This window comes from Hibiscus syriacus, unplaced genomic scaffold (assembly GCF_006381635.1).
Source record: "Hibiscus syriacus cultivar Baekdansim isolate YM2019G1 unplaced genomic scaffold, ASM638163v2 tig00110429_pilon, whole genome shotgun sequence".
Classification (NCBI taxonomy): domain Eukaryota; kingdom Viridiplantae; phylum Streptophyta; class Magnoliopsida; order Malvales; family Malvaceae; genus Hibiscus; species Hibiscus syriacus.
This window is the reverse complement of record NW_024062733.1, coordinates 12,600,099-12,672,187: the sequence shown is the minus strand read 5'-3', so window position 1 is coordinate 12,672,187 and position 72,089 is coordinate 12,600,099. Positions and strand designations below refer to the sequence as shown.

Sequence of the window (72,089 nt, the reverse complement as noted above, 5' to 3'; positions counted from 1 at the left end):
AAAAACATAGGGACGTGAACTCTGATGTTGGCGATCTTGTCCTTGAGAAATTGGCCAATGTTCTGCGCCATGCGGATGTGCACAAGGGGATTGTGCGAAGGTACGAGGGTCCGTTCCGAGTCATGAAGCGGGTAGGCACCATGGCCTACAAGTTGGAGTTGCCTCCAACCATCCGAGCGCATCCCATAATCCATGTTAGTCTACTCAAGCCGTACCATCAGGATGCAGAGGATTCTTATCGAGGCAAATTACACCGAGCGCCAGTTGGAGTTGTGGTCTCCTATGATAAGGAGATCCATGACATACAGGCAGAAAGAGTTATTCGACGACCAGGGCACCGCCCAAGGCATGAGTACTTTGTTATGTGGAAGGGACAACCCGAGTGTGAAGGGAGTTGGGAGCATGCCGAGGGGCTTTGGCAATTCAAGACCACGATAGACCAATTTCATGCCAGACAAGTGACAGGGCGTCACCGGAACCAGTGGGGGAGGGTGTCACGGACCGCGAGCCCACAACCGGGCTCAACACACGAGGAGTAGGCCAAGAGCACTTATGTGGCGTGTTGGACCTTTCTGGACCCATGAAGACTGGCCCATTTCATGAAGATGAATGGCCTTGAACGTTTATGGCAGGAGAATCCTTGGTTTAATGCAAAATCCTCATGATTCTTTCCATAAACTTTGTAATCTTTTATCTAAGGCAACATATAGCTAGCTTGATAGAGTTTCCTTAGTTAAGAGAGATTTTGTAATCACAATCTCTTGATTTGTGGGATTTAGGAGATTGTATTCAATCTAGGCCGTCAATGTACTTAAATCTTAGCCGTTCATTAAGGGGAGCCTCCACTATAAATAGAGGCCTCTCCTCCTCATTTGTACTCACTTCTTCATTTTGAGAAATCACAAAGCATTCTCTCAAAGTTCTCTTGTCTTGCTTATTGTGCTAAGTTCTCTTGTTTTTGCTTCCGTTGGGAATCTAATCATCTTTGCTTGGGTTATTTTCAGGCTGACTTAGCCGCAATCACATAGAAAGCGACTAAGGCCGCACGTTCGAGGTGTTTAAGTTCCAAGGGCGTGACAATTGTAATAGTTAATAAATTTTATTTAGTTAAATATAATCTAAACATTATTTTTTCAGTTTCTAAAATAAAGTGTGAATTAAAATAATTAATTACAAGGAGAGGGCTTAACCCCCAAGGCTATGGACTCATTCAAATCTGACAGCGGTTGAACGGAAGGAAGATTAATATGGTTCCCAAAATTGAAGGGCAGGTCCGAAAATAAAAACTTGGGGCCCATGCTTTATCATGATAATTGGTTAAAGTTCCATACCTTCATTTAGCCTTGGACGTAGGGGTTGGTGTGCTTAGATTAGGTATCTTTCCCTTTCATTTGGAGTTTTTCCTTCCATCTATTATTTCCCTTTGAAATCCTTGTAATTTTCTTTATAAAAAATTTATTTTATTTTAAACAATTTAAAATCTTTCATAAAAATAATTTCTTTAGATTTTTTTACTGAAACACATTCTAAATATAATTTTTTTCATTTTTCTAACACTTGGCAAATTGCCTGAAGGAATGAATAGAAGATCATCTAATTCCAATAATGTTTTGGTCATAAATAAAAAAAATACTAAAATTGAAAGAATGATTGACTCCCTCGTAAAAATATAAATAAATAAATAATTGACTTTATCAGAGGATATTTCATCGTCATTAATTGTCATCATCTTCCAATAATATAACAAATTAAATAAAAAAAAAGACAAGTGGCAAAACAGTGTGCATTAATCCGATGTCCAAACATAAGGGTAAACTACACGAATGACCACCCAATTATGGTAAAAAATAATTTTGTCCACCAATGTTTCAATTTAATCAAACATATCATTAAATTATTTAAATGCTTTAATCAAGCCATCTGCCATTAATAGTTAACGGAACAGGTGATGTGGCAGTTAAAAATATTTTTGTATAATTACATAAATGATATATGTTACTTATATATTCTTTCAATCTGGTCCTCATTTTAATAAATTAAGATAATGACATGTGTTATCATTCGATTGGATGACTAAATTTATTTTAATTTAAAGATTTACATTCCTCCATCCAGAGGATGACACATGTCACCCTCTCAAGTTGATACCAAAACATATTAAGGGGAAGGTGGGATTTGAACCCATGATCCCTTGAATGAAATGCGAAAAATAAAACCATTGGACCAATGCATCGAGTTGGTTAAATTTATACAACAAACAATAATATCTTGTAGCTTTTTCTTTAATATAAAATAAAAACTAAGAATATTTTTACATTAACAAAAATATAAATAAAAACATATTAAAATATTTAAGTTAATATATTTTAAAAATATATATTCATATTAAAAAAATATTTTACATAATTTTATTTTTAAGTTAATATATTTTAAAAAAATATATACATATTAATTTGTATAATAATAAAATATTTTACGTTAATATATTTTAAAAAATATTAATATTATATTTTTATATAATAAAATATTTTAAGTTATATATTTTAAAAATATTCGTATTATATTTGTATAAAATAAAATATTTTAATTTAAATATTTAAATATATAGTACTACATTGTATAATAATAAATATTTTAGGTTAATATTTAAAAATATAATTCGTATTGAAATATATATTTTATATAATTGTATTTTTAAGTTAATATTTTAATATTTTTTTATATTCGTATAATAATAAAATATTTTAAGTTAATATATTTTAAAATATAAATTCGTATAAAAATATATTTTTTATACAATTTATTTTTAAGTTAATATATTTTAAAAAATAATATATATTTATATTATTTTAATATATTTATATATTCCTATTTTTTGTTAATGTAAACAATATTATTAATTATATTATTTGTTGTCTAAAGAAAAAAAATTACTAAGCTACAATATATATAGATAGTTGTCCTTCTAATTATTTTAGATTATTAAAAAAAAGCATAGTGAAGATAAAGCGACAGAAGGAAGGAAATCCATTTTTCGGAATTTATGGTATTAAAAATTATCCATCCAAATCGTAATGAATATGATGTTTAAAAGAAATTTATAAAACAGTTTGACAAAATAATTGACAATGCCCAAAAAAAATTATATACAAACGTTACATGACACACATATATTAACATAACTATAGACCGCACCAAGCAGATGATGACGCACATGTGAGAGCCTTGCCATCAACCACTTTATTAAATAGGTTAATAGGCTATATTTAAAGATTTGAAAAGATATATGCAATTAATATAGGAATAGGGTCTACTTCTTCACATTACCAACTATGTACACATTACACAAAATACAATTATATTTTCCTGATATATATGAATATATATACATTGTTTGCATAAAAAATAATATATATATATATATACATTTGTTCATATATATACATACACTGCCAAGCATACAACTATACAATTTACCTCAAGTCGGATACTGGTACATGTATTGGTAGGAGCATGGACTTCCAAAATAAGCCCTCCTAATTCGTGGAATACCATAAAAGAGTCGAATCACACGAACATACTATCCTACCTATGTTGTTATGCCTCTTGACTAAGGTTGTCTACGTCGGATAATGCAGAAAAAGTAGGAAGCCAGTTCTACACGAGTTCCACCTGCTCCAAGCAGCATCTGTGATCCGGGGTGATATGACACGGACAACACAGCGTAACTTTCAAGTATTTCTCGTGCCACAAGTCAGCCCGGCAACAAAATTCCATGTCATGTTGTCTTCAATCATGTTTTCCGAGAAGAGTTCGGCACCGAATGGTGTGAGGGAATGCATCTGTGTCTGCAAATACATATAACAGCAGAACAAATCATTTATGGTGAGCAAGAGATAAAAACAGATATAACTGCAATCGGACATATCAGATATCATCTTCTCAAAACTTTAAAGCTTTCAGATTTCATTTTAATAAGCAATCATCCGAAATAAGGCGACAACACATGGACAGAGAAAAATAATCAATTTAGAATCTCGACTAGAAACAGAAAAGAAGTACCAACTGCATTCCATACCATCTAATCTGCACAAGAAAACAAAGCTATCACAGAGGAAAAGGATTTCCAACAATACCATAAAGTGCATATCCGGTCCGTCGTCATCAATTACAAGTAAAGCACCACCTGCTGGTGCACTGGTTGAAACAATTTCAACCTTCCCCCCAACCCGGGTTCGTAATAATGCACCCTCTATCAAATTGCTCAAGGTTTGGCGCAAAGCGGGTTCTTCTATAGCCACTTGCAAAGGCTGTGAGAGTTCACTTAATTCCACCAAGCGTTGCTGCATATGAGCAAGAGGTCTCACAGCATCAACTAAATCAGTGAGTACATCAGAAATATTGCAGGAGTTTCTGACAAAAGAGAACAAGAATAATCAAAATAATAATAATAATAAAAATACTGCTAAACGAAATCAAAAGTAGAAATATATTGCATTTCCAGTAAGGGATGGGTCCGGATTGCATTCAATTGCAATGCAACCAAGTGATTTATTCACAAGGCTATTTAGAGGAAAGATAAACAGTTTAACCTATATTCAGCTTTAGACTACAAAATAGACTCACAGTAGTTCAGGCTATAATCTCTATAGTCTCCAATAATTAGCATCATAAAACAATTTTCTACATGATTTCTAAAATCAAATTTCAACAGTAAATGAGGTGTCTACAACTGGAACATAATTGATATATTGAGCACTGTTCTAGTTTTCCTTTTCATGAGGTAATGGACTCAAGTAATTTCCCGAATGATATTGCAAACCTGATCCCATTTTCTTGTAATGGGGCAAGAGCCAGTGGTGGCATTGGCATCTCCAAATCCTTGCCTGTTGTACATAGAGATAGTAGTAAGCCAGAGGTTTCTGACTTATTGCTGGAACTATCCCCAGAGAAATCATTTGATAATTGAGATCTTAGCGGCCCAGAACGGGTACGAGTTGAATTGCGCATCTTTTCAAAGATTCTTCATGTAGCGCATATATATTAGCCTAAAGAAAAGTCAGATGAGAAAGTTAACAGTAGTGAAAATGTTGCATTCTTCATATAAAAATAATATCTGACAGAAGTCAAATCCATGAGACGATTGATTGGAAAATCACCTTTGTCAAGTGAACAGCTCTTGTAGTTCTGTAAGGGTGTCCTTGATATGGTCACCTTGCACTAATATGTCTTCAACAATGTCACGAGAAATCTGCAAGATATACTTTCGTTAATTAAATAGAAGAGAATCAAAAGATTAGAAGCACGAAACCCTTGAAAACCGAAAAGTAGGACCAACATTTTTCAGATTGTCCAAGAAATAACCTCTTTTTTTGACATGGGTGGACAGCATTTTACTCAAAGTCCATATGCTAGAAAGAGGACTGCGAATCTGTAGAAATTTTGAAGTTCAGTGAAAATCATGATAACTTGAACCAAAGAAAAGAAATATGTATCCACAGCAGGAAACAAAATTTAACCTGCTCAACAAGAGCACCCATTCTGACATTGTTTTGCCATGTTGATTGCTGTAGTAGACTAGCTTTCTGTGGAAGAAATACCGTTATGACAACTTTTCTATGCAACTTGGAATGCACAAAAGTTGAAAAATGTAGAGAGACATTCTAGACATATGACCAAAATAAATGATAAAATGAGAAAACATGATCATTACAACAATTAGAGAAGACTAAATTAGGTTCCTTAGGTTAAGAATTTTGTCACAAAACAAATTCAGCAAAAATACAACAAGAAAGTTTGCCTTGGTGTATAACCACTCCTCAAAACAAAATACAAATCCCTCTTTCCCAACAAAAAGCAACACAATAAAACTAGAGTTTGAACCATCAAGTTGCAGTAAATTGAAAACTGACACATAATGAGTAGATTCAGCAAACGTCTATGTCGTTTATGGAATTTTTCACATCCATGACGACTTTCAAGACTCAATTACCTGAGTGCAGATGAAGAGAGATGAGCCTCTTAATGAACGAACCGCTATGCTTTCTAAAACTAGGGGACCAGGAATGGTGGAGCAAGTGAGATTATTGAGCACAGAACTTAGGTAGTTGCAGTCGCAAAGGAGAGTTTTTCATGGTGACTTGGCAGAAGATGTATCAAATTCGTACCCGAGTCGTGCAATATTTCAGCAAATCAAACAACATGCTATCCATTAAACTTGACTACCAGTTATCTAAACCTGATTACTCTGATAGAATAGAATTGCATGAACAAGTTACTCTCAGAGTTGGAATGTAGGGTTTTGATACCAAATTGTGGGGCATTCATATACAATGTTGGAAGTATGAAAGATAACAGATAAATGTCATGAGAGTGACTAACCTGATCCATAACATAAGCCACAGCTAAAGTACGAGATATATTGATGCATTCGATCTTTGATCAACAGTAAATATGTAATTTTGCCTCATGGGTTCATTCTCAAGAGACTGAAGTTCCCACATTTTTTTCATACGCAGTCTTGGAGGAGGAGAAGACAACGCATAAGTCCTCCGGAGTCGAGCAATGAAGCATGTCCCCACTTGCAGTCCCCTGCGGCACATTCTCCATCTCCGGGAGCTCCGCCACCAAGAACCGACACGAACGGATGCTTCACCATAGGAAACACCACCGCTCTATGTTCCCTCACAACATCCATCTGTTGACTCGAAAGCGCGGCTTCAGCAGCACGCAGTCCGGCGGGGACAGTGAAATTCCCGATAGGAACATGTCGGCGGTTTTTGACACCGGATACGACGTAACTCGACGGAGCTCGAGCTGGTCCATGACGTAGCTACCGGCCGGCCTGACGTAAACGGAGAGAACGGCTTCCGGATCAACGATTCGGCGAAAGAGGTCGAGTTGTTCAAGGCAAAGGCGCTGGAAGTCGGGGGTAGGCATGATTAATTTGTGGTGCGGTGGTCGTTTTTCTCTACCCGTTGAGTGAAATCCACGGGGGAGGTGGAGACTCTGCGGATGGAAGAGGAGACGGCGGATGCGGAGGAGACCAGGGTGGGTTGCGGTTGCGGGGATTCATCGTCGTCGGGGAGGGTGGGAGCGGAGACGGGGCGGAGGGAGGTGGAGCTGAAGTTGAGGGGACTGAGAGAGGGTCTGGGAGGAGGGACGGAGGAGATATGGTGGAGGAGGGCACGTGGAAGGGCTTGATTGGTGGAGGAGTTAGGCGGAGAGAGAAGCAGTTGGGGAGATATTGCAGAGAGAAGCATTGTAATGGAAGTGAACAACTGGTGTAACCACCGATGCTGGCAATGTGTGGAGCAGATAACAACAAAAGTTAAAGGGTAAACTATGTTTGTCATCACTCAACTGACCTTATTTTTATTTAAGTCACTTAATTTTAAAAGTTCTCAATTTGTTTATTTAATTTTAACAATTGAATTTTTTTATCACTTCATCATTATTTCTATAACAGTACAACGTCACGAATTGTTTTGTTAATATTTAAACTATACATGTGATAGTTAATATTTTATTATTAAATTTTATTATTTTTTATTAACTCAATAATTCATAAACACAATTCTCGACGATCATCGTCACAACTTTCAACTACCCTCTAAGCAAAAAAAAAAAATCAATATCAACGAGAGAAAAAAAAAACAACAATCAAAATCAGAACAAAAGAAAAAAAATTAAAACAAAGAAAAAATTGAAACAAAGAAAAAAAGTTTACATTCAAATTTAATGGATCTTTGATAATCAAATCTTATATTTGAAGACCTCAACAATAGAGAGGTCCCTCTTCGAACATGGACAACATATCTCTGTTTATGTTCCGTTCAACAACAGATAACAAAGATCAAAGAATAAGAAATTGAAGCATTCAACACTAAATTTGTAGATTTTGAGGTTTTCCTTTCAAACAAACATCATATTTACGATTAAAAAAATGAAATAAATTTAAGGGAAAATTAAGATACTCATCAATCATCAATGATGATAAATAGAATCATGATTTATTCGGATATAAAAAAAGAAAAAATGACTTTTGCAAAGATAAAATATGTATAAATTTAACTTTCTGTATTGATGAACATATATATCATTTAGTGATATTGTATATATTGTGAAATGATTAAAAAATCAATATTCAGAGTTGAGTGATGAAATGAAAATTATAAAAATGAAGGGACTAAAATATGGATAAGATAAAAGTTAGTGATGGAAATTGTAGTATCCGAATTAAAATCAAATGATTAGGGTGTTTAGGCTGCAATTCAATCCGCGTCTCGTCCTTGTTTCGCGCTCATGAAACATCTATCTACCCTTTACCATTCGGACAGTTATCTAAAACGACAACCGTCCATGAGAGGACTGGGTTCCTTTGGTTATTGGACTAATGGAGCCTCATTCCAATCTCTTCACCACGTTGTTATATTTATGGAAGTCTACGCATTATTATATTTAGGTTAAACCACATAAATCATCACTTAACTTTCTCTTCAATTCTATTTTAGTCATTCAAGTTTAGATTTTTTTTTTAATTTAATAACTAAATCTTATACATTAAATTTTTTGTCACTCCTACGTTAATTTACTAACATAGGAATAACTTGACATTTTAAGTTAACCTTTTCCATTTGATTTTATCCATTTTCTATCTTTTATATATTTTTCTTCTTGGAACGCATAGCTAGAACATCGACTCCAATAAGATGCAGAGCCATTTCACAAAAGTTTAATACAAATAAGTGTCCAACTATGCATCGAAAAACGTTTAGTATTTAAAGAATTTTCGTTAAAATAGGCGCCTAATGTTTCAAATGTTATATTTTAGGTGCTCGGACATTAATCGTCGTAAAATATCTCTATTAAATGGCACATGCCATGTTCTAGTAATTTTAATAAAAAAAATTTTAAAATAAAAAAAAATTTATTGTTAATAAAAACAATAGCCCCCACGTGCTCCTTCTCTCCCATCCTATTTCTCCATCCCTTGTCCCCTTCAATAGGTCGCTAGCCGGCCGACGGTGATCATCATCGCCACCGGCGTCGATCCCCAATCAAACCCTCATTGACCTTTCATCGTAACATGTCACCGTTTGTCGTAGAGAATGATTCAAAATTTCATCGATTTTTAAGCCACCGCCTTCGTTTTTCCTCGATTCCTACCGATTTCGACATCCACAAGCCACACCACTGTCACTAGTCGCACCATCGTGCAATTCCGATCAAAATTCAACTGTTCAGCGATGACGATGATGGTCGGAGATGGCCGACGACTGTTTGGGTTAGGAAGTTGAAATTAAGAATTAGAGATTTGGATTTTGGGGTTTTAAATTTAGGGATTTTTTTATCACGGTAAGGATGATTATTGATCAATGAGTGAGTAACGACGAGTGAGTGACCGTTCGACGATGACGATGGTGGCCGGAGATGGGCGACGACGGTTGGTAATGAGGTTAAAATAAGATATTTTAGTTTTTAGGGTTTTTTTTTATAATTTCAATAAAAAATAGGTTTTTTCAAAATAAATTATTTTTTCTTTTTAAAATTAAAAATAATATTTTTATTATTAAAAAATTGAAAAAATAGACGTTGTGCACCTAAAAGTGTAACTGAAAAAAACGTTAGACCTATTTTAACAAAAAAAATCTTTATATACTAAAATATTTTTCGAGACATAATTCGAACACTTATTTTTATATTAAGCGTTTCAAAAATCCCTAAAAGGGTTATCTCCTATCATCCCATGTTGTAGGCAGGCAGCTTCGTTTACAAATATGTGCGTGCATGCATGCTTTTTAATATATATATATATATATTCTTTGTATGACAATAACATAATTCCTCACTATAATCGCACTTTGGGCTGATCATAAGTCATCAGCCAACAACGCTCTTTTTCATCGTCTTTCACATTAGACTTGTATTCTGAACCATCCATTGATATGTTGCTCTCAATTTTAATAGATGGAGATGAGAATTAATCAAAATCCAACTCAAATAGCCTTAGTGCAAAAAGCTTTCCTCTGTGTACATACTGTGTGGCTGCAGACATAGCAAAACACTGGACATCGGAGAACTGAGTAAACGTTGACCCCCACTTCCCAGCCTGGAAATCCGTGAGGAAGACAACCCCATTAGGAATCAGATTCCCGTTGTAATTCTCTGGATTCCTAGATTTATAGTCTACACACCTGCAACCCTTGATAGCTAAAATGTATGCAAGTTTCCATATTCTGATCCGAATGATTGTGATTGAATAGTGTGTCAAAATTATTTCATTACTTTTCCAGTTGAAGTTGGCCAATCATTGGAAGCAACCATGTAGTTGATGAGTGGGTGATTAGACAAGTTAGGTCAGAAGATAGAGTCTTGTTCAAAGCAAGCAGCCAAATACATAAATTTCATCCTAGGATGGCATTCTCCATATCAACTTGAGAGGGTAAAAGAATACAAAACTGCGTGTCTATATATATATATTATATTTTGTGTTCAAGATTTTATTTTTTCCTATATCTCAAAGTACTACTCTTTTGATCTGATCACGGTGTTAATCATGCATGATCCGATAGGAATTCCGGCTTGCTTTTCGTCTAGTGATCACCCTGATGAGCCAACAAGCGTAGGCAGATCGGGGCAGAGTGTTTTCAAGTCGGTATATCGGACGAAGCTTGCTGGTGAGTGTCGCTTGATTACGGTCACGTGGTGCAGGTACCTTTTACGTCGTGGTCTATCCGTTTCGGTTCAAGGACTGGATGGCTACGAGCATTGCAGGTGCAAAGTCGAGCTGAAACTCTGGAGAAAACAAGGCTCAAAGCATTTCGTCATCGACGGTATAACTGTCGATGTGGTTTGAGACCTCAAGGCAGCCAAGTTCGACGGATAGACCTAGCTGCGATCGGATTACTACCTCGCCATTGTTTGCGAAGACGAGGTCATTTTACTCTTGGGAGATCAAAAAAAAATGCTTATAGAAAGACAGGCTGCAGGCCATCTCTTATTGAACCAATACTAATCTCCAGGAGGGAACATATATTTGGCAAGAGGAAGTTCACAACGAGGGTTATGTTTAACGACAAAGAAACCTTTCACAATGTCTCGGTCGAATGCAACTCTGACGGAATCGATCCGGTATTGGAGATAAGAGTCAATAGGAAACTTGCAGTTGAAGTTAAGCATCTGCAGTGGAAATTTAGAGGTAATGAATCCCTTAATGTTGGCAAAATGGATTGCAAGTTTTCTGGGATGTTCATGATTGGCTCTTTGGTTCGGGTCCGAGACATGGCCTTTTCATATTTAGCCCGATTCCATCGTCATCACTGTCGAATCAGGAACTCGACTCTGCATCAGTAGATTTTGGTTCTGCAATGAGTTCATCCAGGTTCTGCTTATTTCTCTATGCCTGGAAAGTGGAATGAAAGAACAAATTCGTGCTTGTTTACATGATTAATTATCGTTATGACATCATTCTCTGATAATTAAAGCCCTTTTCAACATGATTGAGAATTGAGAGGTTCCATTGGAACACAGGGCCCGGAACAGAGCTGGAAGACAGGATTTGACAAGCAGATTAGAGGACTTTCGGAAGTTTCTCTAAGAACGCTTCCATCTCCACTGTCAAATCAACATTTTCCCTTTGTTTTATTGTGTGGTTTAGTTTATTCAGATAAATTTTTAAAATCTTGTGTGTATGGGGATGATATTGTATGCAGTAGTTGATGATGATGTATACGTTTTTGTCCTGCAAATCAACAATGTCGTGCTCGCAAGTTACTTGAATTATGCTCAAGTCAAGTCAAGCTTTGATCAATTGGAACTCAAGCACAAATAATCGAGTTCGAAATCGAACTACATGGACATGATATGTGAGAGCTTATGGACAGCTTTGGTTATACGAAGTGGGGATCTGAAAGAGAGGCAGATAGCCATCCAAAATCCTACTGGCAACCCAATAGTTTGCAGCTTCAGTAAATGAACACCGTCCCAACTGATGTGTCTAGAGGGATCACCGCAAGAAGCCCCAAAGATTTCAGCACTGTCCACCACGGCGGTCCTCCCGCACATGACACGATGATCACCGCAACAAAATGTAGAAGGATCGACAAAGCCAGCAGTCGCCAAGTCGAATATGGTAGTAATTGATGAAAATTTGAGAGGAAAATGTTACACAACTGTAAAACATACCATACTTATTTGCTTCACTAATCAGAGAATATTTAACTGAGTAGATATCGACATATATAAGCCTTGCACCATGGAGCTGTGCCCTAAGTTGAGAAATCCTGTCTTTAAGTTGCTTGTTGAACTCATTAGCCAAATCATTGCAAGACTTAATGCAGCCGATTTGGTCGGCGTTCCGGCCAGGCTTAGGAGGGGAGCGTGTAACGAGAAAAGGCAAGCAACCAAGGGGACCAGTATTATGTATCCAGAAGAATCTTGCTCCTTGAAACAGCTTCTGAAAATACAGAAAAATGTAAAAAGAAGCACAATACAAGTCATTAAACGTTGTGTTTCTGACTTCGTGTCGTTTAAATCGAAACCGATATAAAGAAATACCTTGATCGCCATAGCAAAGTGACTGATTAAACTGGGAATGGATGCCTTAACCTGCTCCTCTGTAGTTGTCGGAAGGCCATAAGCCAGATCATTTTGCCCACAATCTAGTATGTAAAGAGCCTTTGAGAATTCATCTGGCCTTGGGAGCCTAAATGAAAAATTCAAATTCTTGGCTGAAAAAACAAGCAAGTACAATGTTAATTCATTTTCTTAGAAACTGCAGATCAGTTTCTGCAAATCTAACCTTGATTATAAAGCTCCTTGGTTCGTTGTTTGAGTTGTTGAAACTGCAAGAGTTGTATGTCGAGAGATAATGGATTGAAACTGACATCAACTAATTTACCATCCGCCGGTTGAATCGTCGATCCGCACGATGCGAAATTCGCTTCGTATCTGAAGTTTGAATCTATTGCATCAAGGTATGAACTCAACAATGGCAATTTCAACTCTTTAGCTGCACAGAATGTTAACAAAAGAAGTTCCATGACATGGTGACAGAACAGTATATATCATACTGAATTAAGCCACCCTTAACTATAAAATTTATGATTAGACGCCCATAGGAGACCGGGAGGTTTACCGAAAAAGGTCTCACCGTAAGGGAGACGAATGGACTGAATGTCGCGGAGAAACTTCCTGTATCGGAGTTTGAATCACCGAAAATGTAAATTGCTGGAAACTCACAAGCAGTAGATGAACCAAGCAATGAAGCAGCAACAAGTAAACTGATTGCCACTGCCATTACACCCTTGCTGCAAATACTAGCAAGGCTTCCCTAGAATCAATCACACCATTCAAACAAATGAGCATTAAATAGTACAGTAAGCTTTAAGATCACTGACATGCTTCATCACCATGAAATTGTAATCATATTTTCTATTGATAATTTATTTTTCGTTATCTCTAAAATTTTATAAATTCGTTGCTTAATATAAAATACTGCATATGCTCGTGAAAATGTATATGATTGGAACGTCATTTTGCCTTAAAAACATTAATGGCAGCTTTGCTTATGTTGATGAATAAGAACCAACATTAGTTTAACACTTTCCGGAAAAGCGTATGATACTTCATCGCTGCTTCATTAGCAGTCATTAGTGTCAAAATGAGAATCACACCATGAAAGCTTCACCTCAACTCCCAGTCATATCATACCAAATTTAATTAAATGTAAGTACCAATAATTTTAGCGGAATACCAGTAGGAATTTAGAACAATGAGCTTGCTGTTTCTTGAAGTCCAAGCAATGATTTACATGGCATTTTATGTATTTGATTTTTTTTTATAAATTTTATGTTCATAGTAGATCTTTCTATCATATGTGGAATGGATAGAGTCGAATCACGTAAATCTCATCTTTTATGTGTGATTTATTTAATTTGATCATGCTTTGATTATTTTTTTTTTGTTTACATATTTTTAACAAGTTGAATCAAAGATATAATTCGAGTCTCATGATGATGATGTAAGAGGAGTTTGCTGCAATGACTTTTCAGGACAAATGGAGTAATTCTCAATCGATCCAATGATTATTCAAGAGATATTTGATTTATGTAAGAATTGAAATTGTTGAAAACCTCAATATTAATTCTCTGATAAAATCTGCATATAAAGAGTGATTACCTTTTATTAACTCAAATTTTATTTGGCATTTAAAGTTAGCTTTTAATGCAATTGATTGGTGATTATGTTTAATTAGGTGTAGCTCTCATATAATAAGGTTTCTTGATGACAAATTATTTGACTCTATAAATATAAAATATATCTTAATATTTAAAATTATGAGAAATAATCATTGCAGAGATGTAATCATTTTGAGATATCTTATTGATAGATGTATGTTGTAGTAATGTTCATGTGAGATATCCCATCGTCATTCTCGTTCGTGCATCATTGTCATTCGTTTAGGTTTCGTTATATATATAGGATATTCAGTTACACAATGTAAAACTCTTTTGGTTTTACACATATTTAGAACTGTTGGATGAGTAAAAATAGATGATTGAGATTAAAAATAGGAAATGTGAAGATTATCACTCAAGGGAAAAAACTAGGAGTTAATCTAGTCTTTGATTTAACTCATCCAAAGATCCTAAATCTGTGTAAAATAAAGAGTTTTACGTTGTGTAGGTGGATCCTAACCCCTCTCTCTCTCTCTCTCTATATATATATATATATATCTCGGTCTTTAATTTCACTCATCCAAATATTCTAAATCTATGTAAAATAAAGAATTTTATAGTGTAAGTGGATCCAAACCCATATGAGTAGATATTATGATTTAAACTTTGCATTATTTATAAAAGAAACAGATAACATTTTACAAACTATACGATTGCACATATTTGGCATGTTGTAATTTTGTTGTAGTGTTTGCACTATATAATTTAAAATAGGAAAAAATATAATAGATTGGGGACTAACAATGTAATTTTTCCGATAGATAAATATTTCAGCAAACACCCACAGTCTCAACAATAATGTCTGTAAAACATTTCAAAAGGAACGCCAACAAAGAGTAAGTTTAATAAAATTGGAAGTGTACAAAAAAGAAGAGGGTGGAAATGCCATTTTACATAGTTTCAAAGATGTAACAATAAGATTATCACATAGTTCAGTATCCCTATACTGAAGAATCATTGCTCCACTTTACCAGAGCCAAAAACAAGAGAACAATTAAAACAAGTCGCAAGGCAACAAAATATTATTGGTTCCGGTTGTCAAAAGTTTGAGGGCGGAATTTAACAAAACAACCCCGATTCCGGGGCTCACCATCTCTCCCTCGACCTTGGCCTGCCATATAGAAAACAATATAATTTCCGTTAGCCATGTAACTCGGTCGAGCACACATGTTCGATCTAATATTACAATAGCAATCTTTAGCTATGGAAGAGCAACATTAGCCAACATTTGGGTAGACATCTCAGAAGATGATGTAGAATATGCAGCGGTAAATATTTCACTTCATCAGGATGAATCAGTTTTACACACAGAATTAACCGGTGGCGTTTTATATCCTTACCTATCCAAATCTCTGTTTCCCCGAAATCCTCTATCCCTGCCACCTTGATATCCTCCCCAAAATCCTCTTCGGTCGTCAGCAGGTCTTGTCCATGCATCCACAGAACCACAAGATCTAGGCCTATCCATGAACTCCATATTTCTAGAGCCATCACTAGAACCAGACTGAGAGGGTGGTCTATCAGAGAAGTTGCCACTCCTGCCAGATCCAGAACCAGGCCTTTCGACAGCTTTCTGCCCGAATCTAACTTTGTTCTCCATATCTTGGATAAGTTTCTCTAATTCCCTTTCCTTGTGACGAAGTGTTTCACGTAAAGTGGGCTGGTCCCAGCAGATTCCGAGTCTGGAGTTGAATCTTTCTCAAGCTCCTTCTTTAGATTAGCTATTTCTTGTTTCAATATCTTCTCCTCTGTTTCTGGCCTGAAACATTTCTTCATTAGAAAAGAACATGATGGTACGGGCAATATATTCAAAAGTTTATTGTTAGCAAGAAAGGGTCAAAGTGGAATTGAGACACAATTAGGAGCAAGCACACAGAACAGTCGGGGCATCTGAAACAATATATACAACAACCTTAATCATACTACAACAAAGCATTCTACTACCACTGGAAAAATGGAAAATCAGAAAGGAAGTTGATAAAAAAAGCAATAACATGCAATTATGTTACATTAATAATCTCGCAGTGGAAATAATGTTGTTGGATTAAGGTAACCCATAGAGAGACAATATGTCACACCCCAATATGGGGTTAGATTTCTTTTAGTTTAAATATATGAAATAATATGATGTTTGGTTGGCTAATAATTATTTTATTAGGCCATTAAGTTATTAAACAAATTGAAGATAATGAGTTAGGTTGAGTGTGGACAAATTGTTGGATGAGTGATTGATTAAATACATGGATTGATTTGTTTATATATATATATATATATATAAAGATAATGGATGAGTGATATATTGAATACATGGGGTTGATTTGTTTTTATATATTTCATGATAATGGGGGAGTGAATGAATGATTACGGGGATTGAAAATAAAAGATTTTTCTATTAATAATTTATTTTTAAATATTTAGAACCACAACTTGAGGATATCCTAATCTTGGTGTTGGAGATAAGATAGAGAGACTTCAATATAATAATAACAGCATCAACGTGTCTGTAAACAAAGAAGGGTTGGAGGGATAAGAGGAAGAAAACTGTCAAGGAAAGATTGGATATTTTAAATGGTAACAGGAGAAGCTATATTGTTCTTGGTGGGAGGCTTCACTTCGTGAAGTTTGAGACAAGCAAATTGAATGAGTGTTTGGATTTTATTTCTTCCAAGCATCTTCACTGTGGCAGAATTGATTCCCATCATTGGAATTCTGAGGCCCCTGCCAACGAAAATGCAGTTATCAAGTTTTAAATCGGAGTTAACTTGGATCCTTCTCTGCCACCTGAATTAAGATTCAAGTTTTGGCAGTGTCTTGTGTTCTCTATTCTGAGGTATGACATGCTGTTGGAAGGGACAGAAAGCCACTTCGAAAACGGTATCTTGAGGCCATTGTACCACCTTTTGTTGCTGCTTTGAGGAGGTGGCGCCGACTCCTCTACCAAGTCCACAAAGCAGCAGAGACTTTTCAGCATTAACCCCAAACCCGAGTGACTTTGTAATGAGATGCAGAGTCCGGGGAAAGTGAGAGCAGCAAACCGTCGGTGCAACTGGCCATGCAACAAGTAACATGCATAGAGGATGCTGTCATCTTCATTGCACTCGCGGCTGCCGTTAACCATAGCTTTAGTCTTTGGTTCATTGCAACATGGATACAACTAGATTTAATAATTGAGAGTGGTGCATCCAAGAGACACTTCACGTGGGTCAATTACTTGCAAAATGGGGTTATGATTCCCAAAAGGAAAATCACGTGGGAAGTGCCTTAAAAAAAATATAGTGGGAAATCGCATCATGAGTCTTCAAAGCTTGGTAAGAACTTGGACTTGTCTCATAGTTTCCTTTAGTTTTAGTTTATGGCTAAATAGTGCAAATTGATTCGGTTCAGTCCCTAATTTTTAGTGATTAATTATAAAGTAACCCCACAGTATTCTATTAAACTAATTAGGTTTCCAAATTATTATTTCAATTCTAATAAGTTATCTTTATGGCGAGGAAATTATTTGGATACGAGTTAGTAATTTTGATGGTCTGGATCGAGAGGAAAATTGGAAGTTGAATCAAAGAACGAGGGCGTTCGAATGGAATTTAAATGGTCGACCAGTATGGCACAAAAAATAGAGGTAATACTTTACTACCTCTTTATGCTTTATGAAACATGTTGATATTGGTAAATGCATGGATAAGATAATGTTGATCACTTTCGTGAGTTGAATAATTTATACACTCGATATGAATGTGGTAGAAATTCTGTAACTGATTACGAAATGAATGACTAATATAAGAGATTGAGGAATTGTTAGAATTAAATTACAAGTTTGTGATTAGTGATAAAGAAATCAGCTATGGATTTGTAACTTATATTTTATATCATCAAAGGTTAAATGTTAAAGGTACTTGGATGAGAAATTATGAGAATACTCCGATAGGTAAAATTACGAAAAATACCCTTATGTTGTAGGATGACAAGAATTGTCCCTGGAAGTTGACTAATAACTTTGAAAGGATATTGATCTGAGAAAACTACAGATGTGCATAAGAAATGCTAGTTTGCTTAAAAATTGGATAACTGAGTTTTAACCCAATAAGGATTATGTAAAATACTAGAAATCTGTTAAGAAATCATTTCGAGATCAAAGAATGTTCGGGAAAACATTAACCATTGGATCTCTAAAGTATAATTTTTTCGTTAAGAGTTAATACCGAAATTATCTGGTTAAAAATTACGAAATGCCCTTGAGAGGTAAAAATAGTCCAAGTTGACTCTGAATGAGAAAGTAACATGAGAATTTATTCTTAAACCGATAAATTACTGATTTAATGGTTGAGATCCTACTTTTGTATGGAAAATTCCTAATAATTCGTTAGTAATGTCTGAAAAGACTTTTAACTCGAAATCTTCGAGTATGAGTAAATATCTGAATAATAAATTATCGAGGGTGCTCTTCTGTCAGAATTGATTTGTATAGAAAGGAATTGATGATAAGTCTGAATTAAATAATAAGATCGAACGGAATGAACTGATTAAAATACGTGGGATCTGCAAATGACTAAATACCCTTGTAATGGAGATGACTCAAGAATATCACCAAGTTCAGGAATGAATAGATATCCTCAAGCTTTGAAATGAATGGAAAACATTGAGTACCAAAATGACCAAAATGCCCTTATGGTCTATACTAAGTAATGTCTTGGATTAATTAAGAAATTCAAATAAATATGGATGTTGTACTGCTCTTTAATGTTATGAAATGCAATTTAAGCCGGTCAAACAATATTAGTGTTATATCAATACTTGAATGGCATAGGTACCACTTGAATACTAGTTCTTATCCTCAAGTTTGGATTGATGATAATTATGGAAGAACTCAGCTCTGCTCAACGCTAGAGCGCATTCGATATTAAGAAGTGGATATTCGTGAGATAAATCAACCACGAATAACAAAATGATTTTTAGTATATGACTAATGTGAATGAACGGTGCAATATGAATCCGAAACTCAGAAGTGTCTGAATTACTCTTGAAAACTCTGAAGTAGCCGGGATAATATTAATTGCTAAATAAACCAAGGAACCTTAATGACGGAGAATTTAGTATTAATTGGATGAGTTTGGAAATACAATAAACTTGTCTGATGTACGGTCCTTATGGTTATGAACTAAGAATCAAATACGTCATCAATTCTTGATATTATTGTAATCTGGAAAGAAAACAAAGATTATAGGGATGCATGTTTGATTCCTTAAGGTATATTTAGCGATGATTCTGAAGATGATTTATGGACAAGAATTGTTGGTATTATAGAGTGAATACCAGGAAGGGAAATGAATTGACCAGTCGACAGACATCAATTCTGAGAGTTGTTCAGCTCAAGTTGTTTGATAATCCGATCGATTGTCATGGATGGTAATTGCCCTGAATATTCGTTTCTTCTTTTTCGACTCAAATCACTCCAGTATTTCCGGATGCACATGAAAACATAGTAAGATTCTAAAGTATCAACCTTAAATGTTTGATTAGATCAGTTAGTAGCTGATTCTCTTCAATAGGACCTCGTTCCTGGAATCTGATCAAATTTCATAAGTTTTCTATTATTCATACTGATAACTACAAAATGCCTCTGATAAATATTGGGATTTATCTAGTGTGTTCCTTATATTTTGAAAATTTGTTTTATTGTTTTAACATGTGGTACACTGAAATCTATAGTTATTGTTTTGTGGATGCACCGACTTAACGATTATGACTTAATGGATTTGTATCATTGTATGTATTGTATCTTGGAGATACAGATTTGTAAAGTACAGCTCTGATCAAACTGGAAAATTTTTATGGACCTAATGTGACTCTTAGGTAGGCTCTGTGGCCCTGAGATCATTCTCGGGTAGGCCCTGCGGCCCTAAGATGTGTTCTTAGGTAGGCCCCATGGCCCCGAATTTTCTTGGGTAGGCTCTCAGGCCCTAAGATATTCCCTTAGGTTAACTCTTTATACGATGGTTTTAAATTACGAGTTTAAAAAGCTCCACTACAGTATGGTTTATGAGATTTACTGAACTATCATTTGATCAGTGTACCTATTATGATTTTATGGTATTGTTGGAACACACTAGTTATCCTATTTGATCTCCTGAAAATGTCATACTTTGAATACTTCCTACGAACTGTGATCTTCATGGCTTCAAATCGATGAACTACCAGTGGAACCTCAGATTTACCAAAAAAAATTGTATACGTATGATTCAAGAAGGAAACTATGTGGCTTTTCATTTATCTGCATGCCCTTTAGCATCACTTGGTAGTTCTGTATTACTGAGTTTTTCGAAGCTCACTCTATTACTCATCATTGCAGGTTAAAAGAATCGTACCAGTGCAACTATCAACATCAACAAGGGAGTTCTTCCGGCGTTGCTTGCAGAGTATGGTACATGTGATTAGGGGGCATGTAGATTGTATTTTGTTTTATATCTGAGTTTGGAAAACCTATTTTATTTCTGAATAATTATAAATCATTTTATGAGTTTGCATGTTTTGATAAAAAGTTTTAAATTTTCCGCTATTTTTACGGTGGGTCGCTCAGGTGGCCCTAATGTGACACTCCAGATCGGATTGGGTTATCCGCATCGGTCTGAGGGGATTACACAATACTAAACAGAAGAACACAGAAAAACCCAAATATCACCAAAGGTTTAAGATGCACACAAAAGGAGCAAGGACGAAAGTAGAGGATGATGGTAAAAAGAAACTAAAACTAAAATGAATAAGAACTTCCAGAACCTTAAAGAAACATAGAAGGCTGGCAAATTGTTAGAATAGAATGCCGGGATGGGAGGAAAGTGTAGTAATATAATCATGTAAATTTTGATTGAAGAAAAACTATTAGTTAGTTGGCAACTTTTTCCCTATATGATATGACTAGTGGTGCATATGCTACCTACACAAACTACTGAACAGCGTTAGCACAGGAAAGCAATCAAGTGTCAAAGATAACAAACTAAAAGCTACATCAAATTATTACATTTTCTATTTGACAAATTTAAACAAATTTTGGAACATTGGTAGAGCTAACTTAGCTTTTCTGTCAAGAAAAACAAAATAGAAAGAAGCATCCCCAGCCCCGGCAAGAAAAGGACAATAAACTTTTTAACTTTTATCCTCTAACTACCAAACAAATGAATAAACAGTAGTTTTGTATTCAACAAGCCCCTAGACTTATGGTACCATAACGAAGATTATATTTCAGTCATACTAGAGCAAGCTACATTTTCATAAATGAAACAATTTTACATGTAAATTTAATGCATGAAAAAGATTTAAAGGAAATATGCTAAGAACTTAAGCAACAAATCCTAAGGTCATACTCAAAACTCATCAAATGGTATTTGAACTGCCCTACATCAATTTCAAAGTCTTAGTAACAAATGCTTTCTTATGGAAAACATAGTATACCCGATAACTAGAGAGTATAAAGCAGTTAGCAATGACAGGACAGCAAAGTGGTAACAGCCAGGGCAATTTAACCAAGCAAATATGCTAAGAACAAAAGCAACACTGAAACCATCATTACCGACAGCATTAAAGGAAACTTATCAAAATCAATTCAACCATAACCATATCACAACTAGTTCGAAATTAAATTATGAATAAAATGGTTTGAGAAACGACATGAAAACCTGTCTATTCTTCAATGTTCTAACTCAAGATCAATCTTACGCCAATCTTTCCCTCGCTCTTCCAGCAAAACTTCTCTAGACTTAGCATCTCCAAACGGATTGACCTTTGGCCTGTGCTTAACTACGTTTTCATCCCTTGCAGCTGGGGGCCTTCAGACCTGCTGGATTGTGCACTAGATGGCCTGCTGGAGTGAGTGCTCGTAGGCCTGCTAGATACCTTCTTTGATTCAATCTCAGAATCCAGTTTCTTCCAATCCAATCCTTTCTCCGCCAACACCTGTTCCCTTGGCCTCGCCGCTCCAAAAGGATTAGGCTTATTCGTCTTAACAGCTGACTCATTCACTTCCCCTCTCGGAGGATCCAAAACTAATCTAGGCCTTTCCTCTCTGAATCCACCCCCACCACCACCTTGGGTCCATATATCAGGCTCCGGTCCAAAGTCATGAAAACCTGAACCAAACGTTGAAGATCGAGCCTGAATTGGCCGTTTTCCAGCAGTCCATTGATCAGCCTCATCAGCCTTAGAGTTTCCAACGCCTCCCCCAGTTCCAAGTCCACCGTATCTGTTCTGCCGGCCCGAATCAAACGAAGGAGTTGTTTTCTTGGCCACTGCCCAGTTATCCGCCTTATCAGCACGCGATGACTGATCGTAATCAGAAAACCTAGAAGGTGGACCGCGTCGTTCTTCATCAAAGCCTCCGTACTGCCTTCGTCCTGAGCCCCATGATCCGTCGCTTCCGTCACGTTCACGCATACCCCGAGCCGCAGATGGACCGGACCTACCATAAGACGAAAATCCTCCTCCCAGACGACCATACTGCATTTCCTCAGCGGTATGTTCTTTGGGTCGGGTCGGGAGGAGCATCATCTCTTCGGGTGTCAGCTTGTAATCCATTAACCTAGCACCCACACCGAATAATCATCCGCCGCCGGACGACGAATTCGTCACCTTGTTGAACTCCGAGAGAGTCATTTTCTTCTTCTTGGGCTTCGCGCTAACGGCTTCCTTTAAGTTAGGAAAACTCCGCGAATCAGCCATGGGAGCAGAAGCAGCCGCTGCTTCCGCAGCTTGACGCTCCTCCGCCTCTTCTCGCTCGGCCTCGGCGGCCCACGCGCCGATGCCACCCCAGGGTTTAGACATTTTCGAAAAAATTATATAATTTCCTCTTACTTTCTCTCTGATTTTTTAATTGTTTAGTTTGGTTGAGATCGGATTAAAAAGCGAATGAAATTTTAGGAAAATTGAGCAGGGCTCCGTTAAGGGAGCCGGAGCTCCGACTGCATGCGAAGAAGGTAAGAGCGGTTTACAGTTTCTTTTCTTCCTTTTTGTTCGAGGAAATTCTTACTAAGAATTTGTGCACAATGCTTTTTATAGGGAATGGAGTGATAGAATGAATGTTAAGCGCGCTACAAGGGATGTGAAATGCACGGACCAATAAGAGACAACAGAGAAGGATTCTTGAATTGTGTGATTTATGTTAGGCGGAATCATACACTGTTTGACTTCCACATTTGGACGGTCGAGATTAGGGTGTTGAGAATCTTGCCTCTCCGGGGTTTCCAAAAATTCACCACTAATATTTTTTATTAATATTCAGAAATCTCATAATCTTAAGAAAATGGAATTACTATTTAAAAGAAATAACCATGAATCAATTAATCAATATTTAGGATAAACTATACCATTAATCAATATTTATACATTCAATCAATTTTATCTTAAATTTAATTTAATAAATTCCATCCACTAATTAGATAGTAACACCATTCGATTAAATTTTAGAATGGTTAAATTATATTTTTTATAATTTAATTTCAATCAATTTGATCTTAAAATTAATTTAATAAATTTAATTCACTAATTATATGATAATACCATTCAATTAAATTATATTTTCTATAATTTAATTTTTTAAGTGTAATCTTCTGCTTGAATGAAAATTAAATAACAAATATATGAAGAAAAAGGATGTTAGGGGGAGTTGAACACGTAGGACGTAGGGAATAGAATAAGAGAGCCTAACCACTGAGCCAACCTCCACATTTGAGATACAATTCACGCAAGACTATATATATCTTATAACACAGTTAATGCTAGAGAAAATAAATGAAAATGGCTATAATGACTAATGAGATTCAAACCTAGGCGTCATGAAAAATTTAAAAGTACCAAACCGTTTTAGCAAACCTTAAGTTTGGATAATAATTGGCATATATTTTATATATATTAAATACTAGTTTATACAATATCAAAAGAAAAATTAAAAATAAAATTTATATATATATATATATATATATATTTAAACAAATTTAATATTTTTCATATTTATAATTTAAAGATTATATATAATCTTAAATTGAGTCTTTCTTATTTAATTAATGATTTTATTTTTCCATATTAAAAATAATAAGGATAAATTATTTATATTTTAGCTAATTTTTTTATTAAATTGTGTAGTTTTTAAATTTCATATTTTGAACTATAAAATCATTAATTAAATAAAAAAGACTCAATTTAAGTGCAATACCCTAATCCATTTCTACCCAAAGATCCATGGATTACAATGTTACAAAAAAACTACCGAAATAGTGAATTAAAAATTTTCTTTAAAACTGCTTAGTAAATCACTGAAATAATTCATCCATAATGGTAAAAGTGAAATGGGTAATAATATGAGTTTACAAAATAATGGGGAGCTCCAAAAATAAATCCAAAATAATACAAATATTGAGTATCAAATAAAGTTACGACTGAATACATAAAAATGGTCCATAATAGTACACACCCTCTAAAGAATGACTCAAGAGGTATTCTGAAGGTCTCTGGAAATCTGGTCTACTGCACTGGAATGTCTGGCGACAATAACTCCCCACGATCTGCTCCCCATGAACTTGCGCACGGAAATGCATTTCGAATGATGAGCTTACGAGCTTAGTGCCTCACTAATAAATGTACTATATTATATGCATTCATTGAAAGAGCTAGATATCGTCACATGTTTGAAACATGTGAAGACATAATATATTAAAACCTAATATGCTAAACTATGACAGACATCATGGTGCGACGGAGGGATCCTGTCATATCGGAACTCACACCTCTTTAGCCTATCGGGTGGAAATATGGAATTATGTCGTCGGAAGCTTATACCAACCAGCCACTCCGTCGAGTCTTGGGGAATTTGGCACTCAGTCGGTTGCTGAGGTGCCATAACACTAACTTGAATATCCACTGAGTGTCGTATTCTGCTTAGGAGGAACTCGGGTGTCTTGATTGTTTCCCTAGCATCAAATAAGGCTAGTTTTATGTAATCCTAGCTGTTATTGTTTCAACTGTTCTGATATTTATTACTGTTCTCGCTTGAAGTCTTATTTTCTATGCTATAGCGTATTTAGGGTACCTCAAGTTTGATCCCTTAATCCTTGAATTATTTATCCAAAATGTATGCGGGTCTCAATACTGACCCTTCAGTATCGATATCGAACCCTTGGTATGATACTCACCTATTGGTATCGATACCCCCTTGTCTGACGTGGTTGTTGGGTTAAGGCATTATCGATACCCTAGGATGAGTATCAATATTGTGGTGTTGGGGTATCGATACCAAATTTCGGTTCGATATTTAAAAAATACCCTGGTATTGATACCCCCATGAGGAGTATCGATACTTAAAGAATGAGTATCGATATCGCCCTTTTAAAAATGTCTGATTTTTTGCCTGATTGAAGAACAATATCAATGTTGTTCTTACAGTATCGACACCATCATTTTTGCCTGATTGAAGAACAATATCTATGTTGTTCTTACAGTATCGATAGCATCGTTATTGGGGTCTCTATTTTGGCACGAAAATCCTATCTTTTCATACCCAAATGCCCCATTGAGGTCCCCAACTGATGTTTAGGTGCTTTATTTAATATTAAGGGTCATAAAGAGTCTACAAGCAAGCTGAAAAACACTCAAATGATGCAATCTATCATGGCATGCTTCAAGTTTATGAAATCTATCAAAACTCATCTAAATGAGATACATGTGGTATATAGGAGTTAGAAGTGAGTTACCAGATGATTCTAAGTTGTTGATGGTATCCAAAGGTCAACCCAAGGTGAACTTCTCCTTCCCCTTACTTGAGAGTTTTCCCCAACTTTTATCACTAAATAAAATCAAACAAAGGATAACTAGCTGAGTTTAGAGGTTATGAAGGGTTTAGAACACTTTCTAAGGCTATAAATCACTGAAAACTGATTAAACTCAAGAGTTTCTTAAACCACAAAAACCCACTTGTGGCAACCATGGCCAAAATTTGATCCCTTGGTCTTAAAAGGAAGCTCTAGATATGTTGAGTTTGATTCTTACCTTTAGAATGCTGATAGGAGTCTGAAATATGATAAAGCTTCTACATTTAATCTTGTGAGAGGAAGAAGAATGGGTTAAAGAAGAAGAGAAGATGACAAACCTTGTGAATAACAAGGGGGTAAAAGCAACAGAAGTGGTCTCACCAAGTTTTAATTGGTTTTCAGCTTTATTTTTGAACTAGGTATAATTGATTCCTTGGTCTCTCAAGTTTCATCATAAGCTTAAAATGCCTCCCTTGATAGTTATTGGGCTCAACCCAAGCCCAAATCCAAAATGCCTCCCTTTACTGTTGATCTTATGACTTAGCCGTTTTTTTCTATTTTGTATTAAAAAAGGGCAAACAACACATTCAATATTTAAACTATTCGTTTTACTATCTAAACTTTTATTTTAGTATCTCGTTCAAAATTTAATGTTAAATTTTGAAAAATAATTAAAAATTTAGGTACTAAAACGGACCAAAATTGATAGTTAAGGTATTAAACACGTTAAATTACGTTAAATTTTTAACTAAATGGTACTAGAATGAAAAACTAAAATGTACTAAAATGAAATAAAAATTATACGTTATGTACAATTTTAAAAAAATTGAAAGTTTAAACACTAAAACGAACTAAAACTAATAGTTTACCTACAAAATGTACAGTTTACCCTAAAAATTATAAATTTAATCCACCCATTTTATTTCATCATTTTAATTTATATTATTTTTATACAACACGAGGATTGTCCTAGATATAGAACACACTTACATAAGAGACGTGAACTGATATGCGTTTTTTTTTGGGGGGGGGGAGGAGAGAACTTACACTAAGCACAGGTTAAAACAAACAAAGAACAGCCATGCTTCGCCACTGCAATCGATATCAACTGTTTCGTCCCTCCAGACTTTCCACTCCAAATTTCATGGTACTTGCATGATACTCCTTTCATGTTTTTCCATGGTAATACCTTCGCAACGTCTGCTAGCTTTGCAGACATCACAGTCATCACTGGGTTCAAATTGAAAAACGCTAGATATATTTCTCCTGCGAAAAAAAAATACAAAGATGATAAGTGAGAACGTCAATGAGTTTCAAATACCGTCCTTGAATCTGCTGTATAAATTGAAAAAGAATGACGGCCTAAAATATATCGAACCTCTTCTACCGGTTGCAATCCATGAACGAACTTCACTCGAACCAGCATCATCTGCATGAACAATCAAAATATATATGGAAATTAAAGAAAAATGAAACTTGTAACAAAAAAGGAAGAGAAGAACAGGTAACAAGATCTTGAAGATTTCTGTAACTTTCAGCTAACACTAAATGTATCACCTTTCACTAAGTCGGCTGTTGCACATAGACCGGAATAACTGTTTACGAGGGAACCATTAGCATTCAATTCCCACATCTGTGAAATCCAGAACGAATGCATTAGGTAACCTAGCTTAGAAAAGCTGTCATCGATAACAAGATACTGAAATTTATCGGAAATGTTAGTATATAAATGCTAGTGGTCTGATAAAGGTCATATATGCGTCATGATTCTATATTTATTGATCACCTTTGGCCAGTTTTCAATAATTATATCAACTGTGTTTTCTTCCTTTGGTTTTAATTGCGCATCCAATTCTTTGTTCTCGTAATTTTACAAATAAAAACGATACCTGATTAGCATCGCGCTTGCAAGGTGTGAAAGAACCTCCCCCAAACTCTTTCGACGTAAGCCTCCTCCTTGGAGAAGCATCCAAGCATAATTCCAAACCATCACTTGCTAATAAATGGAGTGTTCCCTCGTATCGTTGCTTGTAGATCATCTCTACACCCCTGTATAAGTTATTCAACAATGAATAAGAAACTGCACGAGTTGCAAAATATATACACAAAACAGGCTATATATAAAACTAATTACGAAGAAAGAAGAGGTTTTCTCTTGTAAAGGCATGGAGGTTCCTCCAGTTTCTCCCTCCAGCAGATTTGTTCGAGATTTTGATCGAGAGCATTAGTTGACCAGCCATTTGCTTTGGGATCCTTGCAGGTAGTCAGACCCAAAGCTCGTTTACCTAACATGCGCCCTTCAGAAAAATCCTGGGAGAGAACCTTTTCTTTTCTTCTAGATCTTCTGCCCGAAATGTAAGGAAACTGTAAAAACAACAAAATAGCAAGTATTATTAGCTTAAAAAAAGCTTAATTTCCCACACTATGTCCATGGAAGTTTACATGCCTCCATATTGTTTAGGCTAAAAGAGTTTATCTCGAGCAGTGTAGGGTGCGTGATCAGGTTATATGTTGTTTCGTCCAACTTTCTAACATCTCCTCCGAACATAAGAGGTGACTTGGCCATAGACCATAAAGTCATCTGTGAAAAGAAGTTGCAAAGGTCAATAAAAAATGTGTACTTTTGGTGCTAAGTAATAGAAGACCAAATCGTATGTATTTTTGTAAACACACCTGACTTCTTTGCTCGTCGATATTAAGATTAGAAGTTCTATGTGGACCTTCGTTTGAACCTATAATGCAGGAAAGCCTACAATTATATGTGGTTCTTCACTGGTTCTAGCCAAGCCCTCACATATAAAGGCCCCGAAAAAAACTAATTAGTTGAGATTTTCTCATGAACAAATTAGTTTTTGAACCCATTAAGATGTTTATGTTTCAGAATTTGATTTGATACCACAGACAATCAAAGGCCAAATACATTTCTGTTGAATAATGATTTCATGTCAAGAACTGAATCTATTTCAAGGTCGACTGCATGTGAACAAGCAACAAAAATTTACCCAACAGAAAACGTAACAGCAAGCATCACATTGTCACTATAATTAATTGATATGACTTAATAAATAGTGGTTTTGTTTTAATCACTCTTGTCATCTACTTGGAGTAAAATAGTAGGGTCAACAAGAGCATGAAAAGAATAGCTATTTTTCGGGGATTATAACCTGGATCAGTGAGCCATCCCAATGGTAACATATCCAAGTCAGGCCACGACTTCCCCAGCAAGCCGTTGGCACCTATCATTTTAGCATTAGAAAAGTCTCTGAAATCAAAACCAAATCTATCAGGTTACAAAAAGAGATAAAGACGCAAAGTGCAAATGAAATGTAAACAAAAAAAAGTAGGAAATTTCATTTGAAATGTAAACTCTTAATCATATGGAATGTTAGACCCACCTGGTAACATCAAAGTGGGACAGGACATCTCTCCATGTATCCCAATCATCCCCGGTAATCCTGTACATGTTGACTAGTCCACTAATTTCTTTAGCCATAGCTGGTGTCACACTGGTACCGGGGGACAATGAATATAAAATGGGACGATCAAGCTTTTGCAGAACCTGCAGAAGGTATATCATTTCAGAAATTGTAACATCAATATGACTAGTTTACCGCAGGTCGTTCCGTACCTCTGATACAAAGGTTATCTCATTTATATCCAAATCATCACCAAATACACAGTCATTTTTTACTGCAGACAGAAAAATCAAAGGAAATTATAAGAAATAACATCAAAAGGATTCCAATTATGCTACAGTAGAAAGGAATTTTATCCGGTCGAAGTTGTCCATTTGTGATTAAAAATATAAGAACAATTTGATTATATTCCACTCAGGATTTACCATTTATACCCCTTAGGCCATTTCCAAGATTAACAAAGTATTACCAACTCAAGCTTTTAAGGAAGGGGAAAGATTCTAACTAGCTGAAAAAAATACAGGTAACGAATTTCCCATTGTTATGGATTTGGAGGAGCGTGGTGAATAATCATTTCAAAAATGATGACTTTGGCTCAAAATTTCGTAACTATGGGTCAAGGTGGGAAATGGTGAAAATATTCTCTTTTGGCATGATGTCTGGAGTATGGAAGCCCCTCTTAAATGCAGATTTCCCAGACTCTTTACCCTCTCTATCAACCAAAAGGAAGATTATCGGAGTTTGGAGAGTATGGAAATAGGGGCTGGATTTGGAATGTTGTAATGAGAAGGAATTTGAGTGATTGGAAGCTGGATCAGTGGGTTGAATTAATGTCTGTAATTAACAATTTTAGTGTTGTAGAGAACATGAAAGACAGTCTATCATGGAGAGGAAGTGGAGACGGAATCCATTCGGTTAAATCTGCATTAGAACATGTTCAAACGTGGAGGGAGTAGATCAGTTTTGGAAAATTCACCTCTGGAAAGGCTTGGTTCCACCAAGGGTAGAGGCATTCATGTGGCAGGTGGTGCATCAAAAGCTGGCTGTTAGAGCAGAACTCATAAAGAGAGGTGTTCAAGGAATTTTGGATCCCCTATGCCCTATGTGTAAGATGGAAGTGGAGACTTCCTCACATTTATTTTTTTCTTGTAGGGTTGCATGGAGACTGTGGAACAGATTTTTTTTTTTTTGATAAGATTAAAAGGCCTCATTAAAAACCTCCTTCTTGATTAATGGAGCTTGAAAAGAAGCTCCTTAATCATCAGAAGGAGGAAAAGAGCGCCTTAGATTTTCATTAAAGAAAATAAGATTACAACCTAGATAGATCTCTTCGAAATAACCCTTACAACAGTCCATAAATCCCACCCGAACAGGAATCAAATGCTAAACTGAAAAAGCAAACAACATAAAAATTAGCCTATTCAGCCTTTGCTAAAGCATCGACGTCCATATTAGCTGGCCTTGCAACCCAATTTATAACCCCCCAAAAATATGAGATTGTCAACTATATCACTAACAACGAATGCATAAACAACTGGGCATGAATTGACATTGTTGATCCAGTCTACTGCAACCCTGCTATCACTCTCAATAATCAGCCTATCTTTAACCCTCCCTTGAGCAGAAGCATATAATGAAATACCCCTCTGAATAGCTTTAAGTTCGATCATAGTCGGAGTCCCGGACCAGCTGACTCTTGAAAAGAACCTAGGACTAAACCTGAATGATCCTTCCAAATACCTCCTATACCCGATTTCTTCCAATCAGCTAACAGCTGCGTCCACATTCAATTTCAAAAAACCAGAAGGGGGAGGTACCCAAGGGATTGAAGAAGACTTCAAAGAACTATAAGGCGAGTAGGAATCTGCTAATGAAGGATCCATAATCAAGGAATCCTTATGAATAGAAACATCCTTATGCCTAACTCGTGATAAGAAAACTAATTCTAACTGATCAAGCTTTCCCCCTTCAAAGACAATAAAATTTCTGGCCTTCCAAATAGTCCAAATGATAGCCCCAAGAATGAAAGTCCAAATAGCAGAATTTGATTTCAATTCATCCCAAGCAGTAAGAAAGGTTTTTGCATCAGCAGAAAACACAGAACTAAACCTCCAAAAATTTAAAAATTTGTACCACAAAGACCATGCAACCGAACATGTAAAGAATAAGTGTGGGTGTTTCCTCAACCAATTTACAAAGAGGGCATAAATCATCCTCAATACCTTGAACACCTCTTTTAATCAATTCGGATTTAACAGCTAGCTTACAAAGCACAACCTGCCACATTAAAGATTCAACTCTAGGGGGTACCAAACCTCTCCAAATAATGTTATTCCAGAAGCAAACATCATCTGATCCTGAAGCACAACTTTTTATACAAGAACTGACTGAAAAAACACCATCCCCACTGCCTTTCCAAAGTAAAATATCACTGGAATCTTTAGACAAAGAATAGAGAGAGATGAAGCTCACCAAGTTACACCATTGTTCAACCTCCCAATCATTTAAATTTCTTCTAACTTGAACATCCCAAACCCAGCCTGATGGAAGGAATTCCCCAAACTCACAAAGTTTACCAGATCTATTAGAAGAAACCGAAAACAGTCTAGGAAAAAGAAACTGAAGCGGATAGTCTGCAGCCCAACTATCTTGCCAAAAACGAATAAGCTTACCATTTCCAACATGAAAACTACACAAACTTCGAAACTTAGAGCCAAATGAGTCTTGTTTGTAATGATTGTTAACCACCGATCTCCAAAGCCAAGAACATTGAGGAGAAACCTTGCTATCAAACAGTAACCTTGAAGAATCGATGTTGTATTTGCTATAAATAAAATTCCTCCAAACAGAGTGTCTCTCATTTGCAAATCTCCAAGACCATTTCCCTAGCAATGCTCTATTCATACTAGTCAGGTTCCGGACTCCCAGACCACCCTCGTTCTTAGGTTTACACACATCATCCCATTTAACCCAGTGAATCTTCTTTGAACCATTTCCCCCTCCCCTCCCCATAAAAAATTAGACATGATCGAGTTGAGAGCCTTGAGGATTGAAGCTGGAATCTTGAACATAGACAGGAAATACGTAGGCAGTGAGGACAGAACCGATTTGATCAAAACAGTCTCCCTACTAATGAGAGTGTAGCAGCCTTCCAACCCGCTAATTTAGTATGAAAATTCTGCACCACCGGTTCCCAAATAACAGATGCATTCTTAGTTGCCCCTAGTGGGAGACCTAGGTAGTTAGAGGGGAAACTCCCAACAGAACATCCAATAAAAGCTGCCCAAATCTGAACCTCCTCTTGGGAAATATTAATCCCAAACAAACTGCTTTTCTTTAGGTTAAGTTGCAGCCCTGACATAACTTCAAAAACTCTGAGCACCCTCTTCACATTCATAATCTGTGTTTTCGAAGCTCCACAGAAAACAATTAAATCATCATCAAACTGTAAATGTGTGAGCTTGAAGGACCCTTCCTCCTTGCCAACTGTCAAACCAGAAAATAGTCCCTCAGATACAGCCCGCAGTATTAATAAATTCAACAACTCCCCTACTAGATTAAATAACAAAGGTGAGAGTGAACATCCCTGTCTTAGTCCCTTAGCCATCGAAAATTCCTCGGTTGGAGACCCATTGACTAGCACTGAAATGGAGGCAGTAGAGACACATTTCCTGATCCAGCTAATCCAAGTCGAACCAAAACCCATTTTTTCAATCACCTTGAACAAGATAGGCCAATCAACCGTGTCATAAGCCTTTTTGAAATCTACTTTAAAAACACAACCCTTTAGCCCTTTCTTCCTCCAATAATCAATACCCTCGTTAGCAATGAGGGAGCAATCCAAAATTTGCCGACCGGGTATAAAAGCAAACTGTGATTGGCTGATGATATCTCCCATACAGCTTCTAAACCTCCTTGACAGACACTTGGAAAGAATCTTGTATACACCTCTACTAGACTAATAGGTTTATAATCATCTAGGCTTCCAATGTTAGAACCCTTTGGAATAAGGGTGATAAAGGTGTGGTTAATACCATGTTCCCAATTTCCCCCCCATAGAATCTGTGAAAAAACTGCATGATGTTACCTTTGAGCACAGACCAAAACCTTTTGAAAAATCCCAAGTTCAATCTGTCGGGCCCCGGAGCTTTATTACTATCGCAAGACTTTAAAGTCTCCCAAACCTCCTCCTCTGAAAATTCCTTCTCTAAAAGAATGTTTTGATCCACGGAAATTCTAGGAAAAATCAACCCAATGTCTTCCACATCAAAAGTAGACCGATTATTGAAAATATTAAAAAAGTGCTCTTTAACAGTGGCCTTAATTACAACTGGATCATGAGTAATATTCCCCTCAATTAACAAAGCATTCAACGCATTACGTTTTCTTCTAACTGAAGCACAAGTATGGAAGAATCGAGTGTTTCGGTCCCCATCGTTAATCCACTTCTTTCTGGAATTTTGATACCAAATCTGTTCCTCAATTCTAAGGAGTCTCCATAACTCTGATCTACAATTACGTAACTCCTCGATTTTCCCCTGAACCGAGCTGTCCTGCAACATCTGAACATCCTCCTCTAGCTTGTGAATTCTCTTTTCCAAATATGAGGTTGAGGTTCCCAGAAATTGATTTTTCTGCCCTGCCCAATTCTTAATGGCAACCTTAGACTTCTTCAAAACACTTAGAATTCCAGCTTTTCTCCCATCCTTCTTACAATCTGCTATAGTATGACAAACCATTTCCTCAAAACCTTCTTCCTCAATCAAATAATTAAATAGTCTGAAAGGTTTTTTCCCCCAATCAACTCCACCATCTTGTAGAAGAATAGCATTATGGTCTGAGATAGATTTAGGAATAAGTGACTAAATTATCTCGGGAAAAACATCCAAAAATTGTCCGTCCACCAAGAACCTATCCAACCTAACAAAAGTCGGATCATCTTGGTTATTGCACCAAGTGAACCTTCCCCCATTCAAAGGCAGATTAATTAGACCTGTTGATTGAATAAACTGAGAGAAAATCCTCATAGAAAATCTGTTCTGAGCTCTGCCCACCTTTTCATCCTCACACAAGTAGACATTAAAGTCCCCTCCAACACATAACGGCAGATTCTGTCCAGAAATGAACACGCTCAGTTCTTCAAAAAAACTTTCTTTTTCTTCATCCACTGAGGGTCCATAAACATTAATGAGAATACTTCTGAACTGATTAAATCTGAATTTCCCTATAACCGCAATGAATCTTCTGTTAATACTGTGATTTTCCATTCAAACACATTTTCATCCCAACAAAATAATAACCCCCTGAAGAACCAGTAGTTGGAGATTCAATAACCCCCTGAAAAATATTCAATCCATTCCTTCTCAAAAAAGACCTGGGATATTCTCTGTTTTAGTTTCTTGTAGCCAAAGAAAAGAAGGATGAGAGTTAGAGACTAGTCTCTGAACTGCTCTTTGTTTCTCTCTTTTTCCCAAACCCCTAACATTCCATGAAATTATAGCTAGTTTATCCTTCATAAAAACTGATAAAGAATCTAATTTCCCCAAAATGGCAACTCAGTTTACCACCTTTAGACCTTTCTCTAGCTCAATGATTTTATCCAAGAAAGCTTCCTTCCCCTGTGTAAAAGAAACCCCCAGAATCTGACTAACTTGCCATGTAGCTACTGCTTCATCCAAGAGTTCCGAGAAACCTGAATAAGATGTTGTATAAATATTGACATGTTCTAAAGCTTCTCTGACTAGAATTCTTTTTGCCCTTCGCTTAGAAGTGTCAGAATTGTAGATAGACAAATGTTTTTCCTCAACACAACCCTCAGACTCTTCAACCGAACTACTGGCACCAGATCTATCCACTAAATTTGGAACCTCACTGCCCCGTAAATTAGTCTCTGCTGTTGTAGTAATCTGGAGAACCGTCGTATAAGCCTGTTCATTAGCCTTCTTTAGACCTATAACATCCTCTGTAGCATTATTTCCTTTTTGATCATTCCCATACCAGTAATTCCTCTCCTTACATCTTCTGTAGACTCTTCTGAAGCTCACTTTTTGTAGAAAAAGAACTTCTATGCACCGCTCTCGTTCTGCCCCTTGTTAAGCTCTTTGATAGTTCTGAATTAGAAACTGTCAGTTTAGAGTTAGTTTTATTAACCTCCAGATCTGCACTGCCATACGAACCTGGAATAGAGCAGAACCCCTTATATTGTTTTATGGCACAACTAGCTTCTGCAATTCCCCTATTCTGAACCAATTTACCAAATTTATTGACTGTATAAGCTGGCCCATATGGAATTATGTTAGAAGCCTCCAAACCAACCAGTTCAATGTCATCAGATTGGGCTTCTGGCCCATCAGCCGAACTTTTTGAAAATCTGATACCCAAAACTGCAAAGTCACCTCTGATATTCCCAACGTTCTGACCATCTGACACTCCATTAATACTTTTCCCATGTTTAGTAAATCTTGGAAGATGTTTTTCCCCATCAGTACCTTCTGAGCCAAAGGACATGCCCTCATCAATCCACAAGTCAACCTTTTTTCTGAACATTCAGCTGATTTGACTGAACTTTCCTCATAATCTGACTTCCCCCTATTATCGCCTTCCTCAGACCCCGTCTCACTAAACTGTTTCCCAACTACTCTGGTCACCGGAGAAAATTTGAAAAAAGGATTTGAATCTTCACTGGGCGATCCAACTTTGATGGAGACTCTATACGATCTACCATAGGAACCGAGAGTAATGAATTCGGGAACAACAAAAGGACTAGCAACTCTCATAAGAATTCTAGCAGACGTGAGATCATCCCTGTTCTTAGTGGACTCATGAATTTCTACGTTATTCCCCCATCTCCCAGCATAACAGAGGCACCCCAGATAACTCGAGCTGGCAGAAAGCCATTGGCACTCCTTCTTCATTCAGTAAAGGGGCCAATCTGTCAAACCAGAAGCCTATTTCATCTCTCTTCTTTGTCCATGCCTCCGACATCTCCTCTTGAGATTTGAAAATAATAGCACGGGAATTATGGGCATAAACCCAACCAGCAATCTGAACTTCATAACCGTTACTAATGAAAAACTCATAAACTGACTTGAAATCAAGAGAGAGCTTAATAATCCCCGTTAAAGATCTTCTAACCCAACTCCGACCCTCGGTTGGGATATACATTTCCAAAACATTCTTCTTAGTTTTCTCCCTATGGCTCCCTTCAGAAAATTTCTCCCTATACTCCAATGCATTCATCCTCGTAACCTCAGTAAGTAAAGCATCTCTGTACGTTCTATCATCTCTAACACTCCTACTGGATAAATCTGCCTCTTTCAACTTAGGGGGTCCTGCTGTGGACAAATCTGGAACCAACTTAACTGGACTCTTGTTTACCACAATCCTTGGACGAACATCATTGTATTTTGCAACTCCAACAGAAATCCTTCTCCCATCTATCAGTGAGCCATTCAACATCTCAATTGCCCTCTTCAAACTAGATTCCCTCTCAAACTGAACAAAAGCGAAAGTGGAAAATTTGTATTTTGGATTTTTGGTTTCTTTCGGGATGAAAACTCTCTCCACAGTTCCACGGAACGAAAAAATATCCCTAAGCTCTCGCCGAGAAACTCTCCTGCTAAGATTATCGACAAAAGCCTTCCAGACCTCGCCAGAATCTATTTTCCCTTTTAACTTGTCTCTCTCCCATGGATTTTTAGGTCTTTGTGGAACAGATTTTTAGCTTTTTGGAAAATTTCAGCAGTCCTTCCTGAAAATGCAGTAAATTTTTTGCTAGCATGGGGAAAGCTGGTGCCTCAATCAACAATTTGGAGGTTTATTCCAGGGGTGGTTCTATGGACAATATGGAAAATTAGGAATGCGATTGTTTTTGAAAAGGGGGTTTTAGACACATCACAACTATTTTTCACAGCAAGATTCAGACTAGCAGCTTGATTCTTAGCCAAATTTCCTAAAGCTCCTATCTTGATGGACTCTCTCATTGGTGACCCTTCACTTGGGGAGTTGGATTTTTTCACAAAGCCTCAACCAGCACCTTCGGTATCCTGGACTCCCCCTCCCGTGGGGTTTTTCAAAATGAATGTGGATGCAGCAGTGATTGGAAAGCAAGTGGTTTAGGTGGGATTCTTAGAGATAAATCTAGCTTAGTTCTAGGGACTGTTTCAGAACCTTCTGGTCCGGTCCACCAGTTTTTGTGGAATTGATGGCTATTAGATCTGGTTTAATTTTCTTTGAAGCTTCGAAGTGGTGTTCTAAGGGTCGATTGATTATTGAAATTGATAGTAAGGTTTGTGAGGAGTAGATAAAGAATTCGGTTGTCTGTCCAAATATTTATGCTTCAATTTGTAAGGAGTTAAAGGATAGAATCAGCAGCATTGAGGGTATTCTTCGTTGGATTCCTAGACCAACTAGTATGGAAGCAGATGCTCTAGCTAAGACAGGAATTGGTTAGGAGAAAGCTTTGTTAGGATTTGGGTGATTTCTTTATGTTAGGGATTGAGTTGTCTGTTCTGGTTATGTAATTTGTTTGTAACAAACTTATGTAATCTTCCTTTAAATTTTAGGGCATCCTACATGTTTAGTACTTAAAGTATCACTTTTGTTTCGTTTTAGTACCTAAACTTTCATTTTTTTCAAAACCATACCTAAAGTTTACTTTTTGTTTCATTTTAGTACCTAAAATTTTAACGGCGGGATACTAAAATGAATCAAAAAGTAAACTTTAGGCATGATTTTGAAAAAAATGAAAGTTTAGGTACTAAAAACGGAACAAAAGTGATACTTTAGGTACTAAACATGTAGTTTAACCTAAATTTTAATAAAATACGAGGCACCCTTTTCCCCCTTCCGCTTTTTATTGGAATACCTTCCGGTGTTCTAGTAATTATGAAGGGAGTTTTCAACGAGGCCTCCAATTCTTATAAAAAAAATTTACCATTGTTTGAGCTACTGAAAACACAGTATAAAATTACACTTCCCAGAGAATTCAGTCATTTTATTTTCACAATTACAAGTCCATAATGAAACAGATTGTGCAAAGACTTTAACATAAGTGTTAACATTACCAAAATCAACACCCCACTCAGCATATTGAAGATAAAGGGACCTCAAGAAAGCTCTTCCAGCCTCTAGCTTGGTGTTTACACTCATGAAACCATGTGACATCCAAGCACAAGCCCTCTCCTTGAGCCCTATATCTTTTGCCCTCCACTGTCTGCCAGACTCTACATATGCAGATCCCTGACAAGACAAAGAAGGAAAATTCGAACACAAGTGTAAATGCTAATGCTCCAAATTTCTCAAGTTTACTGAAATGCACATTAAATATTTTTAAGTTACCAAGTTACCTTTGGTTATTCAACGTTTTTATTAGTCTCCATGTAGACTTTTTATAAGTGTGCTTTGTGGTGGATGTAAGTGTTATTACCTTGGCAGCGTCTAATATGGGGGTGTCTGCACTAAAAGCTTGCAGGCTTATCCCTCTCATAACATGTATTCCGAACTTTAAACCCATGCTGTGTACTTTGTTAGCTACTTCAGAAAAACCTTTCCCGCCTATGGATGAGGGCCATCTTCCTGGGTCGGGAATTGGCCTCCCCCATTCATCAATCACATCGAATCCAAGCGAATCAACATAAGCACCTGGCACCTTCCTTCTATACCAAAGGTAATCCACCACTACATACTGCGAACAAGTGAGGAGATAAAATGAAGGAAATAAGTTTTCTTTTCCCTTTTATATTCACATGACATTTCCATTTCCGTAGTAGTAAATAGAGAACATCAACCATGTCACCTCATATCCATGTGGCTTAAGACGGTTAGAAACAATTTCAGCATTTTGCAAGAATTCTTCCTCGGATATTGTCCAGCAAAAGGAATCGTAAGAGTTCCAACCTCTAGGTGGGGTGCTAGCATGCTCCTTTTTGGTTTGTAAATGTGTTTCAGATGGTACCCTGAAATAAATAATCATCATGATCATCACTGAAAACAAGTGGAGAATAATTATCCACATCCACTAATTTAGTGAAATGGTGAGTCATGTAGCAATAAGCCAATAACATGCATCATCGCTGACATTAAACAAACAACATCTTTCTGAAAGAAAAGGAAGGGACCAAAAACTAAAACAAAACATATGTCCGACGAATCCATAAATTAAGCCGAATAGTTCATATTAGCCCAAGTTATTGCATTTTCACTACATCGTTAATGAAATTCCATACACCTAATATGACACTCAATACTCATACAGTCATACCATCTTACAAGAATTGAAATATAGCGTTTTGACAGCATCAGCAGCTAATTCAAGCATCTTTTTTTCACCCCCTTCAATCATCTGATAAAAATAGCGTTTTGCAGCATGGTGTGAATTGCTTCTCATCAGTTTCATAAGCTGGGTTTTGAAACTACTTTACTGCTAAAATGCAAAAACATAAGATGCCCAAATAGTCCTTTTTTTCTTCTTTTCAACAAAAAGAACAGAGATGCAGTGAGGGAAATTCATGGCGTCACTAAATTGGGTTCCTTTAACCTAGTTTGGAGCTACTATTCAGATTCATACAGTTTAAACTTAAACTGAAACAGCGATTAACAAACGATGAATGAACCGAAATAGTGAATCAAAGCTAATAAGGAAGAGCAAATGGCCAACCCATCGGCGATGGAATGAAAACGAGCGCACCTGCAGAGAGAAGGAGCGAAGAGGAGGAAGAAGAAGAAGAAAGAGAAGAAACCAAGAGCCGACATCTTCATTGCTGATGCTTCCTTGTCGTGTCGGGAGAGTGAGTCTTGCTGCTGCCTTTAATTGATCACACACTTGTGCTACACTTATCATCGTTTAAAATGACTCGTTCAAACATTTGGATATAATTTTCTTGGCTTAATTCCCAAATAAAAAATATCTAATTTTCCCTATATTTTATTCAACTTAAATTTTGCAATTCATTTTTTTTTTGTAAATTCTATCCTAAAATCAATTCTTTAATTTTTTATACTTTAATCAATACTTTATTCTCAAAATATTTTTATAAAAAAATAAAAGTATAAATATATCTAATAATTTTATATAATATTTAATTTTAATAAATTAAAATTAAGACGAATTGATAGAATATATATGTAACGGTGACCATTAATTATTAACGTTAAGTAACTTAATTGAATACATTTAAATAATTGAGTGACCTGATTGACACAATTTAAAAAATGATGGTCACAGTGAAAATGGATAATAATTAGGTGGTCTCTAGTATAGTTTACCTTTTATTTTAAATAATTTACTTTGGTTTTTAACTAATTTATAATTATTTGTTGAGCCATTTAGAATTTAAATTTTTATAAATTAAATTAATTATACTCATCGTTAATGATGTTCATCGGTGTTCGTCAAGCGTTATAGAATTTTCCCTTTTACCCAAATTTTATTTTGATTTTATTCTAAATTGATTAGGTGATGACATGAGTTATTATTGTATGATAACACATGTTATTAATGGAAACCAATCATCAATGATTAAAATGAAAACGAAATCTTATTTTAATATCAAATTTTAGGTGAAAAAACAGGTTAACAATATAAAACCCAAAATAGATATCAATAAAACATTATAAGAACAAACAAACAAAAGGGCACAAATGCAAAAAAAAAAAAAATGGCACAAAAGAAGATGAGTAAACATTAGGCAGTGATCGGTGAGAGAAAAAAAGATTAAGATTTGGAACTTTTCTTTGAAGATCTCAATTATTCTTTTGGAGCGGAAAATAATACATCTTTATCTCTATCACAGCAAGCGATGATCAAAATCTGGATATTTTGAAAGAAAAATAAAAAAAAATAAAAAAAAAATTAAGTTCTATATAGATTCAAGATGACGTTATTTTAATTCTTCAAAAACGATACCGTATCTTTTTAATATTGTTTGCAGGTTATGAAATAACCAAAAACACGAATAATTTCAAGATTAAATTTTAAAATTTTTTATGACTGAAATAAGATATCAAATCACATCTGGCTAACTGTGCTCTTATATAAAAAAAGCAGAAATAATGGCCCAAAGCAAGTAACCTAGTAAGCCTAAAATTGTACATGAAATGAAGCCAATAAATTAGGCCCCCCGATTCGTGAACGCCCCTTCATACGAATCTCCTTCAATAAATTAGGGCCGTAAAAGTGTTAAGTCGAGTTTGAGTATTATTAAGTTTGATTTAGTTCAAAAATTTTGAAACAGTTCGTATCAATTTGAAAACTCACGAAAGCTCATAAAAGTTAAAAAAAAAAATACTTTTGTTTTATTTCCATTGCATGTTATTCATCCTATCATATATTTTAGTTATGAAGAATTTATTAAATGACTCTTGCAGATGTCAACTGGGCCTTGGAGGGATATCAAAATGATGTAGCAGTTTTCAATTGAAATGGGAGGCCAAAACTGAGCCGAGAATTCAGATAAGGTATCTCTTTCATTCAGTGCACCAATAGAAGTATGGAATAACTATAATTAACACACAAATTTAAATGAATCTTCTATTGAGCCTAATTTGCTACCATCTTAGTCCAGGTATCCAAGAGGATTATAAAATTAAAGACGAGCTTCAATATTTCAGCAGGTGATGCTTGACAGTCTACATGTCAAGGTGGCCCTGACTCAAATTTGAAAATTTTAAATGTAAACTCGACTCAACTCAAAAACTCGAGAGTCTAAAATTTTTAAGCTCAACTCGAACTCGAAAGAAAATATTAAAACTCGACTCAAACTCGAAAAAACTCAAACTCAAAAAAATTCAAGAGCTCATTCAAGTTCAAGACTCGAACTCAATTCAAGCTCAAGTGCTCACCATGTGGCTCAGTAAATTAAACTATTGAGTTTGAGCTTTAATTTATAGGATAACTTGTGGAGCACTTGCTTCTATCTTAAAGACGTGGGATATAAGGCCACATGCTGTGTGTGGGACTTCACTCTTCTCTCTGCACCCTCTTCAACACCTGTTCATCGGAGACTGCTAAACAAGCTTCATTGAAGCCTCCAACACAGCAACATCAACATCAACATCATCATCATCAAGATCAAGGGATACCACCATCAAGATCGGTGGCACCAAACGGAGAAGACCGTGCCAACTACTTCTCCTGCAAAAACAGCAGCAACTTCTTTCTTGGCATCTTCTCCAGCAGCGAAGCCAGTGGTTACTAATACCACGGAGAAAGTTTCACCTGCCAAGACACCTCCAACTGCAACAGCAGTGGCAAGTTTCCCAACCCAAATGCCTACCTCCTCTGTGACCACCACCACCCGTATCACTTTCAGAATGTGCAACTCGTGTTATATCTTGAGGTGTCTTGTTTTCTGTTACAGACTGTTGATGTTTTTGCTATCGTTGCCTTATCTGGAATTTTAAGCAGATTACTCAGTACTGGAAACTGTTCTAGTTTCTACTAGTAATCGGGCTCCAAATGATTTAAATCAGGTCTTTTTCAGAAAAATCAATTCCTTTCGAGTCAATTGATGTGTATGACTTCAATTATTCCGTAGTTAACAATTAATGAGGCTTTTCGCCCTCTTTATAATTTTCTTATACATGATGGTATGCAACGAGAGATCTTCCTAAAATTAGTTGATAAGTTGGAAAAACACTGTGAGATTATTTTGGTTGGAAGTGAGATTGATTATCGCCGACAACTAGCAAACAGGTCTATAGATAAGGTGATTTTAATTCTGTTTTCCTTTCGTTAGTTGAGATGAACAATGTTTTCGTTCTGTATTCCTAATTGTCTATAATCAATCTGTTTTCCCGCTTTAAAGCAACCTGAAAATCTATTTAGTGGTTGAATTTTTTTCTTCTAATAGTTAGTGATTGAAGTTAGATTTTGCATATACAGGTTCACTATTTTTGGCCCCTAGATGGCACTGCCTCAAAAGGAATTTGAGAAAATGTGGTGTCAAGTTATAAACCAGGCTGGAGGAGAAGTCACATCCAGTTCTGTTCCAGTGATGTTCTGAAGGTAATTGTTAATCTAAGGGCATATGTTTTAGATCCATTAATTCTAGTTTGGTATGTTATAAACATGTATATGCATGTTTAATAAATTTATAGTTTGGTATGTTATATTTTAATTTTTGTATTTCAATCACATTTGTTTAAATTTTCTTATTTGTTTTAAATGTTCAGGTGTCATTTATGTTATTTTCCATATTATTTTAGCTTAAACCGAATAGGATCAATTACATATAAGACCCTATAGTTTATGCACATTTTGTATTTAAGTCATTGGTTTAATTCAATTTTGTAAGTTTAATTTTACATTTACGTGAATTTAATCATCATTCTAAAGTTAGTATATTTAGCTTAAATTAGTCCTCACATTTAGATTTCGCTTAATTTAGTCCATGTTTAGGATTGTTTTCTTTAATTAGTTGTGTATATTTATTTTGCATGTTGATATGTTCATGTATAAGTATGCGATTGATTTATTTAGGAGTCACATAACATCATTTTTCATAATTTGTATGTTGCCTTCAAGTGCATAATTTAACCCCTATCACATAATCAGATTTGGTTTTAGGGTTTATGGTTTAGTTTAGGGTTTAGGGTTTTTTATAAAGACATTAATTAATCGACTTGATATCGATTTATGAGGCAAGTATAATTTAGGGTTTATGGTTTATAGTTTAGAGTATAAGATTTATGGTTTAAGATTTAGAGTTTAGGGTTTACTGCAAGGACATTAATTAAAATTTGAGGTAGTTGTATTATAGAATTTTTAATATATTTTAAAATTTTATAATTATCAATAGTGTATTTTTAATATATTTTTAATAATGTAATTTTAAAAAATCTAAAATTATAATATAACATTTTTCGAGCTGCTCACGAGCTTTTCGAGTCGAATATCGAGTAGCTCGTTTATGCTCGTTAAGAACTCGAGTCGAGCTCGAGTCGAGTCTATTCGATTCGAGTATTTATCGAGCCTTGATCGAGTCGATCTCGAGTAGCTTTTGATATGTCTCGTCTCATTTACAGCCCTAATCTTTAATGCACTAAGCATGCCGCAAAGGTTGTTAACGTGTAACTCTTGCTGATTGTTTTCAGCCACTTGAGAGCATCGTTCAAGGTTAAGCTCCAACTTATGATATTGTACATTCTGATTGCCTTAGGAAAATGATAATTTTGGTACGTCTCTGTTTCTACCATCTAAATTGTACATTCTGCATCTAATGATCCTGAAAGAATTTACTAATTGACAAAGGCCTTGCTTCGAGTTAATGTTGCCTTTTCGTATTGAAAATCCAGAGAGAAAAAACTGCAGGTGCCTCGAAAAGAAAAAACAATTAGTAATAAGGAAAAAACAAAGTTGAAAGGTTTTGGCCATTGCCCGAAAACAAATCAATTCATGCCTCGCTTAAGAACTCAGTAGGGAGAGACTAGAAAGGTATAGTTTTAGCTGACAGTTCATTTTAGGAAAAGGGAAAAGTTCTAAAGAAAAGGAATCAATAATTATTACTTGCCTCCCTTACTCAGTTTATGTTTGATTCTTTGCCTTTACATGAATCCTTCTCCTATATGAATTTCCCTTCAAGTCATCCCCTTTGGCTTTATCAACTCGTCTGATTTTCCCTTTGCTCTTATCTTTCATTTCCGCTCATTGTCTTCCATAATACTCTACAATGGCTCATCAGCATGTCGAAACCAACCCACATTTCATCGATCCTGAAGAATTAACACCAGAGCAGCGTCAGTTTCTACCCCCTTCTTTGTTGCCGCGACGTGGTCATGCCCAACGTATGCCGTCTCGTGGTCGTCGAGACCAACAGCAAAGACAACCCCAAGAGGAGCGTGTCCTGCCACTTGGACCTCGAGATCAACAGCCGCAGGAGAGACAACCTCAAGAGGAACATCTGCAGCCACTTGGACATCAAGACCAACAGCCTCGGCAGATACAACCTCAAGAGGAACGCCCGCAGCCAATTGGTCCATCTCCACCGGAACCACGTCGTGAAGGCCAATGGCCTCACCAGCCATTACATGTATGGGTGCCGCCGGCACATCACGATGACCAACACCTCCAACCACATCCACAACCTCATCAAGGTCAACAAAGGCAGCCACTTGAAATGTGGGTGCCGCCAACCACAAGGGCTAGTGGTCCGAAGCCAAAAAAGGAGAAACATCGGCCACGCAAGGAAGTCGTCATGCAACCGCAGCTTCAAGACCAACATCCTCGAGCATCATTGATCAGGCCACAGCACGAAAGCTCGGACCACCACCCTAGTCCAGGCATAACAATACCAGAGCACAAGGATCAGCGACCCCAAGAGCTACGCCCCCACTCTCGTCTTTTTCTCCCAAAAGACCGTCGAACCAAAGCTCATACATGGTTCGCAGCAGCTTTCTGCATAATATTCTGGCTCTTCATCATAATCGGAGGCCTAATTGTCCTCATAGTCTACCTCGTCTTCCGACCACGTATCCCGTATTTCGACGTCAACAGCGTCACCTTGAATGCGGCCTATCTCGACATGGGATACCTGCTGAATGCCGATCTAACCGTGCTGGCCAACTTCACAAATCCAAACAAGAAAGTGAGCGTGGATTTCAGTTACATGTACCTCAATCTTTTCTTCGAGAACACACTGATCGCCACCCAATACATTGAACCGTTCTCAGCGGCAAGGGGGCAGTCGAGGTTTGCGAATATTCACATGGTGAGCAGTCAGGTTAAGCTGTCGATGAAAGAGAGCATGCTGCTTCAGAAGCAGATCGAGAACAACCGAGTCATTTTCACGGTGAAGGGGATGTTTAGAGCTCGATCCAATCTGGGAAGTTTCTTGAAATATTCGTATTGGTTGCACGGCCAATGTGGGATACTGGTGTCCAGTCCACCCACGGGTGTCCTACGAGATAAGAGATGCAAGACCAAACGCTGAGGCAGAACCGATTGTTTGTGTTTTATTTTTTTGGTTCGAAATTCATTGGTAATAATAGCTGGGAATTAGTTTTGCACTTTCTCGAAACAAGAACAATTGAAGAATCCATTTCATATTTTTTCCCAAATTAAAGAAGAAATCTTCACCGATTGGTGCCCGAGATTGATGATTATTTAATTGTTCTGATGAGGTTCATCTGCTTCATTTTTGGGTGGAGAAGAAGAGTGCGCGAGTTTGGGGAAGATTTTGTAGCCCGCAATAATATTTGGGTAAATTCGAGTTTACTACCTAAATGATTAACTTTGATCCGCTTTAGTACGTAAACTTTCAATTGTTTTCAAAACAATATTTAATGTTTAGTTTTTGTTTCATTTTAATATCATCTGTTAAAATTTTAATGTATTTAATACCTAAATTGTCAATTTTAGTCTATTTTAATACCTAAACTTTCATTTTTTTTTAAATTATCAATTTGATTATTTGCCTCACCGAGTCATTGAATGCTAACATTGGCACAACAACCAATGTGCAATAATCATTAAGAAAATCATTTGCAGTGAGAAAAGAAAATCAAACTCCTTATTTGCAGTCTTCTTCATTCGCCGATTCTCAACAACAATGTCGCTGATTCCCTTTCTCTTATTGCTCTCTTCGTTATGGCTGATCATAAAGAAGTTAACCACGAAAGTGTAATCTTCCTCCGAGCCCTCCCAAGTTTCCCATTTTAGGTAACTTGCATCAACTCGGGCCATTCCCACATCGCTTCACAGGGGAGCTCTCCAAGAAATACGGCCCCGTCATGCTTCTTCAGCTCGGTTTGACGCCGACTGTCGTCTTATCGTCGTCCGAAACTGCGAAAGCGGCATTGAAAACACACGATTCTGGATGTTTGCAGCCGACTTCCATTAACTGGTCCCAAAAGGCTCACTTACAATTTCCAGGACATTGCTTTCGCACCCTACGGACGTTACCGGAAACAGATGCGAAAACAATGTGTCGCTGAGCTTTTCAGCATGAAAAGGGTGCAATCGTTTCAATCTGTCAGGGAAGAAGAGGTCGATCTCCGAGTCTGTTGCATTGGCTATTGGCTAATGCAGTCGATCTCAGTAATGCTTCCTTTTCGCTCACCGCTAGCGTAATCTTTAGAACTGCTTTCGGGAAAAGATTTCAGGGGAGTGGACTTGATAACGATAAGCTACAAAAAATAGTATTTGAGGCTGAAAATATGTTGGGGAGCTTTTGCGCTTCGGATTTCCTCCCGTATGCGGGGAAAGTGGTTGACTGGTTTACTGGTTTCCATAAAAGGCTTGAAAATAGCTTCCGTGAACTCGATGCTGTTTTGCGGCAGGTTATCGATGATCATCTCGAATCCCGAATGAGCATGCATGATGAAGATAGCATTGTCAATGTACAGCTGAGAATGGAGAAAGATCAAACGGAGGACAGTGCTATCCATCTTACTAAAGATCACATAAAGGCAATCCTTATGGTAAGTAACCGGACTTTTTTGTTTTTTATTTTGGGCAACATTTTCTGTGTAAATCCTGTGACCAAGTCCAATTTCATCATTATGGTTAAATATTGATTTGTTATAATTATGAAGATAACCTTCGAAAATCATCGATTTTTCGCTAATCCAGATCCTCGAAGACATTTTTCCATTTATTGAAATTTAAAAAAAAAAACCATATTTTCTAGATACAAGGCTTTGAATTAACCATGTATAGATAAGTCTTTTAATATGTGCATGTGATTTACTAGATCGAAACTCAAGATCTAACTAAAATCTACTTAGCACATTAGCCTACAAATGACTATAATTATTTTTGTGTTGACACCACCAAGGATCACTATAAATATCTCTAAACCAAGATTGAGAAAGAGGTCAAACATTCTATTATATACACAAAATTTCTCACAGGAAATTATCGATTAACGATTATTTTTTTTTCACAGGCTACGGCTCTCTACCCACATTAGAAGAGATGAGTCGTTAACTATAATTTATTTCCATCAACTTGACTCAAATTCTTTTGTAATCTCTACAACTATTGGGGTTTCCAATACATATATGAATTTTATAAAAAATTAATATAAGTGATTTGGAATATTCCATAATTTTGTATAGATACTAAATTTTAGGATATATAAGATATTATATATTTATACTTTGGATGAGTCTGTCACACTCTATTACGCTCGATGAGCACTACTGAACACCGCTGAGCACCATTAATTTAATTTATAAAAATTTAAAATTCTAAAGCATTCAATATATAATTATAAATTAGTTAAAAATTTAAAGTTAAATTATTTAAAATAAAATATTAATTAAATTATTCTCTATAATATTTTTTAACAATAATTAGATATAATAAAAATAAAATATTTTTTAATTTAAATATAAATAAAATAAAATTTTACCTTAAATTATTGTTAAAAAATTATGAAAAATAAAGTAATTAATATTTTATTTAAATAATTTATCTTTAAAATTTTAACTAATTTAAAGTTATATGATAAATATTTTTATTTTTTATTTTTTTATAAATTAACATCAATGTTCATTATTAGTAGTGTTCAGTGGTGATCGTCGAATGTTATAGGATTTTTCTTATACTTTTTGTGATTTTTACAGTGAATTATTATTAGAGATAAACAAGACTATTGCACGCATCTTACTTCGAGTTAATATCATATTGTTTGTTTTTTTCACTCCTAATAACTATATATGTTTATCAGGATATATTCGTAGCTGGAATTAACACGAGTGCAATTACCATGATCTGGGCAATGACCGAACTAGCAAGGAAGCCAACGGCAATGAAGAAAGCACAAAATGAGATCAGAACTCGCGTAGAGAAGAATGCAAAACTAACAGAAAATGATGTCAGTGAGCTTAAATACCTCAAGATGATCATTAAAGAAACCTTCAGATTACATCTCCCATCTGTACTTCTTCTTCCAAGAGAGACTGCATCCCAAATAAAGATTGGGGATTATGTTATATACCCGAAAATAGAATCGCAGTGAATGCTTGGGCAATCGGACGAGATCCTGATTTCTGCGTTCCCGAAAGGTTCCTTGATGATCAGATTGATTTCAAGGGGCAACATTTCGAGCTATTGCCGTTCGGTGCTGGTCGAAGATTTGCCCTGGAATGAACATGGGAATGGCTGTTTTAGAGTTGGCACTGGCAAATCTGCTCTACTTTTTTTTGACTGGAAAGTACCGAGTGGGATGGACATTGATGTGGAAGAGAAAGTAAGTTTAACAGTTGGTGAAAAAACAGACTTATGCTGATGCCTACCAAGTATAACACCTGGGAAGATGATGAGATAAGGCATTGCCGAAAAACATGATTTTATGATTTTCGAATTGTATGATTATTGAATCAAAATAATGGATTGCAAAATATATCTATCTACATGTCCATTTGAAATGATTTTTATAATCATTAAAAGAATCCAGACCAATATCTGGGTTTTCAATCAGCTGATCAAAGTGAAGAGGTTAATTAACATTACCGTGGTGATAGGGGGATGGCAGATATAAGGCAGTAGCCACACTGAGGATTACAACATATATTCGTATATGTATAACTCTGAAAAATCTCAACCGCATCTCAAAACTACATACAAGTCTAATTATAAAACACCGAAAGCGAATCTATGAAAAACTTTTCATTTGTCTAAGCAAGTCGGGTTAGCTGTTTCACGGAATCTTTATTTTTCTTAAAATACAAATACTAATGCATAGTCAAACACAAGTATGGAAATCATCCAAATTTTCTACAAGAAAACAAACATATATCCTATACTCGAGTCCTGATAACATTGTAGAATGACAAAATGCAGACTCCCATGAGGAAGAACATGTAACACGAGAAAAAGTAGGAGCTGCATCATCTTTCAAACATCTATTGTCATAAGAGAGAGTACCTTGAGAATGAAAGACCATTAAGAAAAAGCACCGGAAAGTACCTTGAGAGTGAAGAACTCCATTGTGTCATTTGTTCATCTGAGAATTCACCAATGTCTCTCTCCCTGTAGAGAGACGATTATGTTCCACTTCCTACTTGCCACACCGGAAAACAGCTATTGTGACTGTGAGTTAATCAGTTGCTCTTACTCACCTGTCCAAATGGTTAGAAATGAACAGCAAAATTGCATCTTTCAACGATGATCAAAGCCATAGAGAGGGATAAAAGAGGGGAAAGAAATGAAAAAGGGTAAAATCCAACAACGATATTAATAAGAAAACAGATTTGAAAAAGGAAACCAAAATAGTTACATACTTACATATATATTAGCTTGATTAAAAGACGGTAGCCATGGAAGTATGAACAAGAAAGATTCAACTCTAGGATATCATTGATTTGCCATGTCAAATTTATAAAACTGAAAAAAAAAACATTGCAAATGAAGGGGCTTTGAAAAATGAAGTTACTATGAACTGATTTTACACAGTACAAAGAGTAAAGTATATCATAAAAGTGGTTCAGAAAGCTCCATTTCATTTGAACTCCGCTGTGGCATATCTGGTTTACGAAACCCAACAAAATCCAGCCCAAGCCATTGCCATGGCCAACAAACATATCTCGATCGATTCCGACTCCTTGAGTCTTCTTGTGCTTCGAACTCTTCTAGCTGACGGCTAAGCTCCTCTACTCTTTCCCTCAGCCTAGTCGCCCTCATATCTGCCAGCCTCAATGATTTCTCAGCTGCATCTCTTGCTGCCATGGCAGCAGCAGCAGTTTCTTCTTTGAATTTTAGTTTCTTCTCTGATTCCAACATGGCTTGCTTTGCCTCTTCAAGCTCCAGTTTAATTGCTGATAGCTGTGGATATTTATTAAACCATGATAATTAGGAGCAAATACAGGATATTCTGTAATGAGAAATTGACTAAGATAAAAGCCTCACGAACATCAAATAACTAGCACAACTTAATGCTTTTAAAATATTTCCAAATTTTTGCTCAATTTTTAAATGAAAAAAGAAGAAAAAGAGGAAAAAATGAGTTAATTTATATTATAACTACTTCCCTCACTGTTAACGATATAGTAGAACCTAGATCTGTTCACCAGTTCCAATCCTAAATTTCAATGGACATACTTGACATCCATGTTTTCATAATACCTTCTTTGTTCAAGGATAACAAAAAATTAAATAATTTCCTGAAATGCAATTAGTCATCAGGTTGGTTGATTTGATAATTCTTCTTATTAAACATCATCCTCAAAAAGAAACGAAAAAAATCTCTTTTAAGCTCTTTTTTTGTCAGTTTCTCCAGCTTATGCCCTATGTAAATGTTTTACAACTTTAAGTTATCCAAACATATTGTCACATACTCTATGTCCAGAAAACAAGTGCTTCCCTTTCAAATATGAAAATGGAAATTTTTGTTTTAATCTCATTTTACAATCCAAACATGCTTGACAATAAATTTCTATTCTTGTGGCATATTATTCTTTAACATTAATTGCTTTTGTTCTTGTCTATCTGTTATGTATTAAGATCGAAATAACCCCAGATTCTTCGGCTAAATTGTAAATACCATTCCAGCAGAACTTCAAGATGATTATTACACAAAAGTAAGCTGCCACCACAAAGACCTTCAATAACAGTTCACTAAAACAGATCTATAATATATATTAAAAGACCAGGAGCATCTTAGAGAACAAACCTGTGCTAAGAACTCTTGTTCTACAGCTCTTCCTGCAGCAGCCTCCTGCTCAGCTGCTGATTTCCATCTCGTTATTTCTTCCTCCGCAGCAGCAATATCCATCATAAGTCCTTCAACCTTCACATGAATTAGTTAATTCAGCATTACATGTACACAAGGAAGCATGAATGCAGCTTACTAACTTCTAACCCCAAAAATCAACCTAAGAATCTGAAAACTGTACTCTGAGACAATGGGACCTAATATTAAGCCAGCTGACTGTAAGAAAAGGCAATGTTAACTTACACTTTCATTTGCTAATCTCTCCTTCTCTTCAAGATCCTCTATACGACACAATCTTTGGTTGAGCTCCTTGGCTTGAGCTTCCACATGTTCTTTAAGTACACTAGACTCTGCCCTTAATACATTAAAACAGTACAGAGTTCAGTTCATGCAGAAAAACTGTATGTTAAACTAACCTATTTCACTACTAATGTTCCTTTGATCATTCCAGACAAAAGCAGGATTTACATATTGAATGTGTGCAATTTCATGAGTCCAAAATATCATGTACCTTAATCCCTCCACAGAGTGCTGTAGTTCGATGATCTCAAGCTGAGATGTTTTGACAATATTCTCTAAAGCACCAGCCTGTTGAATGGCACCATAGATTCTCAACAGGAAAGACATGGCCTTGAAACCATGCAAATTTAAATAGTACATCTAACGAATCAATGAAAGCAGAAAAAATCTCACCAGAGTGTATATTTCATCCTCGTCTGAGTCCAGATCTTCAGATTTATTTCCATCGCCAATATGTTTACTAAATTTGAATTCAATTCCAGCCTCTCTCAGACCATTCTCAGCAGTTTGAAACAACTCATTGGTTTTGGACTTATTTTCAGATACCATCCTCCTGGACAATGCACTCCTAAGCAAGAAGCCAATATGTTCTTTCTCCTTAATCAAACGAGCAACTGTTCTGTTCAAACTCTTTACTTCACGATTTTTTTCCTCAACTAGGTCCTTTGTTTTCCCATTAAGAATTCCGGTTAAATCATAGATAGACACCATCCCTGCCAAACAAGCACGTATATTTTCCTCTGAATCTGTTTCTTGTGGAAGAAAAAAGGATTCTGATACATCTGATTGATCCATATTATCAGCATCAGCAATCTTAATGACATCATAAATCATTTCATGAATTCTAGAAACGAAATTCAACTGTTCGATCAGTAACGGCTTCTGTAACTCCATCTTCATTTGCCAATCTTTCAATTTATTATCATATTCACTTGTCAAGCTCCTCAACTCCATTAGTTCATCCTCTGCCGAAGTAATCTTCTCCAACATCTCTTTTTCAATCACCATAATCTTCCCATCCTTTTCAGCTATACTCTTCTCTAAATTTTCAATTATATTAGTTTTCTTTGCCACCTCTTCTCGTAACCCACTTATTGTGGCTTCAAGCTGAGAAACTTCAATGGCAATTTCATAATTACGTTGCTCTATCTGTTCTCTGGCTTCATTTCTAGATTTAGTTGTGGTTTTGATCTGTTTAACAAGCTCTTCAACAATCTCGTTCGTTCTTTTGATCACTCCATAAGCAACAGAGGGCAAACCGGTGTACTTTTGTGACCGTGGCAATCCTCCGGCAGAGAAGTTTTTGAAACTATTAACTTTTCCAGAAATTTTTTCGATACCAGATACAAGCATATGTGCAGAGGTCTCGACCTCCGATCGCAATCCATCTTTTCCCTTGGACGCTTCCTCCAATCGCTTCGCTAAATCTTCTCTTTGTTTCATAACCTCCTCTTTGATCCTATTAGCTTCCGCTAATTGCGCCGTTAAGTTCTCGTTTGATTTCGAGGCTTCTTCTTTATCGCGGAGAGCTTCATCTCGTTGACTCCCACACTCGTCTCGCTTCTTAATCGCCTCGTGAGCCAAAGCTTTTAATCGATTAAACGAAACTTGAAGTTCTGATTTAGATTTCTCCGCCGCTTGTCGGGCTTCTTTCTCGCGATCAAGCTCAGCGAGAATTTCACGGAATTTATCGACCGATACATCCTCTTGAGATTGATCTTTGATAACGATCGGTACAGGCTCATCGGACTCCACGTCGCTGAGCACCGCATCGACTTCCTCGTCGCCCGCACTCGTCATTTAAGAACGACACCAATTTTTTTCTATAATCGATTAGTAATAAATATATCGTATTTTGTATCGATCGGAACCCTAGAATTGGAAGCAGAGGAGGAAAATAATGGAAGTTACAGATTGAAGTAGGAAATAAAAGAAATCATTAAATTGGAAAAGCTGAAGATAAATTTCGATTAAGTTATAATCAGCATAAGAAATTCCATAAAACAAGATAAATTAAGAAAATCAAGGAAAGGAAAATGGTAGTGTTGTTACCTAAAGGAGACGGTGTCGCGGAAGAAGAACGAAGAACACGATTAGCTACCAGCCAGTCTCTCTTCGGTCTCCTTGGAAGGAAATTAACTTCACGAAGAAAACAAATTTTTTATTAGTAATATTAATTAGGATAAAGTATAGTAATGGTCACTGAACATTTCAGAAGCTTGCATTTAGGTCCCCAACATTTAAAACTTGCAATACAGTCCCCCAACATTTATTCCGTTTACAATATGGTCCCCAACTTAAACCACAGTTAGAAAATTAGGATAAATTATATAAATGGTCATTGAACTTTTCAGTCACTTGAATTTAGGTCCCCCAACTTTTAAAACTTGCAAAACAATCATCAATTTCATTCTAAACCCCAATTTCCAAAGTAATTCAATTTTATTCTAAACCCTAAATTCCAAAATACTTAAATTAAATTCAATTATGTCAAAGTTATTATTATTTAATTTCATCTTATTTCATGTGATACATATTTTTTATATAAATATAATAGTATAATTCTTATCTGTTGAAGAAATTTTTTAATTAAAAAAAGTAGTTAGGATATAAAAGAGGTTGAAAATAATTCGAATTTTAAATTTATAAAATGTTATTTTGACGTATAAATAAAAGTGTAAACTACTCGGTTGACAACTTAACTATCTAGCCCTTTTTACTTTTGTCATCGATCTTTTAAATTTATCAATCATACACATAATTATTTAACTGTTTCAACTAAGCCACTAGTCGTACCAATTGATAAAAATGATGATGTGGCAGTTAAAAGGAATTGACATTATTATACATTCAGTCTTTATTATTTATATAATCAATTTGGTCCTAAATTAAATAAATTAATAAATTAATCATTTAATTAGGATCTGACATGTGTTAGCACATGATCATGACACGTGTCATTGGTGACACGTGTTACCACCTAATTATTTATATATGCTATCAATTTGGTCCTAAATTAAATAAATTTAATAAATTAATCATTTAATCAGGATCTGACATGTGTTAAACATGATCATGATATGTGTTATTGGTGACACATGTCACCTCCTAATTAGAAGAAAATTAAGTTACAAAGAAGTAAAATTTGGGTCTTGGGCAAACTCAAACCTGAGTCACGCAAATGAAAGATATAGGGTGGAGCCACTAAGCTAACACCATCGTTTGTGTTAAGAGATATACAATAATACATATACTAATAGTATGACCAATGCCAGAAAAAAAGATATAATGTAAAATGGAAATAATGAGATTTGAACTTCGGCAAAAATTTGAAAGCAATAAATGATGGGAAAATATTATATTTTTACAATAAAAATATTATATTTGATAAATTGTTTGATAGATTTAATATATTTTTTAAATATTAGTTGATACAATATTTTAAAAGAATAAATTTAAGATTTATATATTTTTAAACTAAATTTAATAATTATATTTTTCATATTTATAATTCATGATTATATATATAATCTTAAGTTGAGTATTTCTAATATAATTAATAATTTTAATTTCTTATTAAAAATAAAATATTCAAAAATATAAATGATTCATACATAATATATGAATATATTTTTTATTTATACATCTAAATATAAATATACATTTATATAAATATATTTTTATTCGTTGTGTCTGTGCCTTGAACTCTTTCTTCAAGCCTATATTACCTTAAATTGAAGTATTTTAGAATTTAATTGAAGTATTTTAGAATTTAGGGTTTAGAATAAAATTGAATTACTTTGGAAATTGGGGTTTAGAATGAAATTGATGACTGTTTTGCAAGTTTTAAAAGTTGGGGGACCGAAATTCAAGTGACTGAAAAGTTCAATGACCGTTTATATAATTTATCCTAATTTTCTAACTGTGGTTTAAGTTGGGAGACCATATTGCAAACGGAATAAATGTTGGGGGACTGTATTGCAAGTTTTAAATGTTGGGGGACCTAAATGCAAGTTTCAGAAATGTTCAGTGACCATTACTATACTTTACCCTATTAATTATTTAACAATAAATATTAAATCATTCTATTATAGTAGTTTATATTCGAATTTATAATCTCTAATAACAATAACCATTATTTTAATCACTGATTCAGAATTCAAAATGAGTAAATTATACAAACAATCACTTCAGATTTTTATTCTTGTTACTGGACTATTAAAAATTATAATATTACTGCTCACATTTTAGAAAATTACTTTCAGGGTCACTCATCCATTAATTGTTCATCCAGTGTGTCTTCTTTCCATTCTACATTGATTTGGTTTTTCTATTTGGACTATAAGACGGTACTCGGACTCATATATTTTCGAGAATCAACACATAATCGAGACGTGTTCAATTCCTAAACCGAAGAGAGATATGATGAAGGATTCGAGGAGGTGCTCGCATGATACCGGGACATCGTTCCTCAACTTCACCTTGGAGGTGCCTGGCTTTACTTGGTTCATTGGCTGATTCTTGTTATATAGATACATCTCAAAGTCGAAACAGTTGGTTCTTACAGTAATTGTTTATATTTGCTAATGACCCGACCGACATCTTTTGCACCCGTCATTGAAACGGTCACGACTATCGTCGAGCAAAGCAGTGGTCAATACCATGTTTTGCTGATGGACATATATAATTCACAACATTTCTCTGAAACTCCGCACATTACTTCAATTTTTGTACAATTTCTATATATATCATCACTTGGTCATTTGGCTGCAGTGAATTCCCTTTGTCGATCGTCCTCGGCCGGGTTGGTTGATGGACCTTGGGATGTGATGAGGGAGTTCGATGATAATATCCCTGCTCGTGCCTTTCACAATTTTCAGGCAAACATGAACTAACTGAACTTGAGCTCTGAGTTATGCATGATTTTCTAGTGTCTCTGAATGTACTTGGTTCTTAAGTACGCGACCTTGGACATTGCTAGTCAGGAGGTCCTGATTATTTTTTTTTGGCTCATAACTAAAATAAAAAAATAAACCCTTACTTTAAAAGAAATTTAAAAAATATATAATATAAATCTATATTAATTTTTTTATTAAACTAAAGATATAATAATTCATTACAATATAAAAATGTCAAAAAATATATTTAAGCATATAAATATTTATTATAAAAATACCTTTAAACATTTCTTGATGCAAAATCAATGATGATAGTGTTAACAATAATGCATTCCAACATTTTTTTTCAATACATAACATAACATTTGAAAATAAAAAATAATAAAAACGCCCTTACATGTATTCTTAATCCAAATATAAGTTAAGGATGTCACATGTTACTGTATAACATTTAATATTCAAAAGTCGATAAAATTTTATTTCTTTTAAAATCTTCAAATTCATCATTTATTATCGTACTATTTAATCACATAAATTCATAATGATATATTTTAATTTTCAATTTATATCCGATTTTGCTCAACTACTAAGCGATTTAATACTATTTCATATCACCATTTTAAGCGCCTAATTTAAAATTTTAATCAATTAACCTTCATAACATAATTTACTGCATTCATACATAATCATTTAGCATATTATCACAATTTCAACTTTCTTTTTTACATTTCTTATGCGGTTTAATTTCCTATTTGAGCAAAGTTTGTGTAATTTCCTTTTTATAGCACTATATATAAAACATCTATAGCTTCTATAATTAGACTTTTTTAAATACGAATTTCTTTTGGTTGTTATCTACCTCACACACTGACTACTATCATAATTTCACATTCTTAACGTAAACTTCCTTAAGATAATTAAGTATCTTTTAACCTTAGTTAACCACAATTTGTATTAAACATCCATTATATAATTATGAGAAATACTAATTAATATAGAACTTATCCTACTATGACAGTTACCACTTCTTCTTAATAAGATACTTTATGCACATTCCATATTTTATTTATTATATTTTCTTCGTTCTAGTTTAACATATATATAAATAACCCACTGTTAATTATAAAATCTACTTTCGTATTCAACCTATTTAACTTATACCTATTAAATCACATAACGATAATATGTAACTTATATATTATTACTAAACATCTTATAACAATATAATATACTATAAGTTCATTTAATTAAGATTTGTACAACTCATTTCATATACAATTTAATCTATAATACAACTTTTTGTTTATAATCGTCCAATGTTAAATCGAACTTTTTGTAGACCTTTTACTGAAGAACATATAATTAAATTCGTACTGTTTATTTCTTCTTATATGTTTTTCTTTATGTAGTTTTCTTTTTCTTATATTGTTACCTTCACTGTATCGTTTTTTTTTTGGTATTGTACTATATCTTTAATTAATTTTATAACCCAGTACATAATCATAGGAATGCATGATACTCAAGTCTCATCGAGTATACACTTGTATTCACTTAAAAGTGCCTCGTAGATATATTTACACTCGGAAATACCTCGTAGAATTACACTTGAAAGTGCCGCATAGAATTGCAATGTAGGTGACATGTAAACATGTATCATATAGTCACTCCACCTCATGTACCACAAAGGTACACATACACGAGTTCATCAAGTGATCTATACATTATTCAGTAATCACTCTACCTCGTGCATCACTGACTCTGATGAGCTTTTATTTAAATCTTATATAATTTTTAATATAAAATATTTATAAAATATTTTTCAATTTAATATACTATTTTATTCGTGTATTAAAGTTATAACTAATATAATAAATTTAAATTTGTATAGATATACTAACAATATCATTGATGTATATTCAATATTTTTTTTACTAGATCGATAATTAACTTTAACTCTATTTAATTAACATTCTCAGTCCCTTAAATAATTATTTCTTATACTATTGGTTTAACTTTACTACATTTCACATTTAGTCATCAATAATCTTCTTTTAATATAACTAAATATTTGAAAATATTCTAAATGTTCCTTTGATATTTTCTTTAATTTATTTAAATGATCTTATACTAAATTTATACTTTAACCCATAATTTCTTTATATTTACAATATAGTCCTTCAATCTTAACAATTCTACAATTTAATTTTAATTAAAGCTTCGATTAATATTTCCAGCATTTAATTAAATTGTATTACCTCAAAATTACACAACTCTCACTTAAATTTATATCTTTTTCAGTATTTACATTTTAGTTCCCAAACTTTATCAACTTTCCAAATTAAACCTATTCATATTCCAACATCAATTGAACACTCTAACATCTAAATTTCGACATAATACTTAACTATTATAATTACATTTTAATCCTCATATTCTACAAAGTACACAAATTAGTCCTATTATTTTCATAAAGTTATAATTTGATCTCAAACAACATCCCAATGTTAAATCATTATTCAACATGATATTAACTATTAAACAATTACACACCCTATATTCTAAATTCATGCATTTAAGTCCCTATACTTTCACAATATTCCAAATTAGTCCAAATCACATTCAAGCATATAAAATCACTTATACATCATTTCTAATCATTGTATAATTTTTCCAATATTTTTTCTTATTCCCCCTTTTTCCCAAACCTATATATGTTATGGGAGCATGATTTTCACTTTGATTCGAACATGAATTCTAGTTTCTAACATTATATACAAGCAAGCTCAATCATTTCATAACAAAAACTAATCGAATTCAACAAGGAAACAATTTTAACACCAAATGACAGAGAATTTCATCTAAATAAATTCATTTCCAAACAACTTAAACATAAGCAAAATGAAAGAAAGTTTAAGGGAGATCAACTTGTATTTCATGTCTTACCTTTGAATCTAAGCAAATTTGAAGAAAAATCAGCTTACAAGCTTCTTTCCACTACCTTTGAAAACCACGACAGTAGCTTAGAAAAGAAGGTGAGTTTTTCTCTTTTTCACAGTAAGGCTTATGGCAATTTAATAAGCAAGGGGGGATATTTCTAGATTTTTTATGACCTATACACTTGTTAAATAAGCAATTAAATGAATATAAAATTCCTTTAATGCAAAATTACTATTTTGCCATTTAAAAATCATGATCATTTCCAAATTACCATGCCACTTGTCCATATCATCTTTTTTAAAAATCATTTTTTAAAGCCAACATGAACAAAATATCTCATACTTTCTCATTTTACCCTTAAAATTACAAACTAGTCACCATAATTAACATTTTCGGTTTAACACGGAAAAATCAATCTAAATTCCAATGATTCATGTCAAACTTCACCATTCTAAAATATAGAAATAATTTTTATAATATTTTTCCATCGTTCTTAATTTTCCAAATTTTCCGATTTGACATGGTTATTCGAATTTTTTACCGGTCTTCGTCTCTTCATAACTTTTTACACAAATTTCAGATCAAAAATGTGAATTCCATATAGGATCTATTCTTAAGGACGAACTATTCATTATAGAGTCAAAATATAACTTTTTAAAAATTATACTTTTGGTCCCTAAACTTTTCAAAGTTTTATTTTGATCACCAAACTTTCAAAAATTATATTTTAGTCATTAGTCAAAATTTTGGGGTATTACAATGATATTATCTAGAATTTTAAAATATATTAAAATCAAAATAAATAATTTAAAACATGATCTACCTATAATTTTAAAAACAATATTCAATATGATTCAAGCATCACAATTGATGATAAACAATTGTGAATTTGTGTTTATAAGAAATTAAAAAGTGATGGTAATAATTTCCAGAGGAATTTTGATATATAGAAGAGAAAAGAAACATGTTAATTATACTTAATTTTCCCCCTTGAGTTTTGAAGAGAAAATAATAACCTTAATAAAATTTTCAATTGATATAAAAATCGGAAGAAAGATTTGGTGAATTAATGGTGAGAATTTGAAAAGACCCAAATTAAAGCAATTCAATTGAATTTTCTTTGAATTTTGAGAAAGAATATTGAATTAGAGTTTTATGAGAAGTTGAATAGTTTATTAACGTTAATATAAAAATTCAATGATGACATACACTTTAATAAACTCATGGACTCCATTATTTTGTTTACAATTTTTTTAATTTTTTTTAAAAAAACTAATATATTAAGAATTTTTTTAAATTTATGGGCCTTGGGCGAGTGCCCTTCGTGCCCTGGCCCAGGGTCTCTAGTTTGTTAATACATGCTAACTAATAACATTAGTTATCACATTTTTCAGTAACATCCCAAAACTAGAGCAAGTGACTAAAAAAAGTTTTAAAAATTAAAGTCTGATTTTGAAAGATTTGAATTTTTTTATGTTCAATAAATAACTTATGGAATAAGGGTATAATGGTCATTTGACAAAGCAAGATTTTATTTTCCCTTATAAAAGAAGTAGACACGTGGAGAGGACAAGAAAAATAAGAAGACTCAAGAGATGCTTGGTTTTCTTCTTCCTTTCTTCCCGTGGCTCCATTGGTAAGTAAGATTATGTCAAGTGATTGTTTCCTTTCAATTTGAAGTTGGGTTTAATTCTTGAGATGATAATTAAGCTTAAGGAAAGCTTAATTTGTCTTAAAACATACGATGAAGGAGTTAAGAGAGATTAAAGATTAGAAGTTTTTAAATAAAATTTTGGAAAAGTGTTGATAAATAGAATTTGAAGTTAAATTTGACTTGTCAATAGCTGAATTAAGAGATTTGGAGTGATAGAATTGGATTTAGAACATATAGAAAATTTGGTATGATTCTTGAATTTCATTTGGAAGATAAGATTTCGAGGATAAAGATGTGATAAATGAGAATAAATGAGTTTAAGCATGAGTATGTAAGTTAAGAATAAGAAAGGGGATGATATATGAAGCAATTAAGCTGGGAAAAGTGAATTTTCGTGCATAAATTGGAATTATGGACTAATGTGCATCGGTACACATTCAACATGTACCGATGCATCAAGGGTAAATTCCAGAAATTATTCAGCGTGCATCGATGCACACATGAAGGCATCGATGCATGGAAATTTTGAAGCTACTTTGTGCATCGATGCACCCATAGTGCATCGATACACCCCTAAAGGAAAAAGTGAATTATAGTTCAATAAATTAGTTTAAGTTATTAACATCGAATTATAAGGTTTAGGCTTCTAATAATCATCTTGGAAATTATGATTATAGATATCGAGCACGAACAAGTTCCGGGGCGACTATCAAGTTAAGATTCGATCGAAAGAAATGAATCATAAAATGGGATTGGAACTTAGTGAGGCCAAGGTGAGTGCACATTTTAATGGGAAATAAGTCTTGCGACAAGTCTATTTCCAATAGTAAAATGCATGAATTCCTAGATAGAAGTGTTGAGTTAATCGATTGACGAAATTGGCCAAGAGGGGGGTGAATTGGCAATTAAAAATTTGGTGGAAGCTTTTGCAGAAAATTGAAAGTAATTGCACAGCGATTTAGAGTGGTTCGACTTTCTCAATCAAAGTCTACGTCCACTACCTTAGCTATCCACACTAAGGATTTCCAACAAATTCACTAATTTGTTCTTTCTTTGAGGCCAAAGAGATAACCTTACAACACCCTCAAGAATATACCCCAATTCTGGAGAACACTCTTTCCCAAAGAGAAGATTACAAATTTGCAAACTTACAAGGAAAACCTCACAAGGTAAGATGTTGCACAATTCTAGAACAAGAAAAAAGCACTCACAATAATTACAAATGAGCACAAAGGAAAATTGGCTTGATTTGCACAAACTTGGTGTTGATGCTTTCTCTCTTGTTTCTCTATAATTTCATGTTGATCAAGGGCTTCAGAACTTGTTTAAATACACCTTGAATCACTTCTGAACGTTGGGGATGATTAGTGAAGATCATATAGCCGTTTTAGTGTGAAAACAATTAATAAAACAGCTTGGAGCGTGGGGGGAATCGATACCCCCTATGGGAATCGGTTCCCTAAGTGTAAAATTCAAATATTTCGACCGCTATACAGGGGGGATCGGTACCCCCTGGGGGGGAATCGGTTCTCTCCGAGCATACTGGATTTCTCGGAGCCAAAACCATTCAGGGGGGAATCGTACCCCCTTAGGGGGGAATCGGTTCCCTCTGAGTAATCTAGAATTTTGACTTTGAAACGGTTCGAATACTTTGTAAAATTATTTGAAATTGTTTTAAGTTTAAAACTTAATTTTACACTTTGAGTAAGGATTAAAAATGATCTTTGAAAGATTTGGAGTAATGTTTTGATATTCGAATAATTCTATCGAATATACTTAGAAAATCATTTGGAAAATCTTAAAATTCATTTAACTTAATTGTTATATCGAAATATCAAAATGTTTTCAACAATCTCCCCCTTTTTGATATAAAAAAACATTTTAGTAATTTTAAGATTTTGAAATCAAGTTTTGAAATTACTCCCCCTTACTTAACACTTCTCCCATTTAGCATTTAGAAAACACATTTAACACCATTTAACACTTCTCCCTCTTTTTGTTAAATCAAAAAGACATTTTAAAGAATTTAAACAGTTTTTAAGTCATTAGCCAATTGATATATAAAATAAGCTGCTAAGATCACAAGCAAGAGAAACGTTAGCCATAGTTTCATAATCAATATTCATAATTAATGTGAAATGGAAAGATTGGTCATATATCTAATCATGAAGTAAATGATGCAATAATGAATAATTTAATCACACCAAATAGATAATTTCTAACATTCATAAATCCAAACAAATTCAAAGTCAATCAATCCACAAATTCAAACATTCCAAAATATTCAAAATGTTAAAACAATAAGTTTGGAGTTCAAAGCAAAACATTGAATCACATATCCGGATCAGGAGGAGGAAAACGAGCTCACATAGCGGCCATTTCGCTAGTGAGGTCATTAATACATGTGTTGGTGCTTCATTATTTACACGCATTTCCGAAGAATTTCTAATTGTTGAGCTCCCATTGTGGATAAATGGGACTCTATAGAAGTAAAGCGCGAATCCATAGTAGCGTATCGAAAATCGAATGTCTCCATAAAGGATTGGAAATATGGAGGCATTGGATGCGTTTGTTGTGCTTTCTCTTCGGCTGCTCCTCGGCTGCTCACGCTCATCTTCGGCTTCATCGATGTCTGCATTAATTACTCAAGCTCGAGATCTTCGTCAGCTTCGGGTGGAGCTTGTGAAGAACTAGCTCCCGGAGATTTGCAGAAGATCAAACCTATGCACCGGTTTCCTTATCCTTAATCCATCCGCTCGTTAAGGAAAGAAGGTTAATTTGTTTCTTAAGGGGGGAAAAACGGCTAGAACGACTAAGTGTAACACCCCCACCCGTACGACCGGATATGAGTCAGAGATATTACATTGACTTTTAAAACACAATCTTAGCCAATAATAGCAAAATATTGAACTTATATTAAGAAAATACGATAATATTGTAATATAAGTTTACCAAATATTCAGAGCATACACAACTTGACCCTTTAATTACATGCCAACTGCCATTTACATAACAAAAGACCTACTGATTAAGTTGTTTCTGATCTGGGTGGTTGCAGGAGTAATGTTGTCCAACTATTGAACGTGTCCCGTCTACTTTCTTGGATCCTACGTGTGAAACACTCACACGCTAAGTCATCGACTTAGTGAGGAAATATTATAATAACAAGGAAATGTAATAAACATGTCATAATGATATGGAATGAGATGAAAGCATGTACTAATCAATGTAATTTACATCACCAATATCCATACTGTAAACATATTACTTTAACATTCATGAATTTGTATTAATAATTTTATTGGCCCATGATACCATATTGAGAACCTAAGGTATGTGAGTATTGTGAGGTTATGCACTATGCTGTCACCACAGCTCGTATAATTGCCCGAAGTGCCACGTAGAATTGCACCGTAGTGCATATAATAATGTCCATAAGGACCACATATTATTCCTTAAGAATCATACATATACTAGGGATCAAGTATGTGTCTTACAAGACTTCACACATGTTCCACAGAATATATATATCCCAAAGGACGCGTAGAATTGCACCGTAGTGCCATATAATAATGTCCATAAGGACCCATATTATTCCTTAAGAATATACATATACTAAGATCAAGTATGTCTTACAAGACTTCACACATGTTCCACAGAATATATATATATCCCGAAGGACCGCGTAGACCCTCTACCCTTGGCATGCCAACTATACCTATAGTTCTCATCTACATAACATGGGCTTTCACACTTCACATAATTTGTATCACGTAGACATAGTATTTTCATACCTTTATCACAGGCATATCATTTCCTGCATATTCATCATGTAATGCATATGGTATAAACTTATATCATGTTTCATATATGGAATGTAATCATCGATTAAAATATTGAGTCTAGACTTATCATAAGTCTAGAACTGATTATAATACTATATCCATGCTATGCATATGCACTCACCTATTTCCTTGCTTTTTCCTCGATCTATCCTACTTGTCGATTGTTCCAGAACTCGTTTAGGCTCGATATCTATAGTAATTCAATGATACTTATCAGTATACTAATTAATATATTATAAAACATCATTCCTTAGACTCAGAGAAAAGCCAATTTCATCCTTTAATGAAGGTATGCATCGATGCACTACTGATGCATCGGTGCATAAAAATGCATTCGATGTTGTATTATTATTGGGATGCATCGATGCATGACTTATGCATCGATGCACTAATTGCATTCGATGTTTCTATTTTAAAAGAGTGCATCGATGCATTACCAATGCATCGATACACCTTCAAATAATTTCTGGGTTTAAACTTGATGCATCGATGCACTATGAATGTGCATCGATGCACTCTGCTCAGAATCCTCTTTTATGCCCGAAAATCCACTCTTTTCAGCTTAATACTTATATCATCCCCTTTTATTTCCTAACTTGCATACTCTTACTTAAACTAATTATTTTCCATTAAATACTTCTAAAACTTAGAAATCTAATTCTCCATGTAGAATTTAAGAATCTAACCCAAATTTCAACATGTTCTAATTGAATTCTAACACCTCATACTCATAGTTAGCTTGATGACAAGTCAAATCCAGCTTCTAATTCTTTTATGACCTTTAATCTAAGATTTCATTCAATGGCTCAACCTTTAATCTCCCTTAACTTGCAATTCTTTGAGTTCTAGGATCTTGTTTCTCTCCATATTTCCTACATCTTCATAACCAAACCCATGCTTAACTCATAAGAATTAATCCAAAAGAAGACAACTCACCTTTGCTTGCAAGCTTCACGGTTGGAGAAGGAAGAGAAGAAGAGAAAAGTCTGGAATGTTTATCTCAAATGCCCACGTGATTTATAAAATCACCCTAAGAAATATTTAATTATTTCACTTACTAAATTACTCTTTTGCCCTAATTCTCCTCCTTTAATTCAATCCTACACCAAATAACTCAAATAGGTCATTGAACTCTTCCATCATTTTACTTAAATCACCATATTGAAACTTTGCAAATTAATCACTAACCGGCATGGAGGATGTTACAAATCTCCTCCCTTAAGAAATTCGTCCTCGAATTTCAATAAGAAAAGAGATGGGGATACTGATTCCTCATATCCTCCTCACGCTCCCATGTTGCTTCCCTTACTTGTGATTTCTCCAGTGAACTTTGACCAACGGAACTGATTTATTCCTCAACGTTAACTTCATAAGCCAATTCTCACCGGTTCTTCTTCATATGTCAGATCCGATGGACTTCTACTTGTTCTGGGGAACGATGTGAGAGGGACGGACCTATATCTTCGTAACATGGACACATGGAACGCTATGATCTCTCCATTTCCGGTGGCAAGGATAACGATATGCCACGAGTCCTGTCCTTTTAACAACTTCATATGGCCCAAATGAATCTAGGACTTAACTTTCCTTTCCGACTAAAACGTAATATTTCCAGGGAGATACTTTAAGAAAAACTTTATCTCCAACTTCGAACTCAATCCCTTTCTTTTAAGATCAGAATAGGACTTTTGCGATCAGATGCCACTTTGAGGTTATGCTGAATTTACCGCACTTCTCTTCCACATCTTGAATCAAATCTGACCAATTACACTCGATCTTTGAGCTCATACCAGTTTATGGAGTACGACATTTCCTCCATATACTCATAGGGTGCCATTTAATACTGGATTGATAACTATTGTAAGCGAACTCTACCAGTGGTAAATATTTCTCCCACGACCCTTTAAACTCAATAACACATGCTCGCAACATATCTTCCAATATTTGAATAGCTCTTTTTGATTGCCCATCCGTCTGAGGGTGAAAGGCCGTACTAAGTTAAGGCGAGTTCCCAACGCTCCCTGCAAAGATTTCCAGAATCTCGAAGTGAATCGAGGGTCTCGGTCAGAAACTATGGAAAACAGGTACTCCATGCAATCTAATAATTTCTCTAATGTTAATTCCGCATATTTTTCCATAGAGAAATTAGTTTTGACGGGAATGAAATGAACTGATTTGGTCAAACGATCAACGATGACCCAAATTGAATCTCTTTTGTTCGGAGTCAAGGGTAACCCCGAAACAAAATCCATCATCACATCCCACTTCCATTGAGGAATAGAAAGGGGTTGTAATAATCCAGATGGAACCTGGTGCTCAACTTTAACTTGTTGACATACTAGCACTTAGACACAAATTCAGTGATGCTTCTTTTCATCCCTGACTACCAAAATCGATCTTAATATCCATATACATCTGGTTCACCGGGTGCATCGTCAATGGACTACAATGAGCTCTGTCAATATTTCTTTCTTCAAATCTTCATTGTCGGGTATCACAATTCTTCCTTTGCAATACAAATTTCCATCTGACTTAACCTCAAAGTCTTTAATTCTTCATTCTTATTTGCTCTATTCTTTTCAAACACATTTCATCTTTACTTTGCAATCTCTAATTCGATCCAACCATGCTGGTTTAAGTTTTAACTCTGCACATAGACCACCATCTCATTAAAGATAATCTTTTTAACTCTGCACATAGACCACCATCTCCAGTTAAAGATAATCTTGCATCCATAGCTCTTAAGGCTGCAAACGTTTTCCTGCTTAAGGCATCTGCTACTACGTTAGCTTTTCCGGGATGATAGTCAATTATCACATCATAATCTTTCAAGAACTCTACCCATCTACGTTGCCTCAAATTTATCTCTTTTTGAGTCATCAGATACTTCAGGCTCTCATGATCCGTATATAAGTAACAACGTTCTCCATAAAGATAATGACGCCAAATCTTGAGAGCAAACACTACCGCAGCCATTTCTAAATCATGGGTGGGGTAATTCTTTTCATGTGGTTTCAACTGTCTTGATGCATACGCTACCACTTTCCCTTCTTGCATTAACACACACCCTAACCCATTATAGGAGCGTCACTAAACACTACGAAATTCTTTCCAGTTTCAGGTTGAACTAATACAGGAGCTTCTGTCAAAATTTCCTTTAAAACTTCAAAACTTCTTGACATTCAGGAGTCCACACAAACGGTATGTTCTTTCTCATCAGCTTGGTTAGAGGCAGCACAATCATCGAAAAATTCTTAACGAATCTTCGATAGTAACCGGCAAGTCCAAGAAACTCCGAACTTCAGACACATTCTTAGGAACTTCCCAATCCATTGAAGATAAGATTTCGAGGATAAAGATGTGATAAATGAGAATAAATGAGTTTAAGCATGAGTATGTAAGTTAAGAATAAGAAAGGGGATATATGAAGCAATTAAGCTGGGAAAAGTGAATTTTCGTGCATAAATTGGAATTATGGACTAATGTGCATCGGTACACATTCAACATGTACCGATGCATCAAGGGTAAATTCCAGAAATTATTCAGCGTGCATCGATGCACACATGAAGGCATCGATGCATGGAAATTTTGAAGCTACTTTGTGCATCGTTGCACCCATAGTGCATCGATACACCCCTAAAGGAAAAAGTGAATTATAGTTCAATAAATTAGTTTAAGTTATTAACATCGAATTATAAGGTTTAGGCTTCTAATAATCATCTTGGAAATTATGATTATATAGATATCGAGCACGAACAAGTTCCGGGGCGACTATCAAGTTAAGATTCGATCGAAAGAAATGAATCATAAAATGGGATTGGAACTTAGTGAGGCCAAGGTGAGTGCACATTATTTAGTATATGATGTTTAATGGGAAATAAGTCTTGCGACAAGTCTATTTCCAATAGTAAATGCATGAATTCCTAGATAGAAGTGTTGAGTTAATCGATTGACGAAATTGGCCAAGAGGGGGGTGAATTGGCAATTAAAAATTTAGTGGAAGCTTTTGCAGAAAATTGAAAGTAATTGCACAGCGATTTAGAGTGGTTCGACTTTCTCAATCAAAGTCTACGTCCACTACCTTAGCTATCCACACTAAGGATTTCCAACAAATTCACTAATTTGTTCTTTCTTTTGAGGCCAAAGAGATAACCTTACAACACCCTCAAGAATATACCCCAATTCTGGAGAACACTCTTTCCCAAGAGAAGATTACAAATTTGCAAACTTACAAGGAAAAACTCACAAGGTAAGATGTTTGCACAATTCTAGAACAAGAAAAGAACACTCACAATATTACAAATGAGCACAAAGGAAAATTGGCTTGATTTGCACAAACTTGGTGTTTGATGCTTTCTCTCTTGTTTCTCTATAATTTCATGTTGATCAAGGGCTTCAGAACTGTTTAAATACACCTTGAATCACTTCTGAACGTTGGGGATGATTAGTGAAGATCATATAGCCGTTTAGGTGAAAACAATTAATAAAACAGCTTGGAGCGTGGGGGGAATCGATACCCCCTATGGGAATCGGTTCCCTAAGTGTAAAATTCAAATATTTCGACGCTATACAAGGGGGATCGGTACCCCCTGGGGGGAATCGGTTCTCTCCGAGCATACTGGATTTCTCGGAGCCAAACCATTCAGGGGGAATCGGTACCCCCTTAGGGGGGAATCGGTTCCCTCTGAGTAATCTAGAATTTTTGACTTTGAAATGGTTCGAAATACTTTGTAAAATTATTTTGAAATTGTTTTAAGTTTAAAACTTAATTTTACACTTTGAGTAAGGATTAAAAATGATCTTTGAAAGATTTGGAGTAATGTTTTGATATTCGAATAATTCTATCGAATATACTTAGAAAATCATTTGGAAAATCTTAAATTCATTTAACTTAATTTGTTATATCGAAATATCAAAATGTTTTCAACAATCTCCCCCTTTTTGATATACAAAACATTTTAGTAATTTTAAGATTTTGAAATCAAGTTTTGAAATTACTCCCCCTTACTTTAACACTTCTCCCTTTAGCATTTAGAAAACACATTTAACACCATTTAACACTTCTCCCCCTCTTTTGTTAAATCAAAAAGACATTTTAAAGAATTTAAACAAGTTTTTTAAGTCATTTAGCCAATTGATTATATAAAATAAGCTGGTAAGATCACAAGCAAGAGAACGTTAGCCATTAGTTTCATATCAATATTCATAATTAATGTGAAATGGAAAATTGGTCATATATCTAATCATGAAGTAAATGATGCAATAATGAATAAATTTAATCACACCAAATAGATAATTTCTAACCATTCATAAATCCAAACAAATTCAAAGTCAATCAATCCACAAATTCAAACATTCCAAATATTCAAAATGTTAAAACAATAAGTTTGGAGTTCAAAGCAAAACATTGAATCACATATCCGGATCAGGAGGAAAACGAGCTCACATAGCGGCCATTTCGCTAGTGAGGTCATTAATACATGTGTTGGTTGCTTCATTATTTACACCATTTCCCGAAGAATTTCTAATTGTTGAGCTCCCATTGTGGATAAATGGGACTCTATGAAGTAAAGCGCGAATCCATAGTAGCGTATCGAAAATCGAATGTCTCCATAAAGGATTGGAAATATGGAGGCATTGGATGCGTTTGTTGTGCTTTCTCTTCGGGCTGCTCCTCGGGCTGCTCACGCTCATCTTCGGCTTCATCGATGTCTTGCATTAATTGCTCAGCTCGAGATCTTCGTCAGCTTCGGGTGAGCTTGTGAAGAACTAGCTCCCGGAGTATTTGCAGAAGATCAAACCTATGCACCGGTTTCCTTATCCTTAATCCATCCCGCTCTCGTTAAGGAAAGAAGGTTAATTTGTTTCTTAAGGGGAAAAATGGCATCTAGAACGACTCTAAGTGTAACACCCCCAACCCGTACCCGACCCGGATATGAGTCAGAGATATTACATTGACTTTTAAAACACAAATCTTAGCCAATAATAGCAAATATTTGAACTTATATTAAGAAAATACGATAATATACATATTGTAATATAAGTTTACCAAATATTCAGAGCATACACAACTTGACCCTTTAATTACATGCCAACTGCCATTTACATAACAAAATGACCTACTGATTAAGTTGTTTCTGATCTGGTGGTTGCGGAGTAATGTTGTCCAACTATTGAACGTGTCCCGTCTACTTTCTTGGATCCTACGTGTGAAACACTCACACGCTAAGTCATCGACTTAGTGAGGCAATAATATTATAATAACAAGGAAATGTAATAAACATGTCATAATGATATGGAATGAGATGAAAGCATGTACTTAATCAATGTAATTTACATCACCAATATCCATACCTGT

General features: G+C 35.1%; 3 protein-coding genes and 4 pseudogenes across 4 annotated transcripts; 2 read left to right on the top strand and 5 right to left on the bottom strand.

Annotated features, from left to right (window-relative positions):
• Positions 1-3,461: 3,461 nt before the first annotated feature.
• On the bottom strand, positions 3,462-7,328 carry LOC120124960 (annotated as a pseudogene).
• A 4,522-nt stretch (positions 7,329-11,850) lies between these two features.
• LOC120125066 lies at positions 11,851-13,653 on the bottom strand (annotated as a pseudogene).
• A 1,404-nt stretch (positions 13,654-15,057) lies between these two features.
• On the bottom strand, positions 15,058-23,255 carry LOC120125182 (annotated as a pseudogene).
• A 3,671-nt stretch (positions 23,256-26,926) lies between these two features.
• On the bottom strand, positions 26,927-40,248 carry LOC120125176. The gene is made up of 14 exons (XM_039143671.1): positions 40,130-40,248; positions 39,239-39,398; positions 38,870-39,127; positions 38,508-38,682; positions 29,655-29,716; positions 29,422-29,585; positions 29,191-29,288; positions 28,700-28,758; positions 28,473-28,607; positions 28,161-28,390; positions 27,916-28,075; positions 27,584-27,659; positions 27,405-27,455; positions 26,927-27,292 (listed from the first exon to the last, which is right to left on the bottom strand). The coding sequence occupies exons 1-14, from the start codon at positions 40,198-40,200 to the stop codon at positions 27,075-27,077; spliced, it is 1,917 nt and encodes a 638-aa protein (XP_038999602.1). The 5' UTR covers positions 40,201-40,248; the 3' UTR covers positions 26,927-27,074.
• A 4,736-nt stretch (positions 40,249-44,984) lies between these two features.
• Positions 44,985-46,426, top strand: LOC120125096 (NDR1/HIN1-like protein 6). Its single transcript, XM_039143583.1, has one exon. The coding sequence runs from the start codon at positions 45,111-45,113 to the stop codon at positions 46,368-46,370; it is 1,260 nt and encodes a 419-aa protein (XP_038999514.1). The 5' UTR covers positions 44,985-45,110; the 3' UTR covers positions 46,371-46,426.
• A 562-nt stretch (positions 46,427-46,988) lies between these two features.
• Positions 46,989-49,743, top strand: LOC120125065 (annotated as a pseudogene).
• A 1,035-nt stretch (positions 49,744-50,778) lies between these two features.
• Positions 50,779-54,537, bottom strand: LOC120125163 (paramyosin-like). 2 transcript variants are annotated; one of them, XM_039143659.1, is made up of 6 exons: positions 54,450-54,537; positions 52,791-54,269; positions 52,609-52,685; positions 52,341-52,452; positions 52,056-52,172; positions 50,858-51,208 (listed from the first exon to the last, which is right to left on the bottom strand). In XM_039143659.1, the coding sequence occupies exons 2-6, from the start codon at positions 54,195-54,197 to the stop codon at positions 50,858-50,860; spliced, it is 2,064 nt and encodes a 687-aa protein (XP_038999590.1). In that variant the 5' UTR covers positions 54,198-54,269; positions 54,450-54,537. The 2 variants fall into 2 exon arrangements, with proteins under 2 accessions (XP_038999591.1, XP_038999590.1); XM_039143660.1 differs by lacking the exon at positions 54,450-54,537 and having other exon boundaries at positions 50,779-51,208; positions 52,791-54,197.
• Positions 54,538-72,089: the final 17,552 nt, after the last annotated feature.

Excerpts from the sequence above, each read along its gene's own strand:
- LOC120125176 (XM_039143671.1), bottom strand. The coding sequence starts at position 40,200 with ATGAAGATGTCGGCTCTTGGTTTCTTCTCTTTCTTCTTCTTCTTCCTC. Across the intron at positions 39,399-40,129 it reads TTCGCTCCTTCTCTCTGCAG|GGTACCATCTGAAACACATT; the intron begins GTGCGCTCGTTT and ends TATTTATTTCAG. Across the intron at positions 27,456-27,583 it reads AACAGCCGACTTAGTGAAAG|ATGATGCTGGTTCGAGTGAA; the intron begins GTGATACATTTA and ends TTGTTCATGCAG.
- LOC120125096 (XM_039143583.1), top strand. The coding sequence starts at position 45,111 with ATGGCTCATCAGCATGTCGAAACCAACCCACATTTCATCGATCCTGAA.
- LOC120125163 (XM_039143659.1), bottom strand. The coding sequence starts at position 54,197 with ATGACGAGTGCGGGCGACGAGGAAGTCGATGCGGTGCTCAGCGACGTG. Across the intron at positions 52,173-52,340 it reads AGAGATTAGCAAATGAAAGT|GTTGAAGGACTTATGATGGA; the intron begins GTAAGTTAACAT and ends ATTCATGTGAAG. Across the intron at positions 51,209-52,055 it reads AACAAGAGTTCTTAGCACAG|CTATCAGCAATTAAACTGGA; the intron begins GTTTGTTCTCTA and ends AAATATCCACAG.